The following is a 72,089-nucleotide window of genomic DNA, read 5'->3' on the forward strand; positions in this document are numbered from 1 at the left end:
ACTATTTCCTATCAGCCTTCTCACCCTGGAAATCACGCTGCACAGCCCTTTCCTAAACCTCCACTTTAAGAAAAGTGACCGAACCAGATGTGTTCACTCCATTTCTCTAAGGGCTCTGCTCCCAACTCTCCCAACTTCTTTCTCCACCATTCCCCAAATCCCCGGGTAGATGAGTCCCTCCTCCCTCCCCCACTCTCCTCCTTTTCCACTTCCTTTTAAGCTTTGTCTCTCCTCAATCAAGTGTCAGATCCTAGAAGGCAGAGATTATTATCTTGTATCTTTTCTGCTTGTATTTGGATTCTTGGCACTTAGCACAATGCCCAGGGTAGTAGACACTTACAATGCTTGTTGACTTGTTTTACATTATAATATCTCATTTGAGCCCCACAAAAGCCGTGTGAAGCAGGTGGCATTATTACTCCCATTTTATAGATGAAGAAACTGAGGGCAACAAGTTGACCAGAGTTACCTAGCTAATAAGAAGTGGTATTCAAACTCTGGTCTTCTGGATTCTAAGTCCAGCACTCATTCCATTCTTCTGCTTATAAGATCTAGAGCTCAAGAGACAAGAGAAGTCTCCAATTCAACCTTTTAACAGATGAGGAATAAAAATCAGAGAGATAAGGTGATTTATCAGTGGTCACACAGTTAGTATTAGAGTCAGAATTTGAATTCAGGTCCTCTGATTCCAAATCCATTCCTTTACACCATACTGGATATCGAATCCATTTCCAGCGGCATAGCAATCTCACAAGAGAGCGAGCCAAATTCTAACAGGGTCTGAGTACAGAATAGGACTCATCCTATCTCTGCCTTTGTTCCTCAAGCTTGTCATTTTCCATTAGCTTTGGAGAAAATTGTTATTCAATGAAAGGCTCATTGGTGGTTTCCCAGAATCTATCCTGTTCTGGGAGCTGCCCTTTCATTCAGTCCCCCCTCCTACTCTAGCCATGAGACCCAGTATTTAAATTCCAAGTTTGTAGACCTTGGCTTTTCCCCAGGACTGCAGCATGGGACTATGCCAAATGAACTTGGGTCAGCTTGAGGATTTAAGACTAAGAGCCTGGTATAGGCATAGTCACTTTCCCTACAGCTCTTCAGAGGCTGAAATTACTATTTCTGGGAGCTGTGGGCTAGAGGGGGAGCTTTGTCCCAAATGATTCACATGGAAATGAGGTTTATGCTTTCACTACTTCTGCCCCCTCCTCTAATGCCTTCAATGGTCTCCTAACTAATCTCAGTGAAGAGAATTAGTTCTCTTAAATAAATGTTCCTTGTTATCTACAGCTGACACTCCTAAGGATGAGAAAGCATTTTTTTCCTGATTTCCAAGTATAAAATACAGGATGTGAAGCATAGGAGTTATCTCAGGAAGAGGTGGATTCTTGCCTGGTTTGGCTTTAAGAAGCCCTATGCCTATGAACTCAGGTTGGTTTGTTTGGTTTTTCTAGCCCATTCTTCTTCTCACTTAACAAAAATACTTTAAACCCTGTTAGATTCCTGGATCAAAATCACATTGCCTTGCTCAGTGCTGGGTTTTAGTGTCATCATTTACCGTCTTTCCAATCTGTGAGTCACTGACAGATAAGATGCCTACGGAAGAACTCCAGTGATGTCACTTCTGGGTTTAAAGACCTTTTGAATGAATTCAGTGTAATAAAGACTGGATGAGCACCTCCCACCTTCATGAGACTGTGCTATATCAGGCAGCTAGGTGTTGCCATAGTGTATAGCTCACTGGGCCTAGAGTCAGGAAGACTCGGGCCTCTGTCACTAACTGCGTGACCCTGGGCAAGTTATTTAACCACTGTTTGCCTCAATTTCCTCAACTGCAAAATGGAAAACCTTATAGGATTGTTATGGGAATCAAATTTGATATTTATAAAGTGCTTAGCCTGATATGCAGTAGGTGCTAGATAAATGCTTATTCCCTTTCCTACAGACTATGGAAAGATACGAAGATAGATAAGGCCATTCCCAAGTAGCCAGTGATCTAACAATAACTCCGTGTTTGTGACTGGAACCATCCCTAAACACCCTTGCCTGTCCTTTAACTCATTTCTCCAAGCTTACCCTACCCTACACATCCAGCTTTATTTCCCAGTCCTTTCCAGCACTAGCCCCAATGCTCTAGACAAGGTGATCATCTTTTCTGCCTGTTTGTCCCTCTCCTCACCCCCGTAAACATCTTTCTCCCACCTCTTTGCGTTAGCTCCAGCTGATAATTGAGAGGGAAGAGTATTCCAGGCAAAGACACGGATGAAGGATGAAAGATGTGATGTTCTAGGGACCAGTAGGCCAGAGGAGCTAGATCCCCATGGAGGGGAGTGTGTGTTTGCCCTTCGTTGCCGAAGACCATGCCATCAGAGAAATAATGACATGACTTGCACTTGACTTTGTTTTGAATGAGGGAGGGCTGTGCAGGTCACCAGCTTCACTTCTCCCACAGAGCCATCTGAATCCAGTGACCAGATATTCATCAGGACGACTGGAGATGACCCAGGATGAGGCAGCTGGGGTTAAGTGACTTGCCCAAGGTCACACAGCTAGTGAGTATCAAGTGTCTGAGGTGAGATTTGAACTCAGGTCCTCCTGACTTCTGCACTGGTGCTCCATCCACTGCACCACCTAGCTGCCCCATGGAGGAGAGTAAGAAAAGCAGGAAGGAACCCAGGGATAAAGACTTAAATCACAGACACATTTGTGTTTGATGTTGGCTGTATTAAGGAGACAATGGAGCTTACTGAGCTAGGAAGGGAGGTGGTCAGAAGTAAGCGTTAGAAAAACCACCTTGGTCACTAACTGGAGAATGGATTGAACAGGGAGAGACTCGAGGCAGGGAAACCAGCAGAGAACCAAAAGATTATGGAGAGGCGGAACTGGGATGGGGACTTTGGAACTGGAAAGAAGAGACAGACACTTGGGATGTTTTGAAAGTAGAAATGATGAATTTTGGCAACAGATTAGATATGTGGGGTGAGAATGAAGAGTGAGGCACAACACTGTGGGTGTGAGCTTGGGTGACTGGGAGAATGATGAATAATAGGGAAGTTTGGATGAGAAAAGAGTTTTATTAAGATGTTGATGGGAAATCTAGTTCAAGATATCCAGGAAGTGGTTTGGATATGGGACTGTAGCAGAGCTCAAAGGCTGGGGCTAGACTTATAGATCTGAGAAGCATCTGCAAAGGGTCAAGTCACAAACTATCTATAAAGTGTCTCACAAGTGCCAGGCATGGTGCTAAACACTGGAGCTACCAAGAAAGACAAAAATACTCCCTATCCTCAAGGAACCCATAGCCTAATGGGAGAGAAAACCAACAAGTATGTACAAACACGATAGAGACAAGACAAATTAGAGATAGTCTACACAGGGAAAGCACTAAGATTAAGGAAACCTGGAAAAGACTTCTTGTGGAAAATGAGATTTTAGCAGAGACATAAAGACAGGAGGAGGGAGAAAATCCCAGGCAACGGTGGGGCTGCCAGGGAAAATACGGTGTCTTGTTCAAGGACTAGCAAGGAGGTCAGTTTTTCTGGATCATAGAATATGAGGGGGAAGAAAGAATAAGAAGACTGGAAACATAGAAAGTGACAGGTTATGAAGGACTATAATGTGAAACAGGATTTTATGTTTCCCAAAGACAATAGGGAATTTACTGAATAGGGTAGAGATATGATCAGACCTATACTTATGAAAAATTAATTTGAGAGCTAAATGGAAGTTGGTGTGGGGAGTGACTGAGTCAAGGAGACCAAACAGAAGGCTATTGCAGGAGTCTAGGTATGAAGTGATGAGGCTTGCATCAGGGTGATGGTAATGTAAAAGAAAAGGAAAGGATATATACTAGAGATGTTAGGATAAGAGTTAGGAGCAGATTGGATATGGGGGAAGGAAATGAGAGAGAGTGAGGAGTCAAGGAGGATGCCTCAGTTGGATGGACAGCAGGACAGTGGTACCCATGACAGTAATAGGGAAGTTTGGAACAGGAGACAGTTTGGGGGGGAAAGATAATACTTTTGGGGGGGTATTTTTTTTTTACATATTGAGCTTAAGATGTCTGCAGTATAACTAGTTTGAAATGTCCAATAGGTAGTTGAAGATGCAAGACTGGAGATAACAGAGAGTTAGGGCTGGACAAAAAGATCTAAGAATCACCTGCATAGAAATGATAGTTGAATGTATGGACATGGATGAGATCAACAGTGAAACAGTGGAGAAGGGGAAGAGAAGAGGGAATAGGCCAGAGCTTTGAGAGACACCGCAAGTTAGTGGGGATGAAGGACTCTGAGAAGCTGCCATTGGACATATAGGAGGAGACTGAGGAGAGAGCAGACAGATTATCACCTGCTTGTTGCTAGAAGGTAGGCCTCTCAATGTGGATCATATTAGCACTTGGGACTGCTGACACACCTGCGGTCCAACAAAACTCCAAAAACCCTTTCAGGCAAAATTCTGTCTATCTATGACTCCCCTGTACTTATAAGAATTGGTTTCTTTTTTTTTTTTTTAACTTAAGTGTAAGAGTTTACATTTATCCCTACTTAATGACATCTAATTAGATTCAACCCATCTTTTTAGATTCAAGTTCAACATTTCTTAATCTGGGGACCTGTGAACTTGTGATTTAAAAAAAAACATTTGGATGACTGCATTTCAATATGATTTGTTTCCTTTCCAACTTTATATATTCTATTTTATATAATTCAAAACATTCCAAGAAGGGGTCCATCCACTTCACCAGACTGCCAAAGGGGTTCACGACACAGAAAAGGTCAAGAACACATCTGTTCTAGCTGGTCAAAATCTTTTTTGGATACTGACTGCCATTTTATGTGTTGGCTATCCCTTCAATATTTGTGTCATGTATAATTTGATAAGCATACCATCCAGGGCTAAGCACATGTCCTTGAAGTCCTCCACTGGTAGTTCATGACATTAAACCATTAATGATTATTGTTCAGGTCCAGCCATCTAATCAGTTCAGACACTTTCTAATTGTGTTATCGCCCAGACCACATCTCTTGATCTTCTCCAAAGACTAGGATGAGATATTTTATCAAATGCTTTGTTCACACCCAATTCAATGACATCTACATCATTCTCCTCTAGGGAATAATAATGGATAGAGCGCTGAGTCAGAAAGGCCTGAATTCAAATCCAGCCTTAGACAGTTACTAGCTGTATGACCCTGGGTAAGTCACTTAACTTCTGTCTACTGCAATTTCCTCAACTGTAAAATAGGGATAAGAATACCACCTATCTCCCAGTGATAGTGTGAGAAACAAATGAGATATTCGTAAAGTGCTTAGCACAGTATCTGGCACATAGTAGGTGCTGTATAAATTATATGCATTATATTATATTATATATTACTATATTATATCATATAATTTATATATTAGATATTAATTGTATATAATTATAATATTGATATTGTCTATATTACTATGCTACATATTATTATCTACCAGCTTAACAACTTTTTCAAATAAAGAAATAAGGTTCATTTGGCATGACCAGGTTGGCTCTTTGTAATAACTACTGTCTTTTACAGATAATGTTCACCAATGGTATCTTTAATACATTCTAGAATTCCCCTAGATATCAGTCAAGTTCATGAACTTACAGTTTGCAAACCCTCCCTTTCTTCCTCTCTCTCTCTCTCTCTCTCTGTGTCTCCATCTCTGTCTCTCTATCTCTATCATAGCTAATGTTAATATAACACTTTAAAGTTTACACAGCACTTTGATTCTCACAACAATTCTGGAACACAAGTGCCATTATTATCCCCACTTTACAGGTGAGGAAACTGAGGCAGACAAAAGTGTAAGTAACTCATCCAGGGTCACACAAATAGCAAGTATCTGAGGCCATATTTGAACTCAGGCTTCCTGACTCTAGGTCCAAAGCTCTATACACCTCACCACATAGCTTCCTCTAGGCAACTGAAAATTACAAGTCATAGAGGCTACAGGAAAATAGGCTCCTTAATGTTCAGCTAGTGGCAGAGCTATAAATTGGTCCAGGTATTCTGGAAAACAATTTGGAACCACGCCCAGAGAGTTCCTAAATTGTGCATACCCTTTGACCTAACAATACCATTACTAAGCCTGTACCCTCCCCCCACTCCACAAAGAAATCAAGAAAAGAAAGCAAAAAAACATTTAGAGCAGTTTTTTTTTGTAGTGGCAAAGAACTGGGAATTAAAGGGATGCTCATTGAATTAACTGCTGTGGAGTGAAATCAGAAGAGCCAAAAGAATAATTTATATAGTAACAATATATTTTCTTTCAATGGTCAATTTAGAAAGACTTAAAAACTCTAATCAATGCAATGATCAACCATGATTTTAAAGGACTGACCATGAAAAATGTTACCCACTTCCTCACACTGAGATGAAGGACTACATATGCAGAATGAGACATACACTGGATGTGGCCAGTACGGTCATTTGTTTTGCATGACATTTGCTAGATGAGACTTGTGTTTTTCTTTTCTTTTCCTAGTGGGACTGGGAAGTAGGAGGGAAGGAGAGTGTTGTTTCAGTTGCATGCAACTTTTCATAACCTTATTTGGGGTTTTCTGGGCAAAGATACAGGAGTGGTTTGCCATTTCCTTCTCCAGTTCATTTTACAGATGAGAAACTGAGGCAAACAAGGTTAAGTGACTTGCTCAGGGTCACATGGCTAATAAATGTCTGAGGTCAGATTTGAACTCAGGAAAATGAGTCTTCCTGACTTCTGGAATTCTATCCATTGTACCACCTAGCTGCCTGTGAGAAAGAGAGTAAATATTTGTTAATTGGGGGAAAAGACTAATTATTAAAGAAGAAATACCTGATGAATGAATGAATAACTGGATGGAAGAATTATTCCAGATTAGGAAGAATGATATATCTTAAAGAAGCAGAATTAGGCATCAGTGCAATTGTTTGGAAAGGGGAAAAGGAGAAGGCAATGAAATCAGCTCTGCCAAAAACAAAACGAAATAAAGCAAAAACAACCCATAGCACCTTGTAGAGAGCAGATTAATCTTTTAGATTACTGAGGGCATGGGAATGGCGGGGCCAGATTTTGGGAGGTCTTGAAAGTGAATGATATTTTTTCATTTCTTGTTATATGTTTTGTTATAAAAGATGGTTATGTTATATGCTTATATGTGTGTGTATAGAAAAGTAAAGATAGTATTAAAATAAAATATATATATATTTTTAATTTAAGCCAAGCAGAAGTTTAGATTTGAAACAGGATTTCCTTGCCCTATGATACAAGTACATTAGTCTCTTTCTTCCCGACTAGTACTCTACCCAAGAAAGTGAGATTATGATTTTTGGCTACCTACTTCCTGTCCTATTTGATGACTACCTCAACTGACCCACGATTTCAGGCAGATGCCAGTCACTTTTCTCCCTATTCCTCTACCATCTTGACAATTTCACCAAAAACCTGTCTGCCCCTCTCCCACCTCTACCTTTCCTCATCAACCTCTCAGCCTCTATGGGCCAGCCATAGAGATCAAAATCAAATTTGCCATTGTTGCTGGATTGGGCATACTAATGTACTCCCAAAGGAACCCATACCCCATCCCAGTGACATTCTAGAGAGACCAAAGTATCCTTCTCTGCTTTGATTTCTCCTATTACAATGCAAACTATGTTCCCCGAGCTTAGCAGGGTCCATAGCATTTAGTAAACACTTAATTTTTTTTCATTCATTCCAGGTTATCTTACCTGCAGCTATTTCCTCCAGCCACAAAGAATTCCAGATTGAGAGCACAGTGGGTGCTAAGAGAAATGCTGGCATTGGCAGGTGATTCAGAAGAACCAGGGCCTACAGTGAGCAGCCGTTGGGATTGGCACTAGGGAAACAAAAGACCTTATCTTAGGACTTGGCCCCTACCTGCCTCAGTGTTAGGACCTATAGGCATTTGGGTTATCAAAGGATGGGGGCGCAAACTTCTCTTTCTGGGTCTGTCTGGGCTCCTCTAAGCCTGTTTCACTTCCAGGAAAAGAGGGAGAACAATTAATTGATTGACTCTCCCCACCCAACCCCTGTCCCCACTTATCTTCTGAAATATACCTAGAGCATGAATGAATTGGAATAAATAATGTCCAGAAAGGCTTTAACCTTCCAAGGATGGAAGGTGCCAAGTTACTTCTGCTAACCCAGAAAGGCAAATGGACATCTGGGCAGATTTGGTCTTTTAAAATCTCCCTGAATCACTTTAAATTGCCTCCCTCTAGCCTCTCTCAGATGAAATGTTTTATTTATGGTTTTATACAGCATAAGGTTGGAACACTAATTTATATTAAAAGGGAGAAGGGAAAAAGTACCATCCCCTACACTTCCTTTGCAAAGACTGTTGGGACTACTGGACATCAGTCAATCTGAAAGACAGATCTCTCTCTGCCAGCTGGGCCTGTAACCCTAGAATATTGATCAAGTGTCCACATCCCTCCCACATAATAGAATTTCTTGAGAAACTAATTGTTTTCTCTCCTTTCATCTCCCTGAATGAGGTCAACAGCAAGGGCAAAGAACAGAGAATTAGTTCTCTTAAGTGTTTCTTGGCAAAGGAGACAGACTTTTTTCTTTCTAATTTACAAGTGTAAAGGAAGCTATTGGAAACATAGGGAGTCTTTATGAAACCAAAAACTCTATGACCGAGATTGTTTGAAGGGAATTCAGTGGCCACGTGCTCAGATCTTTTCTGAACTGTTCCTCTTCTCTTCTAAAAGAATCACAGAATTTCAGAGCAGGAAGGGATGTTGCAATGAACATCTAACTCTAATCCAACCCACACCAGGAAAATAAGCAACGTCCACTACAACACACGTGGCACACCTGCTTTGCTTAAAGACCTCCCGATCAGGGAAATCCCACTGTCTTCCACTATACTTTTGGACAGGTAAATGGGCTGATAGGTCTTAGAAAGGATGGCCCTGTGATGCTGTCCAGCAGCATCAGAGATGTGAGGGGAGAGAGACAAAGAGAGGCAGAGAGAAACAGAGATAGAGGCAGAGGCAGAAAGACACACAGGAACAGAAGAGACAGAGAGAGAGAGAGAGAGAGAGAGAGAGAGAGAGAGAGAGAGAGAGAGAGAGAGAGAAACAGAGATAGAGGCAGAGAGAGAGAGAGAGAGAGAGAGAGAGAAACAGAGATAGAAGCAGAGAGAGAGAGAGACAGAGACAGAGAGAGAAAGAGAGGAGAGACAGAGAGAGGAGAGAGACAGAGAGAGGAGAGAGACAGAGAAACAGAGATAGAGGCAGAAAGAGGCACAGGAACAGACAGAGACACAGAGAAACAGAGATAAAGGCAGAGAGAGAGAGAGAGAGAGAGAGAGAGAGAGAGAGAGAGAGAGAGAGAGAGAGAGAGAGAGAGAGAGAGAGAGAGAGAGAAACGGAGAGAGACCGAGAGAGACCAAAAGACAGAGACACAGAGAAACAGAGATAGAGGCACAGGCAGAAAGAGGCACAGAAACAGAGACAGAGACAGAGAGAGAGACAGGGAAAGAGACAGACAGGGAGACAAGACAGACAGTGAGAGATTCATCAAGGAATAATATCAATACCGAAAAGGGTGATTGATAAAACATTTCCCCAGAAAGTGCTTCCTTAAATAATACTGAAGACAGCCCTTCCTTATACATGAAAAGTAAGATTGGGGTTTTCCTTAAGCAATAGCGTTCTTCCTGAGATAACTAGAACAGAGTCTTGGCGGAAACCTTCAAGTTCAAGAGTTCAGGAGTTCCTGGGTCTCAATGCTGCCTCTTGCAGCAGGTACACTCTGGCCATCACCAGAAGAGTGAGCCTAAGTCATGTTCTAGCTTGGCAAAAGGTATGGACTTTGAGGATACCAACCTCTCAGGAGAATATTATATCAGGTTTTAAGTATTTGTTAATGGGTGATTTCTTCTGTGGTTTTTAAAGCATTTCTTACATAATAGAGAAAATAAAAAGTTACTCTATTTTGTACTTTTTTTTTCCATTTCTGGAAAGGATCTGTTCATCTTTTTAGAGGGGAATCCTAAATATGAGACAAATCTAAGCTTTAAGAGATTTTTCTCTGAGCCCCTGGGGCAGGAGTGAGGAACCTGCAGCCTTGAGGTCACATATGGTCCTCTAGGTCCTCAGGTGTGGCCCTTTGACTGATTCCAAATGGCCACACTTTAGGACCTTGAAGGCCACATGTGACCTCAAGGCTGCAGGTCCCCCACCCTTGCTCTGGGGTATAGTTGATTTAATGAGCCAGAGAGTACAAGAAGAGAATGACTCCTTCTCTTTGGGGGTCCTGCTTCCCCAGGATATTCAAATGGTCTGATTGAGCCAAGATCCGTTGTTAAGATGGACCCCTCATCTTAGTCCCTGGGCTAAAAGTTTTATATTTGGGTGATTTATAAAGGATTTCTTCTCCTTGGCTAGGACATCTTTAATTCCTTATAAAGCCTGTTAGATAGAAAAGCTAATATAATTTTTCATTTTCTTATTAGTATCCATATAATACTCCCCTGGCAACTTGCCAGGATCCATTTCTAAAACTGGCTACTTAAAAATTCATCCAATCTCGGGTACTTCCTGAGCCTTTCTTGGCAGAGGAAGTTTTTATCTATCAGTTCTTTGGAGTGCTCAGTCTGTTCCTGAGACACCAGCTCTGTGCCAGTCAGACATGAGGAAGTCAGTATCCACAAGCACAATCTTATGGGTCATCATCTTGTGACCATCTAGAGATGGTCTGGGGGTAGCTGGGCTGTTCTTGGAGAATGAAGGACAAACAAGGACAACCAATGACAAGGATTCCTCCCCCAAGAATGCCAACAAGACTCTGTCCCCTGTGAGACAGTATCTTCCTCCATCCAGCCAGAAAAAGCTGAAGTCTTACTTGAGGCTGAGTTTTGGCACAAATGTGGCACCCATTCACAGACACATTAACTTGATGAAGCAGTGAGAGATAAAGAGCACTCTTCAGATGTTTGGCCAATTCTAAAAGCCAAAGGGATTTGGGGAAATGCTCTTATTCAATCTTAGGGAAGATGGAAGAGGGCCCCATGTCACCTAGACGTTGGTGGAAAGTCAGGAAATACAAACGAGGCTTCCTTTGTGTTCCCAGTGATTCATAAGGAGGGAAAAGGAAGTAGAGTAGGGACACACGTATTTGGGATGGCCCAATAATGATGCCGGCAAGCGTGAATGAGAGAGCAAAATTAACAGATGATTTGGATATGTGTGCAATAAAAAGACAATGGCAATAAGATGACCACCCTGTGGCACTGCAGACAGAGTACGTTAATGAGGCAGCTTGTAGCTGGTGTCCTTATTTTCTGTCTGTCTGCCTGTCTGTCTCTCTCACACATACATGCACATCAACACAAACACACAATCTTATTCCCAGTTGTTCCTTCTACCATCTCTCATTCCCTCTTCCGATTATCCAAATCCTATTCATCCATTAAAGCCCAATTCAAGGTTCCACATCCCCTCTGTCCTATGATACTTTTCTTTACTCTAATTGGACCAAACCCTGGACAAGTCACTTAGCTTCTCAGAGTCCTGGGTAACTCTCTAAGGCTGTTACAAAGCAGATGCCAATATGTAATGGTAAGAGGAACTGTGAGTTTCCTATACCAATACAATCACAAGGCTGGTTTTAAAAAAAAAAAAAGTAACACATAAATACAAAGGACTGGTCAGGGTATTTTAGAAAGAGAAATGGAATAGAGGCAAAGAACAGGAGATGTGGCTCAGACTCCAGCAACAAACAAAAGCAGGAAGGAGGCAGAGACAAGGAACACTAAGGACGATTCACCTCTCAGGTGACAGACACCAAACCCCCAGGATTGGGGGAGATGAAGCACATGAGATCACTGCATTGGAGAAATGGGAGGACAAAGGAACCTTTGAAACCCTGCCAAAAAGGGAGGTGTCAGCATCTTGGCATATCTCCTTCCCGTAATGCAAAGTGATGGGCTCTGCTATCTGCAGTGGAAGCTTACATCAGCCTGGATCAGGAAAGAAGAGGGATGCAATCCTTAGGCATTTTCTACCTTGTAACAACATGTGGAGATGTAGAACAGCTGACCTTCTTGAGGGACGTGATTGTATAGGGTGAGCAGGGCCTGGTCCAATTCAAGTTCAACACCTAATATACACATAACATAGAAGAACATCAGTCACCAAAACTAAGCCAGATCCCTCCCAGAGGAACTGTCTGTGTCTCTCTCTGTCTCTATCTCCAAGCCCACATTTAGGGAGAGGGGGTGTTAGGTTATGCTTAATAATTGGCTATTACTAACTAAAAAGCTATACTCTATTTGAATTTAAAAGACAGGAACAGACCTAGAAGGGTGCAGACCATTACTGTCCATCAGAAATGCTCATCAGTCTTTTCAATCAAATCGAACACAAAATGTTTGTATTATGTGTGTATAAAAGATACTAGTCGTCATAACTGCAAGCACATTGCAAGTGAAGCCGCACTATCCAAAGACAAACATAATGCACTCCCAAAGGCTCCCCCTTCTCCACCATGTAAACATCAGGTTCATAAATTATGGGCATTAGGTGGGTGTGTCCATATCATAAAGCTTAGGATAAAGCTAAAAGAATCTTTCCTCACATCCTGGGTGCAAAGAGTACAGAGCAATTATGCAGTCCAAGATACAGAGGCAAATTCCACATCACTGCAATGTGATTCAACTCAGCAAGTAACTTGTGCTAAAGACTTGGGGGATACAGAGACAAGTTTGAAACTCCCTGCCCTCATGGAGATTATATTCTACTAGGGAAAATTCTAGGGAGAGATCTGCTTCTTTATGCATTTCACGTAATGGAATCAATCCCTGAAAGTCCGAGCTGGAGGGGACCCTCCAGATTTTCTATTTTACAATTTCCTCCCTGCCCACCTCATTTTATAGGTGAGGAAAGACTTGAAAGTGACTAAAGATAGAACTTCCCTAAGGTCACATGGAATCCAGATTTCCCCTTATGAGTCCTGGATCATACTACCTCCCCTGAGACTTTAGAGTTGGAAAAGACAATGCTATTGTCTTTTCAATAATATATTCAGTTCAAAAGTAAAGGCAGGTTGGTCTACGGATGGGAGCAGTGGGCTAGGGCTGAGGTTGTAATCCTCGCTTTGCCCCGAACTTGCCTTTTGACATTGGACAAGTGATTTCTACCCCCTGGATCTTGGATTTCGCCTCTATAAAAGGAGGGAAATGATATGAACCTTCTCCCTCCTTTGAAAGGTTGTTGCAAAGATCCAGTGAGCTTTTTTAAACTGACCCGTAACTGGGAGTTTCAGGTTCTGACTATCTGAATTGATCCTCAGACCAGTCCAGAATTAAAGGGCTAAGAAATAGCTCTCAAAGATTGGGACTAGTCAGAGAATGACAAGCTGGCCCTGTGCTTTAATATTTACTTAGTGTCTACTCTGGGTAGGTTGTTTTCTTAAATCATTTCCAAACCATAAAAGCATAAACAATATTAGAATCGTGTTAGACAAGTGAGTAGTGAAGGATTGGTAACTGATTAGGAGTCAAAGTCACCTAGATTAGGAGCAGGAACAATTTTCTGAAGCAGATTTTTCCCTCCGACCATATTTAGAAGGAGCTCCCAGAGATCAGAGACCCTTGATTGTTTCCTCACCTTCACCAGCACTCCAAGTGCAACCCACGACAGCAAAGAGCCAGAAGAGTGAGTTCATTTTCAGCTCCATTTTCTCCGGGAGGTGTGGTTATAAAACTTTGCCCCTTTCACTGAGCTGGGAACAGAGTTCAAACAACTTAATGACTTTATTTTAGGAAAGATAAAGATCATGTTTTATTTAGAAAGGAAAAGATGCAGTAGCTATGGATCAGCAAATAATTTTCCATTTATTAATGGAATCAAATGGCCCATTTCCAGCACCAGACTGTCAAAAAAAATATCTCATTTTGATAGCGCTCAAAGGTTGGCAAAGCACTTTCCCTCCAGGAACCCAGGAAGGAGTGTGTACTATTACTCCCATTTTACAGTTTGTGGAAACTGAAGCTTATAGAGATTAACTGCTTTGAATGACTCAGAGGTGGAGGACTTGAACCCAGGTCTTCTAGGCTGTGAAGATGGTTCCCTATTCACTATGCCATGCTGCCTCTAATGTAATCAGGGCAGCTAGGGGGTACAGGGAATAGAATATGGAACTTGGAGTCAAGAAAACCTGAGTTCAAATCCTACCTCACATACTAGCTGTGTCATGTTGGGTAAGTTACTTAGCTTCTGTATTCTTGGTTTCCTCATCTGTAAAACAAGGTTAATGAGTTCATCAGGATCAAATGAGATAACATTTAAAGTGCTTTGCAATTCTTAAAGCTTTATATAAATGTGGGTTATAATTATTATTATAGTAGACAATAAATGTTTGTAGAATTCATTTTGACACATCCTGAGTACCATACTTGCTGAGTGACTACTAGGTGGCCAGCAGAGCAGTTCATAGTCACCCACTGAAGCAAGAGTCTCCCTGTCTCAATTCCAGGGAAGTTAGATCTTTGCTGATTTCCAGGAAATTTGGATAGCTGGACCTTCTAGGGAGTCAGAGGAAAAGACTTCCCAGGCTCTTAACTGATTTAGTGAGAAGAGATTTTTGTGAACATATGGGTAGGGTTGAAATTGGTTGGTTGGTTGAAAGGGAAGGATATGAGGTATCTCAATATCTATTCTGCAACTCTGACTCAAGAAAGGAAACCAAAGGAAGGCTTTGAGTTGGGACTTGAAGGAGGGTAAGCTAGTTGGCAAATAGGAGGGAGCATTCTAGGCATGGGGGACAGCCAGTGTCTTATTGAAAAGAAAGAGGATGGAAAAGGGGAGGGAAAGAAAACCTTACGAAGAGGACAGGTAAGAAAGATGTTATACTTGATTACTTCTCATTCCTGGAGGCCTAGAAGGCTTAAACTGGGAAAGGCAGTGATTGACTTTCATCCTCATGGTCCCATTAATTTTCTGGACAGTATATGGCAAGATCTAAACAAGCTAGAGAGCAGAATGGGGAGATCCCGTCTCTTGCCCACTCTGGTACACAGTCAATATGCTATAAAGAGCAGGCCCTACACCAAGGAGCAAAGTTTGTCTTCCATTAAGTTTCAAAACTCCATTTAGGAGTTTCCCTTTCTCCATTTTCTAAAGGTTGATTTTTTTTTTTGCTTCGGGTGCTGCCAGGGCTCTCACGTACTTTTTCCCCACTGAGTTGAGGACTCACAAGGACTCATGTTCTCCCATGGGACCATCACTGGGGAATTTAGAAAAAAGCTAATAAGTGGTGGTAGAATTTCAGACAATGTGTCAGGTAGGTAGGTACACATTTGTAAGGGTGAAGGTGAACCAAATCAGATCACACTGACAAGGGTCTAGCTGGATAACCATTTGTTAGGTATATTGTTGAGGGATTCAATTTCAGGTTGCTCTAGGTGTTCTGAGGTCCCTTTCAACTCTGAGATTCTGAGATTGTCCTAATTAAAATCTCTTAAGTACAATACAAACGCCTTTTGTTTTTGTCAATTTTTTATTAAAATTTTTTCAATTAATAAAAATTTATTTTCTCTCCCTCCTTTCCCATCCCACTCCCCCACCATTAAAAAAAATATGGGGAGGGAATAACAAACTTGCATAGACGAGCAAGACAAATTCTCACACTGGTCACATCTAACAATAATCTCAGTGCTGTGAATCCATCAGTCCATCACAGCTTTCTCAGGAGGTGGGCAACATGCTTAATCATCAGAATTAGAATCTAGACTTCTAGAATCATTATTGCTCATTGTGTTAATCAGGGTTCCTAAGGCTGCCATTTTTTAAATTAAGCTTTTCTTAATCAACCAAAAAGTTACCTTCTCCCTCTCCTTTCACCACCTCTCCAGTGAAAAAGAAAAAGCCTTCATAACAAATGTAAAAGTCAAGCCCAATTCCCCCATTGGCCACATCAAAAAACAAAAAAATGGGGAAAAAAAAACCAACCCAAACTGATTCAACCTACGCTGTGAGTCCATCACCTCTTTCCGGATGTTAGTACCATGACTGATTGTTGAGTCCTCTGTAGTCATGGCCAGTCACATTATTGGTCAGATCTTTCAGCATTCTTGATTCTTTCCATATATGTTTGGCTTTATTTTATACAGCACAATACTATTCCATCACATTCATGGACCACAACTTGTTCCAATAATCCCCAATTGATGGGCACCCCCTTAGTTTCCAGTTCTTTGACACCACAGAGCTGCTATAATGCATTTTTTTAACCTATGGGTTCTTTCCCTCTTACATCCTATTTGTCAATAGTTAAATTGTAACTAGGTCAAAAGATAAATACCATTTATACCTTTGGCGGCATAGCCCTCAATCAAATGGCTAGACCAATTCACAGCTCCAAGAGGATATTAATACACTTGTTTTCCCACAGCCCTTCCAACATTTGTAATTTTTCTCCTGTCAGATTTGCCAGTCTGATGCGTATGAGGTAGAACACATTTGCTTTAATTCGTATTTTCCTAATTAATACATTGTCATATGGTTATTGAAAGCTTGGATCTCTTCCTTTTGAAACTGTTCATATATCAGTTAGTGAATGGCTCTTATTCTTATAAGTTTGAATCAGTTCCTATAAATCTTAGAAATGAGACATTTACCAGAGACTGGAAAGACAGCTGTGAAGACTTTCCACCCCCACCCCTTTACCTGTTCCCATTCTAATTTTAACTCTATTAGATTTGGGTGCAAAATCTTGCTAATATTACATAATTAAACCGTCCATTTTAGATTGTGTGATCCTCCTAGCTCTTTTTAGTCATGTATTCTTCCTTGTCCATCAATCTTTCTCCTCTAATTGTTCATGATATTACCTTTTATATGCAGGTATCCGTTTGGAGCTTATCTGGTATATGCTGGGGAAAAAGAAAAGTAAATCTGGCGGAAACTAAGCATAAATGAAAATCACTATATACGAAAATATGCTCCAAATGGATACCTTAGATGTTTGGATACATGATATTAGGGAATGTTGTTTATTCCATTGTTTTACTTGTGTCCAAATCTTCATGACCCCTTTTTGGGGGAGGTCTTCTTGGCAAAGATACTGGAATGATTTGCCATTTCCTTTTCTTTCTCATTTACAGATGAGGAACTGAGATGAATGGTGAAGTGACTTGCCCAGAGTCACACAGCTAGTATGCAGCTGAGGCCAGATTTGAAATCATGAAGATAAGTCTTCCCTGATTCCAGGTCTGGTGCTCTATCCACTGTTCCACCTAGCTGCCCAGTGATTATGTGACTTAGATGTAAACTCAGTAATACCTGGATATGTGAATATTAGACAACGAATATATGATTTAGACTTTGATTCAGCAATACCACTACTCGGTCTATACCCCAATGAGAAAGAGGGAAAAGACATATACATACATGTTCATATAAATATATATACACACACACACACGTATGTATGTATATATATATGCATATATAAACATTTTTAGCAGCTATTTTTGTAGTAGAAAAAAAATTGGAAAGAGGTTTTCCTCCTATTGGTAAATGGCTAAACAAATTATAGTCCATGAATGTTATGGAATATTATTGTGGAATAAGAAATGACAAGTTGGATAGTTTCAGAGGAGACTAGAAAAACCTCTCGTGAACTGATACAGGGTGAAGTGGGCAGAACTAGAACAATTTATATGATGACAATAACATTGTAGAGAAAAACTTTTTAAAGAAAAACTTCAGACTTCAAAACTTTGAACAACGCAATAATAAAGGCTAAAGATGGAATATGCTATTCATTTCCTGACACAAAGATCTTAAGATGCAGAGACAAATTTGCAGATGCAGCTAACGCAGGAATCAATTTTCCTGGATTTTTTTTTGTTGTTGTGGAATTAGGGGGAATAATAGGAGAAGCAGATTATAACTGTATATAAAAATAAATTTACTTATATTTATGTACACACACACAAATTTATAGTCCTTTCTATGCATAGTTTTCTTTTATTCCCTGGTATGAACTCTTAGTGACTTGACTACTCTCCTTGCTATTCCTCAGACAAGACCCTCAATCTCCCAACATGAGACATTTTCATAGATGTTCCCTCTACCTAGAATACTCCCTTGTCAGCTCTGCATCCTGGCTTCCCTTGCTCCTTTCAAGTACCAGCTCAGAATCCTCTTTCTACAGGGCTTTTTCTCCAATCCCCCTTAATTCTAAGGCCTTCCCTTAGTTGACTATCTCCAATTTATCTATCCTGTATATACCTTACTGGTATACAGATGCTATCATGTTGTTTCTCCCAATGGAATGGGTACTCCTTGAGGTCAGAGACTGTTTTTTAGCCCTTCTTTGCATACCGTGTGCTTAGCGCAGTGCCTGGCACATAGTAGGAGTTCATTATTTACTAATTCTTTTCTTAAAACTTCCTATAGCTCCCCTGGCCTCTCAGATCTTACTCCTACTTTATTTTTAAAAATGTTTCATTGTGAACTGTCATTAATCCTATTCCACCACTGCTTTCATCCTTAATTCCGCCTCCCTCCTCCTTCGTTCCAGTCTCTGGGGAAGGACTGGCCTTTCTTGTCAGTGCTACTCCCTTTACTTATCCCCTCAACTCCTCAGGTCTCCTTTATCCTTGGGGAAGGGGGCAAGTTACATGACCCACTGTTGCCATTGTTGGCATCTGCCTGTTACTTTCACTTTAAGGTCATGGATTTTACTACTAGCTCCTTTTCTGGATTTTGTCTCAGTTGAAGTTTTTCTTTCATTGCTATTTTTCATGTACCTCACCTGGTAGGTCATACATTAGCAGCTTTCTTCCTTCTGTACTCTTTTTACAACAGGAAAGTACATTGTTACAAGCCTTTGTCAGGAGCACTCCAAACCTGGCCGAGGGTTTTTCATTCTAATATTCCAAACTTTGACTCACAAATCCAAACCCTACTCTCAGACAGCATCTTAGTCAGTTCCTTCCAGATGATATCTTCCTCCACCTTCATCCCCATGAATTGTTCTAGAGAACTCCAGTCTGATACGGATGACGCCTTTTAAGAGAAACACACTTACCAATGACCTCTTTGTACACCCTCTAAGCACTTAGCGCAGTGCCTTGCATACAGTATGTACTCAATAAATATTTACTGAATGTTCAATATGAGTAGCTTCTTTTCCATGTACCAGATGTGGAAAAGGAAAAATTTGAATTTAATGAGATGTTTCTCCGTATTTCCACTTGTAAAAGGGTTGCCTACTTTTCAAATCATTTTTTTAATAGCTGAAAGTCTAGTTCCCTTTATTCATTAACTTTTGGAATTTGCTTGAATCTTAATTAAGGCCTCAATCATAACAGCAGGGGACTCTACTAAGAGGTCTGTGAACTCGGGTTTACATGAATATTTTGATAATTATATTTCAATAGAACTGGTTTCTTTTTTGTAATCCTACATATTTTTTTACTTTATGCATTTAAAAACACTTTTCTGCGAAGAAGACCATAAGTTTCACCAGACACCAGAGGATTAATCTGGCAACCCATGATAAGCATGAAACAGTCCATTTCTGGATTTAAGCTCACATGCATGGAACCCTTAACCAGTTATAATTTAATAATATCAAAACAAAGGCTACAAGGGCTTCTACCAGTCTGAAACACACCCAAATCCCTTTTGCCTTAACTTAACCTAGATGCTATGGCATCTAGAAGTTCTGCTGGTTTGGCATACTGTTAAATATTCAGTGGGAAACAAAGGGGACTCAGTCACTCCTCAAGGATATGCAGACCCCAGATACCCCTGAATATTATTAGTCGAAGGTAAGCCAGATAAAGATTAACATCAGGAACTGGTAAGTCTTCCTCTGATGCTCAGTAATTCCTCTCATAGATACAGCTGCTATTTCTGTGGACACGTCTCCCTACTTTAGAGAAAGTGTCCCTACAGCCTCTATTTGTTGTAGACACTTATCACACCTCTCAATTTCATCAACAATCTGAAAAGCTGGATAATTGTTCCACTGCAAACTACCTGGATCCCCCAATTTTTGGTTTAAATGTGGAGTCAGAAATAAAGTCAAATGAGTTTGACCAATAACACTGAATCTGACCTATTTAAAAGTAAACATCAAACTGATCAGAGAGGAGGCAGGCAAGGCTTTATAGTTTGCCTCCAACGTAAATGTCTAGAGTAGTGTAATTTACAGGACCCCTCCCCCCCCCCCCACCTCCCAATCACATCAAAGGAGCTGCTAGCACAGCATTCATTCTGCACCGTTCTCCTCGCTCATTTCCTGTTAAAATGAAGATATCTACATGGATGAGTCAACAGGAAATAAGAAGGAAGAGGATACACACAGTCCCATGCAAGCAAACTTGTCAGATGAGAGAAGACAAGAAGGTCACAGCTAGCTCCCCAAGCTCCACCTAGTTCCTGAGGTCACCCGGTTTTTTCTATAAGCTTAGGAGAAGACAAAAACCCTTTCTCCTTCTTGGGACCTGCACTCAAGTTATTTCTAAGGGCATCTTATGAATTCCATAACAAGCTGCTGCTAGTCATTCCAAAAAGAAAAGTACTAAAATGAAAGCCTTTCCCTTTCTGTGGCTTCACCTACAATATCCCTCAAATTCTTGGTTCTGAAAGACAGGCTTCCCCAGAGGATATCAACGAGCTGAACAGCCAGACTCATACATAGTAGCAGATACTGCCCAGAAGACCACAAATGCTAAGAAATGCTCAGGTAAAAGTCTCCATAAAGTCTTCATGTACAGAATGCCCTGTGGCAGAACTACATGAAACTATCCAAAGGGCTCAAAGAATAAAAGGATTTGAAAGAAAAGAAAAAAGGTTGCTGATTTCCCTCCTCTAGCAGACATATCATGAAAATAAGGTCAGCAGGCAATTATTCAAAATCAAATTTCTGGGGCATTTTCCCACAATGAAAACTACACCATAATTCACAGGAAAATACTTTAATGATTTTATGTAGTGGGCTCTGTGAGCCCAACTACACTGCGATACCTCAAGTGTTGTAGGAAAAAATCCACAAAAGCATAAATTATCTCCCTTTCTATCTGTGCATGTTCCAAACGCTCCCAGAGCATGCCCTGTTACCAGCATCTCCTCTAGGTCTTTTCTCCAAGACATGGTCTGTGGGCAGTTCAAGCAAGAAGTCTGGCTTCGAAGCCAGCTTGTCCTTTCTTTGGCTTCTACCAATACTTGAAAAATGGTCCTCAAAGACCCAGCAGGCGCCATGCCCTGAGCCCTCAGAAGTCGGCTTGCCCCGATGCCCCAGACCCCTTCAGGCTCGACCTCAGATTCTTCTGTTCTATCTGGCCCCTGATTCGGAACAGTTTTTTCCTGGCCTCCTTCTGCCGCTTGAGCTTTTCCTCCTCCTCCTTTTGCTTCATTTTAAGGTGCTCTTTATGCTGCTGGCGATGCTTGTCCTTGGCCTTCTTCATCTTGTAACTGTGCACGGTGCCCAGAGCGGCCAGCAGGGAGAAGATCTGATTTGGAGAGAGACCCAAGTCATCAGAACAGTGTTTCACAGACAGAACATTTTGTAATCTCTTAGTTTCAGAGAAGCCCAGATATCAAACCTGAGTTCATCAGACAGAGTTCAGATGAGAGTAAACTGAATTGTCAACCTTTACCAAGTACAAAATGATGGGAAAATACAACCTATTATATCTGCCTTTGTCTTCTGTAGATCTTTCTGATAACATTGATGAAGAGTGTTTATCTGTATGTACCTCTCTAAACACTTCAGACTCTGGGCCACCGTTAAGTTAACAACATTAGAGCTGGTACTGAAATTAAACTAAAGCAAGAGAAAAAACTCTTGCTTTTAACGAGAACTTGTTTTAGGGAACAAGTCTGTTTTTCCTGAAGTCACAGAAGGGTAAAATAACAAAACAAAAATGATCTCTGTGATTTCTACCCAATGTCTTAATCATATCACCTAACAGCAGTATCGACCATGAAACAGGACACTCTGCTCACATTCGTGAATGCTAGAAACACTCATGAATGAACCCTATTTGCATAAATATTACAAATACAAAACTGCTTTTGCCTTTTCACCCCCAAATGAGATGAAATGTGCTTTAATCTTGGTAACTCCATTCTTTCCCTTAATGAACCATAAATAACACGTGACTTGAAGAGATTCAGGAAGCTGTCTCTGCTTGGAGGCAGATGATCGTCCTCACCCAATTCTGAGAAAGCTAGGTTTTCCCCAGACACAAATGGGGATGCACTGGAATGGTAAGCAACGCATCATAAAATCACATCAGAATACAACACATAGTAAGTCATAACAACATCCTACCTTTTTTTCATGAGGCTCTCTGATAACAGCTGGCCTCACCCGATCTCTGGGCACTTTGGCACTCTTCTCCTGGTTCTTAGGCTTGCTCTTAAAAGGCAGGGCCTTCTGCAGAGCTTTGGGAATGTGGAGTGAATTAAAATGCTTCTTCTGCCTCACTATTGGCTGAAAAAAATAAAGCCATACAGTACAATATTTTCAAATTATGTTTAATATGCATTTTTTTTTCAAACTTTGGCACTTAACCTCCTTAGACTTCCCTTACCACACAAAAAAAAGCACTAAATTTCACCTTCAGATACAACTGAAAAGTAATTTGTGTACCATATTTCTTGAGCATGTTACATACACACACTTCGTTAGGTGGCATGGAGGGTACAAAGACACACAATTTTGTTAAGGAGACATTTGAGATTATACTCTATTATTATTAGCAATTAACTTAAACAAACATTTATCAGGATCCCTAGGTAAGAATTCATGGTAATATTTATACCATATTGGCATGTAAATGCTTTGAAAAATTTAAGTAAAAGAAATGAGAATAAATGATTACATACTACTTGATTTACTATTATTACCTTGGTACTTTATTCTTTGAGTGCAATGAATTACCTTATATAAAGAATCCTTGCTCTGCTTCAGACGGATACCATTTGCCAGGCGAAGTTGGCCTGTTGTCCTCATTCCCGTCCAACTATTTTTTTCACCCACTGGTTTCAACAAAGATGTTACTGGATTATAGAAGGTTGGGATGGAAACAGGATACCAGGTTCGCATGAAGACAATATCTAGAAAACAAAAATTCTTATTTAAATTTATGAAAAAAACTCATTCATTCAAAAAAGTCCATTCATTCTCTCAAAAAATATTTATTCAGAGTTCACTAGGTCCAAGGCACAATGTTAGGAGTTTTGGGGAATACAAAGGTGAGACGCAGTCTCTTCCCATTACCATTCAATAATTACGATGTCCCATATCCATCAGTATATTCTAGAAGCAAAAGCACTAGTAATTCACCCAATAGCTCTTTGTGATTTTAAGGATTAATCTGTAAGAAGCCAGCAGTCACTAAAATGAAACAAATATTCCTTCTCATTAAACCCCCATTAAATTTTATTTTAAAAGGCTGACACCATAATTTTAACCAAAGAGAATCTATACAGTCTAAATCTATCAATAATAAAAATAAAACATAAGATATTTCAAGTGCAATGGCCCCCTAAAAATCTCTTCTGAATAATGGCTTCAACTCCCACGAATCAGCAAATACTAGTAAAAAAATAAATTACCTGATTCAGATCAGAGGATTACTTACCACTCATCAACAACTTATCTTCAAAGGTGGCTCTGAAGGCACCTTCTGGAGCTCGAAGAGCCTTCTTAATCTGTCCCCTTATCCCACTGACGGTACGGATTGCAGCACCTTCAAACTTGGCCACTTCCAGGGCAGAGTTGAACATTCCCTGTGGGTGATTTTTATCAAAAATGATACTGCTTCTTTACCCAAAACTTTTAAATCAATGATTGAGAAGTTTTTTAATGTGAATAAAATGCAGATAACCAAAATCCAGTCAACTTAAAACTGACAATGAAAAAGAAATATTTAGGGTAAGTGGCAGGCAGCCAGGACAGAGTGTGTCCTCATTAATATACTTGGGGTTCTGCTGTGCTTTAATACAGCACAGACCTCTGGAGAAGTGAGGCCACTTGCAAAGAGTTAAAAGTCCTATAAAATGATAACCCTGGAAAGGAAAAGTATTTGCTTAACAGATAAGAATAAACACAGGTAATTATTGCATAGACCTATTCTCTACCATGTCTCAATCCAGACTCCAAAAAAAGCTTATATTAAGAATGAAAACTTACCAGAGAGTAAAAACGAGAGGATCCTGTTGTACTTCTACACCCAATTAGCTGATGATGTTCAGCCTGTACACCTATGGCTCTAACTTGTACAATCTCCTCACTTTACCTGCATTTTTAAGTCGTGATACGCACGCAATGTACTACCAACACTCCATATTTATGGTTATTTACAGAGTCCCTACTGAGTCATCAGATTTTTCACAATTCTTTCCCATAATACAGATATTATTATCTGGATTTTACAAATGAAGAATCTGAGGTTTAGGGAAGGCAATTCACGTGGTAGAGGAGGAAGAGGACTGCAGTTGGAATTAGGAGGCCCTGGATTCATATACTGTATTTTCCACTTTCTACCTAGAGTTAGGCTACCTTACCTAATGACAAACTAACCTGGGCCTCAGTTCCATCATCCGTACCATAAGAGAGTTGGACTAACTGACTCCTTAAGGTCCTTCTCAGTTCTCAATTTTTGTTCCTATGAACTGTCCAAGGTAACAAAGTCATCGAGTAGGCCAGGATTAGAACACAAACTTTTTTGAATCCATTTCTTTCTTACTTCATTTACTCTTTTAAGATTTCTAAGAATGCTTGCAGGCACAAAGACATTTAAAATGCTTTGTGAAGTTTAAATATAAACAGGATCATGTTTCTAGTTCACATTAAGTACTGAATTGCTTAGCATTTTCTTTTTCTTTCTGCTTTAGCTTGAACATACAAACCTTAATAAATGAGGTGTTCTTGAAGATTTTAAAGGGAAAACCTGTTAGCTTTAATTTCTTCACAATTGTTATAGATTTGTCCAAGTCAAGGACAACTCCTGTGGCAGCTATCCGAAAATCAGTCTAAAAAAGACAACAAAAAAAAGTGAGTATTTGTGGTCTGACATTTTATTATACAATTGTGTTTCATTTACCATCACTAGGAAAGATCAGGTACTCAGGCTCCAGTAAATTAAAATCAAGCCAATAAAATTTAGTGCCCCTTCAACAGCAGGGTATTTAAACTAGGGTCCACCAAGGTCCATCAACAGAGAGATTTCAGGGGGCCTGTGACTTTCTAAAAAATTATTTTGATAAATGCATTTTAATATAGTTTGTAATACATTTAAAAGCATTATTCTCAAAAGGGTGCACCAGAGTACTAAAGGAGACACAAAAATGGTTAAGAAAAAACCTAATAATGAGCTATTCAGAAGAGATTAAAAAGAACTTCTGATGAAAAGTATACTTTGTTTTTTATATAAATGCAGTTTTACAACTCTGAAGTACTACACCACACCTATCAGATTGGCTAACATGACAAAACAGGAAGATGATAAATGTTGGAGAAGATGTGGGAGAGTAACTAATTCATTGTTGATGGAGCTGTGAGCTGATCCAATCATTCTGGAGAACAATTTGGAACTATGCCCAAGGGCTACAAAAATGTGCATACCCATTGACCCAGCAATATTGCTTCTAGGGCTACATACCAAAGAAATTATAAAAATGGGAAAGGGTCCCACGTGTACAAAAATATTTATAGCAGCTCTTTTTGTTGTGGTCAAGAATTGAAAATTGAGAGGATGCCCACCAATTGGGGAATGGCTGAACAAGCTGTGGTATATGAATGTAATGGAATACTATTGTGCTAACGAGAAATGATGAATAGGAGGACTTCAGAAAAACTTGGAAAGACTTATATGAACTGATGATGAGTGAAATAAGCAAAACCAAGAGAACATTATACACAGTAACAGCCACAATGTGCAAGGACTGTTTCTGATAGATTAAGCCCTTCACAGCAATGCAAGGACCTAAAACATCCCCAAAGGAATCTTAAGGCAAAATGCCACTCACATCCAGAGAAAGAATTATGGAATCAAAATGCGGAATGAAGCAGACTGTTTTCTCTTGTGTCATGTTTTTTTTTTCTTATGGTTTCTCCTATTTGTGTTATTCCTTCTACACATAACTAATGTGAAAAGGTGGTTATGGATCACAGATAGAAACAGGTCATTTTCTTTTGTATTATGTTTTGTCTTGTGTTACGGTTTCTCCCATTCACTTTAATTCTATGTGACATGCATTTAATAGGAATGTACGTATAGAACCTATATAAAGCTGTATGCCATCTTAGGGAGTGGGGAATGGTGGGAAGGAGTGGAAAAAAAATCTAAGATATATGGAAATGATTGTCTAACACTGAAAACAAATAAAATAATTCAATTAAAAAAGTATAGAAAAAAAGAAAAAAGAAAAGGTGTTTAATAGAAATGTATGTGTAGAACCTATATAAGACTGCATGCCATCTTAGGGAGGAAGAGGAGGACGGACAGAGAGCAGAGGGAGGAGAAGAAAATCTAAGACTTACGGAAGTGATTGTTGAAAACTGAACACAAATAAATTAATTAAAAAAATAAAAGCAAAATAAAAATCCTAAAAAAAAAAAAAACAAAAAAGGAATGCAGTTTTATACCCTATCCCCACAAGGAGAAATAAAAGACAGTATGGCAAATCACATGAAGTAAAAACTTCACTGCAGAAGCTTTTTCCCAAATCTATAACTAACCCCAAACATTAAAGATGCTTCCCAAACACAAGTAAAACTATTCCAGCATCTGAGTTTACCATTGTGCCACTGACAGACTGAATCGCCAAAAATCCAGTTCCCTGTGGGGTGATAGGACCTAAAAGTAAATGAAAAAAAGAAACACCATGAACCAAAAAGGGGAAGGGAAAAGATATGGAGGACTTCAGGAACTACTTCATGATGCCCCCAGCAATCAAGAGGCACAACTAAGGTCCCCAATAATTTGCTCATCATACACTGTCCCTCTGAGAACAGGGAAGGAAGTATTTCTACATACTTTCTGATGGTAAAATCATCCAGCTTAAGCTCTCAATATAAGGTTCTCAAATTCTTTCCTCTCAATCTACAATTCTTTACTTATGGAGGGCTGAATGTCATGAAATTGTATAAAGGGAAGAAAAACTAACAATAATACCTGAAAGGTTTAAATTAACTAGAGGATCAATCACTCTAACCATTTTACCCCAAAAGGTTGCTCCACAATGCATGTGTTGTGGGGTGTATTTAAGAAGCCTCTGTCGCCCATTATGGTCTTCAATGTGATATAATGGGATAGTCTGAAATCTCCTCCATCCAAGAGAGAAAATTAAAGGATCTCGAGACTTAAGAATTTTCTTATACCAACGGTGCTTCTTCAGACGCATCTAAATTGAGGGGAAAAAAAAATTCTTTCATTAGATCATTAGATCATTAGAAAATAAAAGCCCACTCAATCCTGAATTTCTATATGTTAAGGCTTCATTCAAGTTACTTCAACTTTAAAGATGCACCTAATAAGAAAGGACACTCCCTACCCTCAAGGAGTTTCTAATCTGTGAAAGGGGAATCAACATAAACATAAAATAGGTATAATAATATTAGGTACCAAGTGAAAGAAACAAAGAGGCCATTCCCTGAAAGATAACTCGTTAATGCATATGAAGTAATCAAAAGAAGAAACCTAAGATATCAATAACCACATGAAAAAATGCTTCAAATCATTAATATTTAGAGAATTACAACACATCCATCACCACTGGCAAATATGAGTAAAAACAGGCACACCAGTGCACTGTTGGAGGAGCCATGAGTTCGTCGTCACTCTGGAAAGTGATTTGGAACCATACATTTTGACTCATCTATACCACTATTAAGCCTATGCTCCCGAGATCAAAGACAGAGGAAAAGAACTCGTATGCACAAACATATTTATAGTAGCTTTTCTCACAGTTGCCAGAAACTAGGAAGAAGTGCCCACCTACTAGGAAATAAATGGCTAAAAAATTAGTCTATGACTATTCTAGAATATTATTATACCATAAGAAATGACAAAATGGATGGTTTCAGAGGAAACTAGGAAGACCTCTAGGACCTGATGTAGAGTGAAGCAAGCAGAACTCAGAACAATGCACACAATGACAAAATTCTAGAGAAAAATAGATTTTAAAGACTTTAGAACTCTGATTAATACAACCATAAACTACAAGAAGATGAATGACAACACTCACCGCTGGCCAGAGGTGCTGGGAATTAAGATTCAGAACGAGACATGGATTTTTGGACATGGCCGATGTGGGGATTTGTTTTGCTAGACTGTGAATATCTGTTGTGAGGGTTTTGTTTTTGTTTTCTTTAACTGTTCAAACAGGAGGGGAGGTGAAGCAGCAAGAGGAAAAGATTATAAAAATAAATTAATGAATAGATTTTTGAGAATAAAGGATTTCTTAAAAAGAAAATTTAAAACAGGTAATATCACTTTCAACTTGGGAGAATTAGAGGCAATTTCTTGGAAGTGGTAGTAGAACCTGAACAGGGCCACAAAAGAGGATTTTGAGGAAGGAGTAGGTTCCAGGCATTAGAGCTGACCCATAGAGATACACAGAGACTCAAGTCCAGTGCAGCTAGAATACAGAACACATGAAAGGGATCGATGTGAAATAGGGGAAGAAAAGCAGGTTGGAGCTATACTGCAAGCAGCCTTAAATGAGAAAAAACATGAAACTTAAGAATGCCCACCTGTACATAGCCCACGTTGCCTTCACTATTACCCAGGCCACCCAGAATAATTGGGTAGTGGGGATCAAAGTTAAGCACAAACTCGCAGGGGACATTCTCTATCTCAATCCGGACATACATCCCAGGTCGGAAGCCTTCGTACTGAACTCTGGCCTCGTCATCTTGATCTTCAAATTCTGCCCGGTTAAGCTACATATGAGAAAAAAATCATAATAATACTGTTATCTATATTTTAAAAATGTGATAAACATATCAGTAATTTTGAAATTCAAGAACCATGGATAATTCTTCAAGTACTATTCCTAATGCCAAAAAGAACTGTATTCTCACAGTGGTACATGTCTTTAATCAAAGCAATATCTGGGTGTTGTCTTTGCTTCTTCAAGGAACAGTAAATTTGGATGACTAAAAAGGGCCTATCTGCATTTCTTCTCACTGTACAGTATAAAATTTCAACAGGGTTCAAGTATGTCTTATTAACTCAAAAGTTCCCACTCTTGATGGAATGTTTTCTTTCCCTTCTGTGGCTCTTCTAGCATTTCAAGGCTGCCAAGTCATGGACTCAAAGAAGGGACGTGTTCAAGCAATTCTTGTAAGATTAACTGGTTCTTGCTTCACTGCACAGAAACTTTTGTTCTCCTGACTCTACTGTACTCAACAGCTCTTCCTAACCTCTCCTTGAGTCTCCTTCCTCCTTCTAAGTAAAAATGATCCCTTCTATCTTCCTGAGAAAATCTATGCTGGCCTTATCCATTCTATGCCTCAATCCCCTGTATGTCATCTCCTGTTCTGGTCTCTAGTCTATCATGAAGAAACAGATGATCCTCTTTGGAGGGCTAACCCACTTCACTTATCCTCAATCCCATTCCTTTCGACTTACCCCATTTCCAGCCTGCAGCACACCCATCAACTATGGCCTCTCACATTTCTCCTTATCCCCAAGCCCTGGTTGATGAACATGTTCAGGTTCACCCTATCTTTAAAAACCTTCATTGAATGTTACACCAAGCTCTAAAACTACCATGCTAGGTATCTCTTCACTGTGACTGCCAAATTCCTAGAAAGAATTGTCCATACTGAATTGCCTCCTCCTTCCTGAAGCTCTTGGAATCTAGCTTAATCTGCCTGCCCACCCATCCACTCTTTGATGAAGCTTGCCCCTGTGCCTTTAAAGAGGCTACCTCACCTCTGCCTCAATCCCTCCTCAAATTAGCTTCTATTTACTGACCTTTCTGTTGTTGCAGAATTGAAGTTTCCCCACTTTGTTTTTTGTACCCTACATACCTTGTACGCTGTAGTGTACATGGTTTACGCATACATAGTATAAATGGTTTCAAGTTAAATTGCCGTATTTGGTTGTTTTTCTTTTTTGGTCATGTGTAGTGAAAAGTAGTTATACATAGTGCAAATGTTCTGTTACAAGAACACTTTAGCACAGGATTCTGTGGTGGTTGTCACTGATGTCAGAGGCTAATTGATACAGCGTGGTGACCACCATAACGGCTCACATAAGACTTCTGTGAGACTGGATCAGGGCAGAGGTTAGAATAAGCCTCTTCTTAACTCTACATTTACTTAAGTAAACTGGCAATCTTCCTTTACATAGGACAAGGTATTTAATAGAGCTGTATTGATTTCACTGCAAAGATGTAGGGCACCAAAGGAAACTCACTCCGCTTCCCCTTCATGAGGCCAGGACATCTTATCCAAACTCAGAGTAGGGATTATTTCATTCTTTGTATTTTTATCTTGGCAATTAATAAATGCTTGCTGAATGACTACTTGACCTAATGTACATTTCCCCCAGTACCAAGCACAAGATTCTGGACAAGATGCTCAATAAATGTTTAATGAATTTGGTGAACTGAACAGTGTTTAGAGCTAGATTTTAAAATAACTTCCTGCCCCAAAGCTTACAACACTCCTCAGTAGCAGGCCATGACCAAGCCCCCTTTTAAGCCACAGATATTTCCAGACCTTGCCCCAACGTGCACATGCGTGCCTGCGTCTCCCTCTATTTCACCACCATCCCAACTTATCCCCATCTACTTTAGCTCCAACATCACACTCCTGGGCCACGCAGTAATCTTTCTCCCCAAAAGACCCTGCCACAGAACTTGTGGCTTCAGTCTCAGATGCCTTGCATTCTACTTCCTCCATTTCTGTGCCTTCCTTTATGAAAATCTTGTTTTCCATTCCTTCTTACACTCGCAGAAGGCCAGGGTTACATGGCTGCTTAGAGATCAGCTGCTACAAATAAGAAAACTCCATTCCACAGTGAGCCAGACTTGTTGCAAATGGTGAAATAACAGCAGGGCTAGATCATGAAGCCTCCCAATTACTTCTAATGTTTGTTTGTTTAAATAATGATGATGATAAATCACATTTACTCAGTGCTTACTATGTACCAGGCACTGTGCTGAGCACTTTACAGATATTATCTTATTTGGTCCTCATAACAACCCTGGGAGTTAGGCGTTATTATCATCCTCATTTTATGGATGAGGAAAACAAGGCAGATAGTGGTGAAGTGACTTAGCCAGGGTTACACAGCTAGTAAGTATATGGGCCCATATTTGAACTCAGGGCCTTTGGCCTCCAGACCCCGCACTCTAATCACCTGCCCACCCTAGCTGATCACTTAAAAGTCCTATTGTACGAAGTCCTATTTGTGTATCCACAAAACAGAGCCACAGGAAAAGATAAAAAAGGGCAAGGTGGAGTGAAAAGGGGAACAAAGAGTCTGGTTCTAATAATAGCAAACTCTCCAGCCCACACATGGGACTGACACGCTCTGCTGGGTTACCTGAGCCTGTTTCTGCATTTCACCTTTAAGATCATCAAAATAGGTGGTTTCTCCTTCATCATACTCGTTATCAAATAATTCTTTCAATTTCCGCTTTTTCTCCAGACGCTTTTTCTTTGCATCATCCTCCACCTTAGGTGTGTCTTCCTCCTTAACTTCCTCCTCTACACTTTCAACCTGGTGAAAAGGAAAAAATAAACCTCAATTCTAAAGGGGAAAAAAAGTTTTTAGGATTGTTTTCATCTTAAATCAGATTATGGGGTTTTACAACATACAGTGCACACAGATAAGGGGAAAAACCCAGAAGCAAAAATAGTTGAACCTATGCCCTCCTGAACTCTCTCCATCTGTGTCCCTCATTAGACCCTGGCTTCCTGGCACATGGAACAGGACAGCTTTTGATCTATTATCTTTTAAGAACATGAATTAACCATGAACTTACTTACCTGAACTTTGAATTGGTCACTGCCCCTTCTTGCTACCTTTTTTCTTAGGCATGGTATTTGTACCCCACTCCCCAAACTCTGCTTGGGATTCACCAAATGTCTCTTTCCTTCTCCTTTTCCACCAATTTCATAATGCTAAAGGTTTTAACTTTAAAGCCTTAAGCATTTCTCACAAAAGCTGCTTTCTTGCAACAAGAAATAAATCTTTGCACAAAATAGCTCTCGTAATCAAAGTCTGATTTCTAAAATCTAAAGGAAATTAATACAAATTTCTAACATTAAAATCTATTCACCAAAAGATAAAATGGTCAAAGGATGTAAATAAACAGCTCTCAAAAGAAACATCAACTATCAATGGCTATCTTTAAAAAGGGCTTAAAATCTTTAGTAACTAGAGAAATGCAAATTAAAACAACCAACAGTTTGACCCACACTATCTAATAATCAAAGATGATAAACCAGACAAGTTCATAGTTGACAGGGGTACAGAAAAATATATATGAATTTACTACTGGTGCAATCATGTTGGAGAGCAACTGGGAATTATGCTAGTTATAAAAATGTCTGCTTAAAATAATCCTACTTTCAGGTTTAAACCTCCCCAACAAAGACACCAATAACAAGAAAAGATCTATCTGTAAAGAAGTATTTGCAGAACAAATATCTGTAACAGAAAAATCAATCAATCAATCAATCAATCAAAACAAAGGATACTTCATGTCTTGCAACTGGGGAATGGCTAAACAACCAGTGGTATGTGACCACAATGGAATATCAATCTACTATAAAGAACAATGAAAATGTCAAAGAAAGAGGAAAACCCATATCACGTGGTAGAGAGAGAACAAGACAAAAAGACTATATGCAATTTACAAAACCTGTGTAAGTGAATTCAGCTTTAACACTGCACAAAACTCAGACCACAAATGGCTGCCACTCCCGGATGGCCAGCACTCCAGAAAAGCTTTCATGTGGTCTCACTTGAAATCATCTCGCACGTAGCCAGCTGGATGCACACAGGCAGAAGTCCCCAATCTTCCTTCATGCATTTTCACTTACCTGATTGTGAGGATTTTTTAAAGAGAAGTTTACATCTAACATAAATAAGACTGATTATTTCCTCCCTCCTGAGAAGTTCCCCAGAAACACAGCATCCTGTGAGTCCAGAGAGCCATGGGTCAGAGGTGAGTGGCCCCTTCCCAAACAATGCTCCCTTTTGCCTGAACACTTCCTCCCAACACAGTCCATCTTTTAGGCTGCTACAAAATATTCCCTTAAACTAAGCCAAAACGTGCTTGCCTGCAGCTTCCACCCACATGACAGCTCTTCAAATAACTGAAGAGAATTATCACTCCAATCAATCTTCAGTCTTCTCTCAGTTATTCCAAATTACTTCAATGAGTCCCCCTCCCATGAAGGACTCCCAGACCCTTCATCTTCTGGGTCACCCTCTCTCAGCACCAGCTTAGCCACATCTTTCCTAAGTGTGGAAGAAAGACCTGAACCTAACACTCCAGATCTGACATGTCTGATTTCCAAAGTCACAGATTTCACATTCATGAATTACAGAAATTTAGGCTAAAGTTGTAATAGTTTTCTGGAAGACTTACCACACTGATGTTTTAAGTTTGCAGTCAACTAAAAAAATCCTGAGGTCTAGCTACAAGTACTATAGTCTAAAGTTACATATCTTCTTGTCTTAAGGACAGGATTCTGTATTTGGAATCCTGGACTGTCAAACCTAGAAAAGGCCTTAGAAATCAACTAGTCTCAGACTTTCATTTTTATAAGAGAAAATGAAGGCCTTGATCTTATTAAATTTCATTTTATTAAATGTGATTTATAATTCCAGGCTATCAAGATTTTTAATGCCCTGTCTTCCAATATATTAACATCCATTAATTTGTTAAATGTAGCATCTGCATTTTTCCTTCAAATTGCTGATAAAAATGTTAGATAAAAAGGGGTTAAGGATAGTCTCAAGGCATTGCACTGACCACCTACATCCAGGCTAATCTATTAATCAGTTTCTAAAAGAAAGGAGTAATGATAGTCTAAAGGACAATCAACTCTGTGGCTGCTTCCTGTGCAATTCTGTATGATCCCCTTCAAATGAAGGACAAAAAAATCTCAAAAATTCCTGATCACAGAGGGTAACAGCAACTAATATGAATGTTCAAATGATTTCTGCTTCAACACCCATTTTTTCAGTAAATGGGGAAGGTTTGATATACTTCTCTGTCTAAAACCCAGCCCATCCTCCCCCCCAGTCGCAGACAGTAAGCATATCTTCCTTCTACATGAGAGGTTTGTGTGCTAGGAAGAGGGTTGTATCTGAAAGGTGGTGAAAATATACCTCCTCCTCTTCTTCCTCCTTCTCCTTTGGCTCAACAGATTTTCCCTTATGTACATCCCCAGTCTCCAGGTCTTCAAAGTCACCATAGAGCTCTTCTGTTCAAAAAAAAAAAACAAAACCACTGAAGGACTATTGTGAAAATTCCACATACTTCAGATTGAGCCCTATCAATTGACACTTTTAAGATTCACTATATGGAAATGTGCACTCCTTTTCCTCTTCCATTCTCTGCCTTCTTTGCAGAGTTCTGCATTCTCTGCCTTCTTTGAACAAATGCAAGTCACAGAGTGCAATCAAAATGGTGGAGTAGAAGGATGGACCTGCTCTAGCTTTACCCCCATACCCCATAAAATACCTGTAAAAATGACTCTAAACAAATTCTAGAGCAGCAGAAGCCAGAAAAGGACAGGGTAAAAGAGATTTCCTGTCCAAGACAGCCTGGAAGGCCAACAGAAAAGGTCTATCGCACCAGGCTCGGAGCGGAGCACAGCCCAGCTTTGGCCATGCAGAGCAGCAGGGACAGGACTGTAGCAGGCTGCAGGGTGCAGAATCATGGGTACCAGCAGTGGTTCCCAGATTTCTCATCCCACAAAGGCCAAAGACAGCTTCAAAGGTCAGTAAGAAAGCTTTCATATGGGTGAGAAGGGAGCTCGGTCTGGCTCTGGTCCCAGCTCCAGGGTGGCAGCAGTCACTGCAGCAGCAGCATCCACTTTTGAAGCCCTCAGCCTAGAGACCCTGGGGGAATCAAGTGGCTGATCTGGGTCTCAGTCCTGAGTGGTGGCCCTGGGATGAGGAAGAGTGCTGGCTAGTGGAGCTGGTGGAGGCTCTGGAGAGGGAATCCTGCTCAAAGACTAAGGGCCAGGAGAGGTGTAAACTCCTCTCCCTTGACTGTGCCACCTTGGAGGAACTGAGAACTTTCAGGTCCCTAAAGTATACTCTTACAAAGGACTCAAAAGTCAAGTAACTGGCTGGGAAAATGTCCAAAAGAGGGAAAAAAATAAGACTATAGAAGGTTACTTTCTTGATGAACAGGTATTTTCTTCCATGCCTTCAGATGAGGAAGAACAATGCATACCATCAGAAGAAGACATAAAAGTCAAAGCTTCTGCATCCAAAACCTCCAAAATAAATATGCAATGGTCTCAGGCCATGGAAGAGCTCAAAAGGATTTTGAAAATCAAGTGACAGAGGTAAAGGGAAAATTGGGAAGAGAAATGAGAGATGCAGAAAATCACGGAAAGCAAGTCAATGGCTTGCTGAAAAAATGCTGAAGAAAATAACACCTTTAAAAATAGGCTAACTCAACTGGGAAAATAGATTCAAAAAGTCAATGAGAAGAATGCTTTAAAAAGCAGAATTAGCCAAATGGAAAAGGAGGTTCAAAAGCTCACTGAAGAAAATAGTTCTTTAAAAATTAGAATGGAGCAAATGTAAGCTAATGACTATGAGAAATCAAAAAATTACAAAACCAAACCAAAAGAATGAAAAAATAGAAGACAATACGAAATATCTCATTGGAAAAACAATTGACCTGGAAAACAGATCCAGGAGAGATAATTTAAAAACAAATGCAAGTTACCATCTGTTAAGCACCTACCATGAACAAGGAAGAAAAAATACAGCAGTCCTTATCCTCAAAGAGTTTACAGTCAATGACAGGAGGAATAAAATCTGCACACAGAGAAGGCAATTCACAGCACACTGCAGGGGTGGGGATGGAGGAGGAAGAACTATGCCAACTATGGCAGAGATCTCTTTTTTGTGTGTCATGGTCCCTTCTAGAGTCTCGTGAAGCCTATGGACCTCTTCTGAATAATGTTTTTTAATGCATAAATTAAAGCACAGGGGATTAGAAAGAAAACTCAGTTATACTGAAATAGATTATCAAAAAAACTTTTTTAAATGTTCAGACGCTGACTCCACATTACGAACCCTTGTACTAAGAGTCAACAGAGTTGAGAGCTGGCAAGAGGTAAAGGAGAAGGCCTGAAAAAATGCTGTCAGCTTGGCAGCAAGATATGACTAGCAACCTTTGAGACAGTGTTCCCAGTCAGGTGAAGAGGTCATCAGAAGCCAGATTCTAAAAGGCTAAGAGGTGAATGGGTGGAGAGGAAGGGGAAGGGAAGCACTGCATATATATCAGGTGTCAAACTCAAGCAGAAATGGGAGCCACTTAACCATACCTAAGGCTCCTTGCAGGCCACAAACTTGTTTAGTTTTAACAAGTAAGGTTACCCATCCATGTTTTATTGTAGTTTTATTTATTCTGTTAAATATTTCCCAATCGCACTTTAATTTGGTTTGGGGACTGTACCTGGGAGCAGTGGACCACCTGTCTTTGACCCCTGGTTGTATATGACATTTTTCAGGACTTTTGGTAATGAAAGAGAAGATGTTTCTAGGACAAACTGAGAAGCTGCAAGGTTTAAGGGTGGGAAAGAAGCCAGAAGACAGGGAGATAATAAAGGTAAAGTTGTGTATATATATATATATATATATATATATATATATATACACGTATATATATATGTGTGAGAGAGAGACAGAGGGGAAAAAACATGACAGAAGGGAATGGAGAGGTATTTTGTCTGACTTTGCCTATTTCTTAAAATAGTCCTTCCCCTCCCCCCAACCCACAATGGGTAGGAGATGAGTGTAGGACAGCTGCCCCTCCAAAAAAAGGAGAAAAAGGTCACCAAGGTATTCTTTTAAAATGCAAAGAACAAAAGGCTACAGAGAGGGCAGCTTTGAAAGTTAAATGCTCAACTTAACGTATACTTAAAAGAAAAGCACATTATTCTTTTTTTCTGTTTTACTGTGTGTATAGAGGTGCTCATCCTATCAGAATTCTTTTTTTTACTACACTAGCTGAAGCACAAGTCAACTGGGGAAGAGGTCTTCCCCAGATACAGGAGCAAAAGAGGAAAGGATGGAGACAGAAGGGTTTTGAGGTAAACTGTACAAAAAGAAAGCTCATGAATGGCATCGATTTTCCCAGCAAATTAAGAGAAGTTGTCTGTGCAGGAAAAGTAGGATTAGGGTGGGGTGAGGGGGATGAGGAGAAAGGTTTGGATAGCTACTGAAGGGATTATGTTAACCAGGGAAGAATCAAATGACTGCAGCACGCACAGTAAGAGCCCACTGACCTTACAAGATCATGAATTTTTAAAAGACCAGACACAACAGAGTCATCATGGCAAGGACAGAGAAGGCAGATGACAGGTGGTAATCCAAGGCTGAAGGTTGGCAGGGCATAAATGGTGGAAGAACAAGAATACAGGGGATTCAAGGGTGGTAAACAGTACAGAGCTGGACTAGTTAACTAAAGGGCCACCACTCTGTTTCAGGTCCTTATTCCCTCACCTGGACCACTGCAATAGCCTCTTCATTGGTCTCTCTGCCTCAAGTCTCTCCTCATTCCAATCCATTCTCCACAGAGCCAACAAAGGGATGTTCCTAAAGTGCAGGCTGGCCCATGTCACACACATACTACCTCCTAACTAGAACAACTCAATTACCCTCAGGATCAAATATAAATTTCTTTGCTTGGCATTATTTCATGTTATTTATAATTCCATCTTAGTTTCCTCCATACTCTGCTGTCCCCCAGGCCTGGAGACCTCCTCTCCTCTGCCTCTTGGAATCTTGAACTTCTTTCAAAACTTGCTTAAGTGCTACCCTCTGAAAGTAGCCTTTCCTACACCCCCAGCTGCTAGTGCAAAGGTTCTTAATGTTTTTATGTCAGGGACTTCTTTAGTTTATGGAAATCTTTCGCAAATAATACTTTTAAATGTACAAAATGCATAGGTGTACAAAACTGAAATAGTTATAAAAAATTTTAAGTTCACAGGCACCAAGTTAAGAACTCTAATGCCAAAGTTTTCCCTTCCAAGATTATCCTGTATTTGACTGTTTAAATATGGAGTCTATGCATACATGTTCTCTCCTACTAAATTAGAATATAAGCTTCATGAAAGCAGGGAATGTTCCCTTCTTATCTCTGTATTTTCGGGGCTTAGCCCAGTACCTGGCATTGAATAGGTGCTCAACAGATGCTAGAATGACTGATGAATGAAAGAGCCAGATTACTCCTGGTCACTGGGGTCAGAGCTCATCAGAGGCATAGATAAGTAACTTCAGACTATCAACTGATTTAAAATACAATAGAGAAGCAGTTTTTCAGTCACTGAATTTTCAACTGAGATAACGGCCATGAAGGCATTTTCTAGATGTCAATGCACCAAACAGAAGGGGATATTTGCTAAATATTTGGCTGCTTACTTACCATCATTGTCCAAAAGTTTCTGAGCATCTTTATCTGCTTCCCATTTTCCAGTCACAAAGCAATCTCGAATATTGTTCATCACCTCACATGAAAAAAAAATCAGTATTTAGATCACAGGTACCAAATAGTTCACATATATTTCCTAGCTACCAAACAGCAATATGGTTTACATCTGCCTCTGGCTCTTACTTTCCCAAGCAATCTGATATCTACTCTCTTTTGTCCTAACAGCTAGGCTTCCTTTTGATGCTGGCTTCAAGCATGGAGCTCAGTATGGAGCCAATGACCCTAGGAAGTGAGGAGGGAGAAGGCTAGCTTGCTGAACAGAGAAAACTGAGGCAGAGAGATGTTAAGTAACTTACTCAAGCTGGCATCAGAGTATGATAATGCTACCAGTTGCACAACTTGTCCAAGATTACAGTCAAACGGACAACACAAAAAGTGTCCTTGCTCCATTTCTAATCTCAATCATTAAGAGCTTGATAATAAATTTTGGTACTTCCTCCCCACACGCATTTTTCCTATTTTCATTTAATTTCATCAAAAGATAATTTCTGCAGACATTTTTCACAGCCTGCCCAGCATCCCTCTAAAACAGGGGCTCTTAACTTTTTCTGTGTGTTCCAGTCCCACTCCACCCCCAGAATAATATGATGAAGAATATGGCTCTTTCCTCAGAATGTTTTTAAATACGTTAAAAACAAAAATCAAAACCACAAAATTACTAAGCAAATCAATCATTTTCAAACAGAATTATCAAGAAAAAAATTTTAAGTCATGAATACAAACTCTTATTCTAAACAAAATAGTCCTGTAACTGTTACCTTTATGTCTAGCCGTACCTCAGAAACCAGCTCGTTTTTTTTTCTTTTTCAGTTGACTGAGACCCTACCTCAAACCCAAGTAATTAGGTTCTCCTTTAATTAGCCTGTGATTTCATCCCTTCCCTTCCAGGTCAGTTCCCCACAAACTGGGCTGCTCCTTAACAGCCCTACTGGGCACCCTAATATCTTGCTCTATAACACAACTCCAATAATAACCAGCTCGACCCTCTGCTGTTTGCCTTTCCTGCCCACTCCTGGAGAGAATCACTGACTGTTTGGAATCTACATCTCATTGATCCTTTCTCCCATGGATTCTTTCACCTCCAAGTTCTGGACCAAACTTCACACTTCTCTCCCTAGCTCTCCAAAACAACCAAATGCTGGTCATATTCCCATGTTCAAGCCATCAAAGTCTGTTAAATTCTTTGGGTCTGTCTGAACTCCTGGTTAAGCTCCCCCTGATGGAGGAGATCCCAATGCCACCAAGTCCAGGTGCTAACCATAATTATTACACTCTACCTAACTCTACCTAAGCTTAAAATAAAAAATAATAATTAAAGATTAAAAACAGGGAAAACAACAGCACTAACCAGAGCCTAAGCTGTTGTTCCCAACAATGAGAGGCTATATGGGTGTAGGAGAGAAAATTTACATAGGCTCTTTTCAAATTAGAGAAAGTAACTCTTCTGACACTTTTATAAGAAGCTTCAAACTGTTGACCTGCAGTCAACAGCTTTCATTACTACTTGCAATTACTTTATCTACAACAGAAACTAAGTATTTTAATCTCTTATTTTCTTACTAGAACTATGTATCAAAACAGCCAGCATAGGGAACACCACTAACACATTTTGTCCAGTATCCTCACGTTTTCATCTAGGAAGGGCCCACCATCTTTATATACACATACAATCAACCAAAGATAACAGACAAATCTAACTACACGGGGGCATACTGTTGATTTTCCTCTTGTAGAAACCCTGTCAGTTTATATGAACTGTAGATATCAAGAGCCACACTGCCACTAGCCACTATTCCTGTTTTGTAGTACATATCAGACAGATCTTTTTTTTTTTTTTAAAGTTCATGGTCAAAAACAAGGTACATGGACAAAAAACTTAAATGTAGAAACATAGATATTTACCACACAGACAATTTCCATTCAGAACAAAACAGAGATACTCAAATTAAACCCAGAGAGGGATAGTCATCTATCTAGAGAAACTCAAGAAATTACAGAATCACAGAATTTTAAAGCTGGCCCTTAGAGATTGTCTAGCACACCCTTCTCAATTTCATAGGTAGTTTTTTACACTGCTGGATATTAAGAATCACTTAAATTCTTTTGTCCTCAGATTCCGTAGCTATAAAATGAGGCAGATAGATTATCTGGTTGCTAAGCTCCCTTCTAGATCTAATATTCTATGGATCTCCATGTATAACTGAAAAATGGGAAAATGAAATGGTGTCAAATGTATACTTTTCACATGGCTATGGCTTCCACTAACACAGACCATAATCCCTTAAAGCTTGGCAGATGGTTTTTGAGAGTTGCCTTAAGTAATTCATCACTTCAATGCCAAACTGGGGATGAGCCTCCCTAAATCAGTTAGGCTGATCCTTGTATATTGCCAAAAACGTTAGGAATCATTATCAGTGATCCTAAAGAGAATTCCTGGCACCCCCCAAAAAGTGAACAAAACTTCTCCCCTGTAAGGATGAGTGATATGTCCACAGACACAATGTTTCAACCTGTAACAATATTATACTCAACATTCACTGAACCCTCCACAGACATGAAGGATCCATGCTCAACGAAGTAGAACATAAATCAATCAATTTCTAGGAAGAGCCAGGTCTCTGAAAGAACAAAGCACAGAGGTCTGTCTGCATTCCCACATGCCTTACCTCCTCTAAATCCCAATCTTGTGGTGATTCCACAGGAAACTTGGAACAATCCAAAGAGTCAGCCTTTCGCTTGGACTCTTTGTCTGGCCGGCTGACACGGAACAAGCCTCCCAGCTCTTCATTCTCATCACCTTCTTCATCATCATTATCCTCAGCCACTAAATGAAACACCAATGGGCAAAGGTGTGAAAGAGCACTACAACTCTATTGTCACCACCTTCAACTTACCAGAGACAAGACAAAAGTGAAAAACCAGAAGTTCCAAGTTCTAATTTTGCCTGTACATTGACAGCCCTAAGATACAAGCCAGTCATTCATTTTCTCTGTTTCAAAACTATCATCTGGAAAAATGCTCTTACATCACTAAAATAGTAATCTTATGAGTTGATTATAAAATTCTTTTTTAAAAAGAAACTTCTCCTCCTTTTCTTTTCTATTCTGTTCCCAATGTACATGGCAGGAAAAATGGCTATTCTGAAATACAGGTGTTATGAAAACAAAAAGTAGCAGTCATTTTTAACCCATTTATCAAATATGAAACACTTGAAAAAAGATGACAAGTCACTAATTTACCCACTAGTCAGTACCTGTGATTATGAACTACCTCTCCCCAAAACAAAACTCCAGCCTCCTTTCTCATCACCACTTTGGGAAGCCAACATGCTATTAAGCTAACAGACTGCTGGCTATAGACCACAGTTGTTTGTTTGTTTGACATACCTGTCCCATAGATAAGCTTTCGAAGGTTAGGAGTTGCCTGTTGTTGCCTCAAAAAAGCCTCAGCAGCCTTTCTGGAAAGATCTTCCTTCCACTTGAGAGCACCTAGAAGCACAAACAACGACTATCAATGTCTCTCAGCCTTTGGGTCTCCAAGCTTGTCTGAGCATCACCTTTTCATCCTTAACAAGGCCAGCAAAAGCCATGAGACAAGGAAGCTCAGTGCCAGAAACTTCTCAAACATACCTGTAGTTTCTGTGGAAAAGTCAGTCTCCTCATTATACTCCTCCTCTTCTTTCAACAAATCTTCTACCTCGATACTCTCGTATTTTAAGTGCCTGGACTCGTCCTGGTGAATGTGCTCGCCTGTATGATGCTGGAGCTTCGGAAGCCTTTTCTTAGCGCCCTGTTCTATTCTTGAACCTTCCTCCAGTGAATCAAGAGAAGACTCTTCGTCAGATTCTGCATCTGATGCAAATGCCTCTTCGGCTGTACAATGACCAGAGTCTGTAGTGGTGAGGGCTGCTTTCATCACTAAAGCCTTTTCAAGATTCTGGTTACTTTGGGACTTTCCTGGAATAACTTTATTGGCAGTTTCTCTCACAGCCTTTGACACTGATGTTTCCTCATCACTCTCCACTTCTTCAGATGATTCCCCTTCTTGACTGCTTTCATCAGCTTCAAGAGATTCCCCTTCCTCCTCTGAGCTCCTCTCAAGGTCATCATCACTATCAGCAAATGCAGGGATATCCATCTGGACATCTTCTTCCATCTCCTCTAGCTTAGGACGTTTGATTCTCCGAATGGCCTGTTCTTTACTGGGAAATTCATTATCAGATTCTTCCTCATTTGCTTCATCATCACTAGAATCATTTCCCCCTGTTTCCTCCTCAGGCATTTCTTCATCTTCACCATCATCATCATCATCACCATCATCATCATCATCATCATCATCACCATCATCACCATCATCACCATCACTATCTTCATCATCATTTTCCTCTCCCCCAAAGACTGCTTTCCTGCGAACTCGACCAGTTTCAGGGTCTATCTGTCTCTCCTCTTTTGGCATCAGAAACCTGTATTCCCAAGCAAGTATACAGCAACTTATTTGCACAGAACTACTTAGACAGGATCTGTTAACACTTTCCATGAACATACGCAAACGAGAGTACATTATGCATCATTTTTTACATAAAAATGATTTATGATAGGTTCAAGACCAATAAGCTTGTACTTAGCTAGTAACTTCCACAAACATAATAAACTCTGAACCCCTCATTAACATGGATTCTCACAAGATACACAATAGCTGAAATTCATAGGACACAGACATGGGATAGGAAGTTGGGCCTGGACCTGGGACTTCATTCATAGAGGGACCTACTGAATAAAGAAACTTACTCTACCAATGTCAACTGGCACTTTCTCTAAAAGTGGGAATATCAGAGCAAGAGTTCTAAATGTTTTCTGTGCCATGGATCTCTTTGAGAAACTGGCAAAGCATATGGACTCCTCAGAATAACATTTAACGCACAAAATATAATATATAGGATTACAAACTAAATTAATTATAGTGAAATACAGCTTACAAAAACATTAAGAACAAAAAAACAAGTTTATAGCTCTCATTCAGAACCCCTGTCTAGAGCAGCCCAGCCCCCTAAGCCATTATTAAGTCACCTGCAGAGTGCCATACACTGAGTATATATCAAAGACAGGACCTGAACCAAAGATCGTGAATCCACACTGACTCTCTATGTTGAAATTCACACACAGGAAGTATTGCTACACTACCAATTAAACGTTTGAGAAAGTTTATGGGATTATGCAACAACTCAATCAATCAGACCTTTTACAGTTATTTTGGCCACAAGAAGAATACATCTCCTGAAGAAACAGAAGGAAAGCTTACCCTTGGTTTTCTACTTCCTCTAACCCTAAGGGTTTGGAATCTGAGAAAAGTGACACTTTACTTGAAGCCATTTTGGCATCAATGGTAGAATGGGTGGAAATGAGGCTCTGGACCAGCTCATGAGTTGGCCTCAACTCCTCCTGTCAATAAAACCAAGAGAAAAAAGACTACTGTTATAAAAAAAAGTCCATGTGACCACAAAGAAAAATTTATTGGTTTACAAGAACTTTTTAAATTACATGAGAAATGACTGAATCACAAGAAGCTTCTACGAGTCCAATGAATAATATATAACCTAATTCACCTCCTCCCCCCAATCTCCAATCCTCAGCTAGGATAAAAAAAGGAAGGGCAGTAAAAAAAGAACTTTTATTTCCACCCCCCAATACTATACTATATAAAACTATAAAGAAAGTTTAACAAAGGAGGATCAATAGCCAAAAAGAATTCCATCTTTAGACTGTTGACAAAAAAAGATTAAAATGAAATTCCTTTAAAAAAAACTTTATTAGTTTAAATTTGTTTTATTTGCTTTAAAATGGCATCTGAAAGAATGAGGAAAAACTCAAAGCAAAAAAATCCTCCCTTACCTCTTCATCCTGAAAAGCATGGCTGCCCCCAAGATCAACATAAACCGCATCCTTATCATACAACACACCGCCAACTCCAGATAGAGGTGCATAAACCAACTTCTCTTTCTCATTTAAACCTCGCTTTTTTTGGTGGTCTGGAAGAGCACAAGGGTCTGGCAAAAAACTGACGTCACTCACGTTAAAATCTCCTACACCTAGGACACAAAGCAAGAGGAAAGACATCAGCATCTACATAAAAGATAATCTACTGGGAAACTATTACATATACTCAAAACCTAAGCAATTAAAAAAAAACAAGCTGATAAAGAATTATAATAAATACCACCAGAAAAAAATCTCCTTTATACTAGATATTGTACTTTTCTAGGTAAAAGGTCCCCCTGTCATTAAGCACAGAAGAAAACTTCACTGAATTAATGTTTTTCTTAAAATATCAAAGACTATTCTAATTCAACAAATGTTTTTAAGCACCTATTATGTTTTAGGATATTTATCACTGTCTTCGGTTTTCCTAAGAAATTACTTTGCCCCAAAGTGTTCTCAAAGTAATAATAAAATAGAGCAAGACAGGGTACCTGGCACATGAATTTGACTTTTATTTTTCATGTGCGCTCCTCTTAAATAACCATAGATAGACACCTTTCTGTCACACTTAATGTTCATTCGAATATCTTCCGGATTAGTCAAATCTTCCATCCTGGGAGGGGAAAAAAGTAATATTAGGATGCTTCTTATGAGTGCAGTGGTGTTACAGGAAGAGCACAGAATTTGGGCATCACAAGACCTGAAACCTAGTTCTCCTATTTACTACCTTGGGCTAATCAATCTCTCTACAGTCCACAATGTCCTTCTCTGTAGAAAGAAGAGGGGAGATTAGACATTCTCAAAGGTCCCATCTGACTCCAAATTCTGTGGTGCTCTCTGCTTTCAAGACTCATGGTTCTAAGGGGTTAATGCAAGACACCACTTTTCACCAGTCTCCTTCTCTACCTACTAGAAACTGAGGGCAAAATGCTTTTTAAAAGCAATAGAAGAAATGAAAATGAACTCCTGTTAGTTATGATTCCACAGTTCCATTTCTTCCTCATAGATCAGTGTGCACAGAACATCTGGACAGCTAGGTGGCACAGTGGACAAAGGGCTGAGACTTGCTAGTAAGGAAAATCTGAATTCAAATCCAGCCTCAGACACATTCTAGCTATGTGACCCTAGGTAAGTCACTGAACCTTTCTAAGTCTCAGTTTTCTCATTTACAAAACGGAAATAACAGTACTGGTTGTTGGAAAGATCAGATGAGCTAATACATGGAAAGTACTTTTAAAACCTTAAAGAACTCTGCATATAAACACTAGCTAGCTATTAGTATTATCATAGTTCTAACCAATCTCTCTTTAAAATATACTGTTTAGCAAACAAAATAAATTAAATGAAAAATACCTTTACCTGTCTGCTAGGATATAAGGATGAGAGGTTTGCCATGTGAGAGGTCGAAACTTCATAACTGTGATAAAACGTCCAAGATTGTGAATTTCCTGATTTTGATATTCACCATGGACCATCCCAGAGAGGTAGAAGAGCTTGGCACCCTACAGAGGTAAAAACCAAAGGCAAGATGGTACTTAACTCTTTTCCAGATTGCTAAAATGAGAATATAGGAGGCAGTAACTCCTTATGCCTTGGCTTCCTCATCTGTAAAATGAGGATGGACTAAATGATTTCAAAGGTCCCATCCAGCACTACAGCCTGCTTTCCTTCAAAAGGATAACAAGAAAACAGATTTAGATTCAAAATAGTCAGTCAATAAGCATTCTTTGTGCCAAGCACGATGCTAAGATTTCAGAAGTCACCTAGTACAGTTCCCTCATTTTACAAGGAAGAATCCTAAAGCCTAGAGAAGTTAGAAAGAACAAGGGTCTAGGGACTTAAAGAGACATGTAATATCGGTACCAAATTTTAACTTTGATACTTACCGGATAGACTTCTGTCCAAAACCTGTGTTTTAATCTCTTCTTGGTCTTCTTTAGCTGTTTGTTATTCTTAAATGTGTCAAGGTGTGTGAGGATACCCATGATTTTAGGGAAACCATGTACTTGGCAGATGTTTAGAAATTCAAATGTTTCCATTTCAAACCCAAAGCTGGCATCAATAAGCATTAGAACCTGAAACAGAAAACAGGAGCCAATTAATTACCTTGGAACTGATTGACCAATAAGAGAACTGAGCATCTGTAACAGCGAGCACCCCAGCATACACAGGAGGGCCTGCTGCACAGGTTCTTAGATCTGCTTTTCTAAAAGGGAAGTAACTTTAAGAGGGATAAACAATCTTACTTTAATCAAGCACATACATTATTCACTTAGTTCAGGGGAAAAAGTCAGCATCCTGAACTTCAGAGAATTATAGAGAACAGAACTTACATGCAGAAATTACAAACAGAGATATCAACAAACAGGGCTTCCAACTGTCTGACCATAAGCAACATATACATCTTTACCAGAGAGAGATGCACCAACATCTGGGTTTTGAAAGTTGAGTGAGGGGAGGTCCTTAACAGCTACCCTTAACGGTCTCCTCTGGTCTCATCACACAAACACTCTTCCAATGATTTGAACCCCAAAGCAAAACCTCACCTCAGAGTATATATACACTTTTCAGAGCCCAAGGGCAGCCCTGGTGACCTAGTGCCTCATTAGCAATCAGCAAAAGGTGTGGGCCTTCATACAAAACAAGCCTCTCCAAATCAAACTTCCCTTAATAGTCCTACCTGAGGAATATTAATGGGAAGGGAAGACTTTTAACTCCCATTACAGCTTCTGACTCAAGTTTCTCTTTAGACAATCACACTGACAAGGAAAACAGTTTTTAGTTCTACTCTCAGAGCACCTAAATATCCACCAAGAGTCAAACCTTCCACCTCAAGAAACTGATTGTATTAGAAAAAAATAGATAAAAACTGAACCTTCTCACAATTCTTTACTTTAAAGAAAAGCAACTCCTTTATAAAATACCTTTAGAGCTAAAAACATAAACTATAGGACTCTAAGCAGTCATCCTTCCATTCAACCTAGAATGGAAATTAAAGAATAATAATAGAATATACAATCCTATGTAAAACCAAATGCCTTTTTTTCCAGTTTCACTTGGAGGAAAACAAATTTTGTTAAAGAAATTATCTCAACAGATTTGTCATAACTTCCCATCCAGCTATTTAAGAACTGTTCCATTAGTGCTAGTTCAGGAAGTGATTTGAAAAAGCATAGAAATCAAGACTGAAAATTTGTATAGGTGGTCATCATCTTTACAACACTGCAACACACATACAAATACAAATTTACAAGAGAGATAAGTATTGGAGGTGATTGAAAAGGCCTCTTCACCTATATAAAGGATATAGGGGTCCTTTAAATATCAAACTCCTCCACCTTTTTAAGATATAATGTAATTTACTAAAATGTATCTTACATACACTTTTCAATATTAGTAGCAAAAGCAAGATACATTTGAATACAATAAAAAGTATTAAGTCTCAATCAATAAGCATTTATGAAATGATTAGTAGGCCCTGTGTCAGAAACTGAAGAGAGAGAGCAGTTAACATTTATCTAGTGTTTTAAGATTTTCAAAGCACTTTCTACATGTTATCTCAGCTGAACTTCATAAAATCCTTTGAGACAGGTGTTACTATCCTCAATTTAGAGAGGAAGACTCAGGTGAACTAACTTTCCCAGGGCCAAGCATCAAGAAACAGCATTTAAACTGAGGTCTTCCCGAGTCCAAGTCCAAGGCTCTATGCATCACATCACCTGGCTAGCAGAAATGAAACAGCCTATACTTTCAATGAACTTACATTATATTGAGAGATCATACATTCAAAAATAAACATATACAAGGCAATCTGTTTTATTTAGGGATTGAAAAAGCACTAGGATAGAGGTAGGGGATGGGAGAGCTAGGAAAGCCTTCAAGTAGAAGGTAGCATTTGAGCTGATCTTTAAAAGAAACTAGGAATTCTAAGAGGAAATAGTAAGGAGAGAGAGTATTCCAGTTACTACAAAGGCAGAAAGAAGATACAGTAGTGGGTGTAAAGAGGAAAATCCTTTTTGTCAGTTGTGTGGAACAGAGGTGAGATTTCAGGTAACAGGACCAACTAGTAAGCCATTTCAACAACAGAGCTGAGAGAAGATGAAGGTCTGCCCTAGGGTGGGAGCCATGGGAGTAGAAGACAAGGACAGATATATGAGATGTAGCAGTAGAAACCACAAGATTTGGCAACTGAGTGGATATATGAGGAGAATGAAGGGTCAAAGATGACTGTGAAGTTTTGAAACTGGGGGACTGGATGGTAGTTTCTTCAGCTGAAATAGGAAAGCAGGGTGAGAGCGAGAAGATAATGAATTATTCTGTTTTAAACATGTCAAAGTCTCAAAAAGAGACTGAAGCTTTCCCTGATAACTTACCAAATCAGCCACTTTTGCCAAATCAATCATTGTGTTAATGTCACATCCACATTCAATAATGGTGAGCCGTCGTTTTTTACCTAAGAATAAAGATGCAGAAAACTTATATTTTAAAAACACTGAAAATCATTTATCTTGTAAACTGGTTTACTCAAATACTTCTATGTGTCTACCAAAATACTGCGCTATTTTCTGGAATTTCTTTTGGGGGGGGGGATTGCTAGCAAAAATTTGGAAACAGTGAGAAGCCACTGATTGGGAAGGACTAGAATTGTGATATCTGAGTATCATGGAATTTTATTGCACTGTTAGAAAAAAATGAATGACAAATTCAGAGAAATATGGAAAGATGTGTACACAGTAGTGTGTTTTTAAAGTGATGAACACTAAGAAAACTACTGTAATAACATAAATAAAGTCATCACTAAATCAGTCATGAAAAGTGTCTAATCTCAGTTCGGAAGAACAAGGCACTCAGCTCCCTCTTCAGCAACCATGGCCACTGATGCTGTGCCAATGGATTTTCTTAAATCTCTGTCTTTATTCCCAGTCATGTTCGATGGTGGTGGTGGGGGAGATACATAAGAGGAATTTATAGGGATTTAAGTATAGTGTGTAAACAAAAGGCATTACTGAAAATTTAAAAATATACATGAAACAAAAATATTCAAATATCATGCCATAATGTGAAATATGGAGGAAAATACCAAATAGTTACATATTCTTACAGACTGACGTACAATAGTATGTAACAGACTTCTTCTGAGAAAGAATTATTAAAATATATTAACCATAGTAACACATATAAACATTAGCTACTGGTACACTAAATAGGAGATCTCTGACCATGAACAAATGTGCATACTACTAGAAAAAGTAACACATAACTATATTGACACTCTTGATGTGTGTGTGTGTGTATACATATATATATTTAGGAAATGATAATCAAATGAGATAAAATTCATAAAGCACTTAGCACAGCACATGGGTGGTACCCAGAAGGCACTTAATAATGGTTGTTCCTCTCTCCCTTCCCCATGAGAAAATTTCTCCACTAAAGAAATTCTCCTTCAAGAGGCAAATAAAATTGGCAGAGCTGGTTTACCTTGTACCAGAAACACATCATTTTGTTAAATAGTTGGTCATCTCACATTGCAGCGCCGTGATGAATATTTGCAAAGAGAACATCATGAAAATAATGACAGCCTATACACTGTGAGAGACAGCAAAGAGTTAAGTTTCCACAGAGTTACTAGCTGATGAAATCACTGAAAACAAGTTAGATAGGAAAAAGCTAGCAGATCACAGGTGGGCCCAACCAATTAAGAGACAGTTAGTGGCCTTTAGAAAATCACGGAAGTTTTGGATAAAGGAGAACCAGCCTAAACAGGCTGGGAAAAAGCTTTCCTTCACCGCACTTGCATAAGGAACCTCATGTGTATTAACTTCTTCGCCCCAGGGGGAGAGACAGCACAAAATTAGGCACAATTCATATGTTGGGGGGAGAAACACACAACATATCAAGGAGATATGTAGTAGGCATGTAGAGAAGATGGTGATCTAATGGAGAATGGACCAATCTCTCCTGATGGGAAGATCTGTCCTGAACTAACAGTACATAACACTTCTGGCTTCTGTATTCAGTGCTCTCTCCCTTCCTAAGGAGGAAATGATCCCACTTTTGGCCAAGGCATTCAGTTCCTCTGTGCTCTGCTATAATACATTTTCCTTGATACCTTTTGGTGTCAAGTGTGCTTCTAACAACATCAAGTGCCAATATAGATGATGATGCAGAAAAATCTTATGACCACCCTCTAAGCTAAATTAGCATATTCTAACACTCAGGACTTTAATGCAACTATGGGACAACATCAAAAAGCATGATGAAAGTATGGTTCAGGATTAAGAAAAAAGATGAACCAAAGGTCTGTATAGTATACAGAAATCTCATAACTATACGTTATGAATATTCTCTTCAGGAAGAGAGCCAGGAGGTGCTAAGTACCCCAAACACCAACAAAATTCACAAAAAGTGACTGAAAATCTTCTGGCAAAAAAGGAAATGATTAGTTACCATGAAAAATCATTTCCAAATGAACTTTCTATATGACTGGATCATCAATTTTTTGGAGCAAAGGGGTTCAGAGGATAGGGTGCCGGGCCTTCAGAAGATGCACCTTCCTGAGCTCAAATCTGGCCTCAGACACTTAGCAGCTGTATAACCCTGTACAAGTCATTTAACCTTATTCGCCTCAGTTCCTAATCTGTAAAATGAGCTAGAGAAAGAAATGGAAAACTACTCCAGTATCTTTGCCAAGAAAATTCCCCAAAAAGAGGTCATGAAGAATTAGACACACCTGAAATGACTGAATAACAACAAACTAGGAGAATAAAAGTCAGAAGATCTGACTCTGAGGAAATTCCAACCTGACCTATTTTAATAACCAAAAAAAAGGAAATAGAAAAAAGAAAAGATAGTAATCCAGTGTCTATTATGTGTGAGGCACTGGAGACACAAAGACAAAAAGCAAACAGCTCCCAGCTTACAGAAGTCTATCAGAAGTGACAACAAAAGGCATAAATAAGTATTATAAAACATACTCCAAAAAGATACAAAATATATTGAACTGAAGACACTAGTAGCTAAGGGGATCTCAACAGGTCTCAGACTGAAGGTGAGTAGTGAGCAGAACTATGAATGAAAGAGGGAATTCCAAGAGGCAGAAGAGAAGTGGGAGTGTATTACAGGCACTTAAGTCAACCTTGGCAAAGGGACAGAAGAAGATGGGAGAGGCACATACAATTTGGATTGTACAGGAAGTAGTTGGAGTCACACATGACTGAAGATGCTGGAGAGGTAAACTGGGTCCAGGTCATAAAGCAATTTGAAAGCCAAATAGAGGAGCTTATTCACTTAAAGAAAATGACACTGAGAACTGTGTGGGTGAACAAGGGAGATCAACTGAAAGGTTATTTCAACAGTCTAGGCGAGACATGGTAAGAATGGTTATTCTGTGAGTAGAGAGGAAGAAACAGATGGGAGAGAGAATGGAGAAACAACATCAACATTCCTAACAAAATTTCACCGATGTCGGTCAATATAAAGAGGAGATCAAAAGAGACTGGAAACCTCTTCAGCAAGCAGCAAAATGAAATGGAAGTCAAAGCCTACACTAGTTTATCAGATCTTACAGATAAACATGGGACAGCAGGAAAATCAGGTGTATTCAGAATTGGCTCAATGGCTAGACTCAAGAGCAATCTTTAAAGGTATATGTTCATTTGTAATGAGGTTTTTACTGGGGTGTCCCAGAAGTCTACAATCAGCTTTGTGATGCTTAATATTTTTCAGTTATCTTAAATAAATTTTCAGGTGACATAAAGCTTGAATTATACAAAGTTAACAAACAGGATAACAAATTTAGGAGACAAAAACAACATAACCAGCTAGAAAACTTGGCTGAATAAAATGAAATTTAACTGAAATGAATGTCAAATTTTAGATTTTGGTTAAAAAAAAACAACTTCAAAAACACAAAATGGGAAGGCACAGTTAGACAGCAACTTGTCTGAAAAAGATTGTCACTCTACCTCATCACATATATGAAATCATTTGCCAGATCCTGCCATTTCTATCTTCACAAGTCTCTCAATGATTCCCTTCCCTCTACTCAAACCACCACATCCTCAATTCAATGACATGTTAATTACTGGGACAGCTTTCTAAATGGTCTCCCCTTGCTTCAAGTCTCTCCACACCCCAGTCCAACATTTCTACAACTGCCAAAATGATTTTAAGTAGAGATATGAACATATCATGCTTCTACTCAGTAAAATCAAGTGACCCCATATTCCCCCAGAATCAAATACAGTCTTCTGTATAACTTATAAAGCCCTTCACAACTTGACCTCGACCTGTCTTTCCAGTCTGCTTGCACATTATTCCCAATACCATACTCTATGATCCAATCAATCTGGCTTTCCCTCTATTCCTCACCTCATAAAACTCCAACTCAAAACACAGACCAGGCAGCACATTCTCCATCGAGCCTTTCCTGATCCCCCCAATCAGTGCTGCACCCCCTGCCCCTGAGTCTATAAACTGTTTATCCTATACATACTTAAAAATAGACTTGCTGTCTTCCTTCTCTGAATGTAAACTCCAACGTAAGGGATGTTCCCTTCTTTGCACTTTCATGCCCAGCATTTCACACAAGGCCCAGCACTTAGGACTGAACGGTAATTTTAGTAGACTGCCAAATCACCTCAGAGTGACAAAGGTATGATGTGGTAGGAAACAGAATTAATGAGATCTTAAACTGCATGAAGAGGCAGTTTCCAGAACCAGAGGTAGCAGAGTTGTCCCTGACCCCTTTTCAGACCCTGCCTGACATATACTGTATCTGGCCATATTTTAAGAAGGACACTGACGAACTGAAGAGTATCCAAAGGGGAAAAGCCTCTATTCAGAAGAGAATCAGCTGAAGAAACCAGGGATGTTCAGACTGAAGGCAACGTGAGAGGTACATCAGAACTGTCTCAAAGCGTCTGAAGAGCTGCTCTGTGGACGACAAATAAGATGTATTCCATTTGGATCCAGGAGAAAGCAGGAACAATGGATACAAGATGTAAAGAAGCGAAAAAGAAACCTTTTAAGAATCAGAGCAATAGAAACGGCTGCCTCAAGGTAGGGGGCTCTCCCACTGTGAAGAACTTCAAGCAAAGACTGGATGGCCACATAGTAGGTGTCAGACTGCACGACTTCCCAGTTCCTCTCTAACTCTAACTTTCTATGACTGAATAAAACTCTCCTTAGTAGGTGAAATTCTAACCACAGTGATTCATTTTGGGTCAAAGCAGTGATTTCTAAAAATTACTAAGTAGCAAAAGGGTGACAGATTCAAGACACAGTTTACCTTATTCCATAGTTTAAAATCATCTTCCCTACCACAAAAGAATTGAGTTCTACATCATATTACTTCATTTCCAGATTAAACTAAAAACTAAGCCATATTGTGAAATACATTTTCTTCTATCTAAAATCTGAACAAAAAATAGGAACATGTGAGAACATATCAGCACTATTCATACCTGAAACAATTGTTACAGGACCCCTAATTTCTGTCAGTTTCTGTCTTGTAAAATTCCGAATAAGGCACTGAATTAAAGTGCTCTTCCCAACTTTTGGAGGACCCATTACCACAACCACCACTGGCGGGGGTTCCAATGGAGTTCGATCAACCACTGGAATGTGATGTTTTTTCGTCTTCAGATCCTGAGTTCTATACGTAAAGAAATTAGAATAAGAATTTCACATATACATCCATAATCATGAATAAAAAGAAAACCTGATGACTGCTCTATTTTAAAGACATTTTAATGTCTCTCTCTCAAAGTCCTATTTGTTTCCTTTTGATAAAGAAGCAATTGTCTTCTGTTATGGTTTAGCAACTGATCACGTAGATAAGACTAAAACAATTTTAAAACTTGTATTTCTGAATTCATTATAAATGTCTAATGAAAAACAAAAGCTGTACACACAGCTGAAAAGAAAAGCAAAAAGCCCTCATCTGAAGTTAATGGAATGGAATCAATATTTTGCAAAGAGATCATTAAGTACCAAAGGACAATTCAAAGTTTGGATCATAACAAAAGCCTCCTACAAGGTTATTGTTAAGTGACAAGGATAAAGCCTTTCCATGTATTAACTAAAGACATGCTCTACAATTACATGGGGGATGTTACTTCACAAAGAATAGAACTAATTCCAGGTCTTTTACAGTTCTAAAATTAAATCATTCCATCTCATGGTGTTCACTATATAAAATAAGGGAGCCACAAGAAGAAAAGTCGCCTGTACCTGTGGAAGGACCGTGCCATCCGAACAGCCGACTGGACAGCAAAAGCCTTGGGGTTCCTCTTCCGAGCATCCTCCTCATCTCCAAGTCCTAGATCCTTCAGGTGACGTTTCTTTTTCTTCTCTGCTTTTGGCCCACTGTTCTTCTTCCTATGTCTTTTTTGATCCTTGTCCTCCATGGTGAATTTTAGCAATCAGCTATCACCTACGGCAAGAGACAATTAACAATTATCTTTCAGTCTTTCTGGCTATGACAAACCAGACAACCAGTGGGAAAAAAATCTCTATCTGTATGCAAAAACTATGTGTTTGATTATCTAATAGGGATAGAAAAGAGCTACTAAAAATTATTTCCAACTTTATTCTTCCATAAAGTTTATCTAAAAGGTCATTTAGTTTAATTGTCTCATTTTAAAAATAAAGAAACTAAGAGACAGAAAAATTAAATGACTTTCCCATGGCCACAAAGCTAATAAATGTCAAAGTCAGAATTTGAATTAAAACCTCTCCTGACTCCACATCTACATCACTTCTTAATGGCTGAATAACTATTTAAGACATAAAGAAATAAGCATCATTTGGACTCCCAAGTCGGTCTACTGAGAACAGAAAATTGTCCCTTCATTTATAATTACAGTACAAAATAGCCCAGCAAAACAATGAAGACAAAGGAAGCATGTCATGTACTTGGGAATAAGCTAAAAAGCAAACAAAAATCTTCACTCAGTTCAATGAATACTCTAAATAGCACTCACGGATTCATCCAGGCTCATACAGACTACTGATTTCTTCATACTTCAACATACTTGCCTCCAAAGAACTAAGAGGCCTGTGTAATACTCACTTATCCCTTCCAGAAACTAGAGTCAGACCATACCACTAGGGCATGCATCTGGGTCAAACAGCTGAATGCTCCCCTAAAAGGACAATAATCCTTAGGGAACACTACCACAATTAATCCTGAGAGTAAGGACCACATATATAGCAAGGGATGCTTAGGGTAAAAAGACCTGAGAAAAATGATGGTGCCAAAATTCATCTACTAGGGGAGTTACGCTGCCTGATTTTTCATTCCTGTTCTGAAACAGACAAACAGAGGTTAGGAAAACTAGCAGAATCACAGAATCAACAATTTCAGAGTTAGTCTAGCAGAAACAAATAGAAAGAGAAATTCCATTTAAAATAACTGTAGACAATATATAGACAATTGTAGATCATATAAAATACCTGGTTATCTTCCTACCAAAACAAACCCAGTAACCATAAGAACACAATTATGAAACATTTTTCATGCTAATAAAGTGAGATCTAAACAACTGGAAAAATAGTAATTGCTCAAGGGTAGGCCCAACTAATATAATAAAAATGACAATTCTACTTAATTACTTATTCAATGCCATGCCAATCAAACTACCAAAAATTATTTTACAGAGCTAGGAAAAATTATTATCAAAATTCATTTGGAAAAACAAAAGGTCAATAATATCAAGGGAATTAAAGAAAAAAAAGTGAAAGAAGGCAGTCTAACTGTAGATCTCAATCTGTACTATAAAGAAGTAATCATCAAAACAATCTGGTAGTGGTTAAGAAACACAGTGGGGGATCAGTGGAATGGACCGGGTATATAATATATAGTAGGTAATAACCACAGTATTTGATAAATTCAAAGATCCCAGCTTTTAGGACAAGAACTCACTATCTGACAAAAATGTTGGGAAAACTGAAAAGCAGTTAAACCTCTCATACCATATATCAAGATAAGATCAAAATGGGTTCTTAAATGGAAATACAAGTTAATACCATAAGCAAATTAGGGGAGCATGAAAAACTTTACCTGTCAGATCTACAGATATGGAAAGAATTTATGACCAAACAAGATACAGAAAGCATTATGGAATGTAAGATGATAATTCTGATTATATTAAATTAAAAAGTTTCTGCACAAGAAAAAATGCAAAAAAATTAGAAATGTAGAAAATCAGGGGAAAATTTTTGTATTTCTCTGATAAACGCCTCATTTCCGAAATATGGTGTAAAGAACAGAGTCAATTTAGAAGAACAGAAAGGAGAGAACTTGGAACTCAAATTTTTTTTTAAATGAACTTTAAAAATTGTTTTTATATGTAATTGGAAAAAATTAAATATTAAAGAATAGTTTAAAGAATTTCCGAGTTAGGAAAGACTTCGGAGGTAATCTAATAGGTACAAAAACATACCTACGTATCTGACAAATGATTCTCCATACTATGCTTAAAAACCTGCAGTAAAGCCCATTGCTTGCCATCAAGTCTAAATTTACCTCTTCACAACTGCTTCTATTCCAGTGCTCCTGAACTAACCATTTCACAATAAGCACAAAAAAATCTACTCCTTCCACATGAGCATTTTTCAAATACTTGAACGTAGCATAGCTAAAATTTACCTCCTGTCTTTTCTTAAAGCTAAAAATCCCTTTTCTATCAAATGACTGTCATAAGGCATTATCTTAAGGATCTTTATCGTCTTGGTCCCATTTGCCTGGGCATTCTTCAGCTTAATCCATAGTTTTTCTAAAACACAGTACCAGAACTGAACACAATCCTCCAGCTGAGTGACCAAAGCAGAAGTGCAGCAGCATTATCACCTATTATACACCAGGAAAGCAGTCTAAAATCTCATTTGCCTGCTAAATTGCTACATCACACCACCTGACCTATATTAAACCCGAAATTCACTAAAACCCCCAATCTTTTTGGTCTGTTCTTTAGCTGCGGCCTCTTCCCACCTGGTCCCACCCCATCCTATCACACACGTGATGTCAATTTTTGTAAGCCACATAGAAAACTTTATATTTATCCCTACTCAATTTTATGGTATTCAATTTGGCCCAACATTCCGGCCCAGTGAAATTGTTTTCTAAACTCTAACTGTTTCCCAGTGTACGAACTATCCTCCTTGGCTTCTGTCATCTGTAAATACAAGATGTCCTGAAAGTCTTAAAAGGCACTAAGACCCTAGGGAAGCCCTGTGTAACACATATGACCCAAGAAAGGGCAAAGAGAAAGGCACTTGACTTCTCATTTTCAGCAGGGCAGCAGCAAAGGTCCGAAAGCCTAGTCGGTGCCAGTAAGAGCAGAGGAAAAGCAGAGACCAGAGGGGCTGTCACAAGGTGACAGAGGAAGGCAGGACAGGGAGAGACTCTCCACATCTTCCTCGTTCCCAGCCATAACCATAATTTAAGGCGCGAGCATCTTTGACGAGGATCACACAACACACATTTACTGACGACTTGCTCCCTGTAAGTGTGGGGAAGAGAGGACAGGGCGGTCCCTGCCCTCTGCGCGGGCTGGCGCTTCTACAAGGCGGGGGAGACCGCGCGCTAACACAGATCATCGAAGCTGGCCCCGGACACTTCCTAGCTGGGTGGCCCTTGACCTGCGGGCCTCAGTTTCCTCCTCTGAGAAAGGAGCTGGAGAAGGAAGCAGCGTCTTTGCCAAAGGACCAAAAACCCAAACGGGGTCAGGAGTCAGGCTCGACCGAGAACGACGAAGGGCCCACTCTCAGCACCGGCACTTCGTACCAGGGGAAGCCTCCAGCTGCGCTATGCCTCAGTTTACCCGTCTGGAAATGGGGAACCACACTGGAGCGATTCCTAGGCGACCCCCTCCCTTCCCACTTTCTGGAATCCGAGGACCCGAATCCGTCCGTTACCCCTCACCGGGCTGGGGGAGGAGGGGCGACTCCCGCGCTGGGCACGAGGGCGGGGGGAGGCGGAGTGGGGAGGGGCGAGCTAGGAGGGAGAGGGTATCTGGCCGGGCGGTCCCCCCCAGTCCCCCCCGGGAGGCCGCGGGAATCTCCGCAGACCGCGACCCTTGCTGGGCCCTGGGCCGCTCTTGCTCCTCGGCCCGTAACTACCTTCCCTCCTCTTCTCTTCTGTCCGCCAGCGGTCGTTACTGGTACCCACAGCGATCACCGGCCCCCTCTCCGCATGGACGCCGCCGGAAGCGGAAGTTCCGTCTGCGCCTTCCTTCCCTCCTCCCCCGAGGCCGTGGAACAAAGTGCCCGCAGAAAGAGGAAGGGACAGCTTTTTCTGAGACTCAGAGACTGAGACGCATTTGATTGGTTGGCGCCGGAGCGCAAGCACGCATGCGCACTGTCAGGGTGCGTAAACGTGGTCAGAACTGACTCCAGAAGTTCCAACTGGCAGGCGAAGGATCTTAGGGTCCTCTTTAAAGCGTGTGGCAGAAAGCCTTGGGTCTGATCTTTTCTAACCTTCGACAAGAGGGATTCTATTTAATGGAAAAATATTTCTGGACCCTCACATGGTAGTATAGAGATACACAGTTATGGATGTGAAACCATTTATATATATACACACATATATATGTGTACACACACACACAAATATTTGTATAAATTATATTTTTTAATAAACAAATTATGTATTTATATATTTTATATATAGTGCATTATACCTTATATATCTTACATGATATATATCATGTATACATTTACATATATTATTTCCATTTACATATATTATATATAACATTATAGTGTACATATTTATATATATAACATATTGTGTGTATATTACATGTATTTTATATATAATATATATTTTATATAGTATACATTACATATAATTTTATGTTTTAAATATATAATTTTATATGTAATATTTTATGTTTTTATTATATATTTATAATATATAAATAATTATATATTTAGTTATATATTTATAATATATAAATACATAATTATTCACATATTATTTTATGTATTTAAATTATTTATATAAATTATGTACATATAACAGTGTCTCTGTGTGTACATAAAATTGTGTGTGTGTGTATAACCACTTACATGTATACATATATTTGTTACCATTCATTTACAGTCATGTCCAATTCTTCATGACCCAATTTAGGATTTTCTTGGCAAAGGTACTGCAGTACTGTGCATTCCCTTCTCTGGCTCATTTTACAGATGAGGAAACTGAGGCAAACAGGGTTAAGTGACTTGTCCAGAGTCACACAGCCATTAAGTATCTGAGGTCCAATTTGAACTTAGGTCTTCCTGACTCCAGACTCTATTCACTGTGCCACCTAGCTGCCCAGATAGATGTGTGTTTATATGTGTGTATATGAAACCACAATAGTATAATCCCACGTGATTAAGAACCCTATTGATTGAGAAAATGCAAAATGGAAATGTTTGGTATATATATAGAGTGAAGAACCCAAAAAGTAATTTCATGGTCTCCTAAGGGTACTCAAACCAGTGTAGGAACCATATAGCATTTTCTACTTATTTGGCACTTACAGAGAAACAGAGCTGGATGGAATCTTAAAGATCATCTAGTCTATCTCATTCATTTTAGGGAAACTGAGGAAACTGAGACCCAGAAAAGTGAAGCAATTTGCCCAAGGTGACAAGTCCTTTGAGTCCAAATCCAGCATTCCTTCTACTGCACCATTATGCCTATCATATAAATGTAATTGCTGCCATTGGTACAGCATTTTTTAGTTTATAGATCACTTTACAATTACCCTCTCAAGAACCTGGGAGATAGGTGCTATTATTATACCCATTTTACTCCTACTCCTACTCCTATTCCTCCTCCTCCTCCTCCTCCTTCTCCTCCTCCTCTTCCTCCTCCTCCTTCTCCTTCTCCTCCTCCTCCTATTACTTAACATTTACGTAACGTTTACTCTGTGGCAGGCGCTATTCTAAACACTTTGCAAATACTACTTTTCTTCACAACAACCCTGAGAGATAGGTGCTATTATTGTCCCCATTTTCGAGATGAGAAAACTGAGACAAGTAAGTTAAGGGATATGCGCATGGTCACCCAGCTACTTAATGTCTGAGGCTGAATTTGAACTCATGACTTCCTATCTCCAGGTCCTTTTACACCTAACTACTACATCAGTCAATGTATAAATTATATTCTTAGAATAAGTGATATATTATGGAATTAGCTTCAAACAAGAAAATCCAGAGCTTCCAGTTCAAATTAAAATATATTCTAAGCAGTCAGAAAGGAAGAACTCAAGTCCTAAGAAGCTGCAGTCAGGATCACACACAATTTAGGAGCTTTCACTTTAAAGTGTACAGAGTACAGAGCTTGGAAGCTAATATTTCAGGAGGCAAAGGATATAGGCATACAGCCAAGAGTAATTTACTTAAGCAAAAGTGAATACTCTAATGGAGGGGAGGAAAAGGAGGAGGGAGAGAAGGATTCTAAAGGACTTCCAAGCATTCTTGATTAAAAGACCAGAGCTATATGTGTATGTATACTTCATATGTATATGAAATACAAATCAGGAGTTAAGAGAAACATAAGATAAATAGGAATGAACTATCATAAGGCACTAAACAAGGATAAATTGTTTACATTCTAATAGAGGGAAATGATATATGTGTCTCCTCTAAACCTTATTGTCATGAGTGGTCATACAGGGAGCCTAATTAGACTGAAGTCTAGAAGTGGATGTGTTATGCTTTGATTATCTTAATGGAAAAGGAAAATAAGAAGAATATACTAGGGGACCAGAGGGGAAAATTAAGAAAAAATATCTCACATTAATTGAGGTGTTCAGGTAGAAGTCTATAAAAGCACACATGCACACGCAAGCATAATTGGCTACTGAAATAATCAGATCAATGCTGTATCTTTTTTTTAATTGATTCTATTTATAATTAATTGATTTTGTCCTGTAACTGCTTAACTCATGATACTTTTTTTTGCCTTTGTGCTTAGTTCAGAAATTCAGAAGTGAGTTTAGAAAATCCAGTTCTCCAGGTTTTAGAGAGGCAGGGTAACACATTGGATCTTCCCTTATTTACTGAAAAAAAAAATGGGTATTGAAGCAGGAATTATTTGAACATTCGTATTGGTTGCTATTGTTCTCCATGATTAGGAATTTTAAAGAATTTTTTCCTTTATTTGAAGGGGCTTGTACAAAATTGCACAGGAAGCAGCCACAAAGTTGATTGTTCTTTAGTCTATCATGGTTTCTTTTTTTTAAAAACTGATTAATACGTTGGTCTAGATAAAGGTGGTCAGTGGAATGCCTTAAAAACCATCCTTAACACTTCTTCATTTAACGTTTTTGTCAGTAATTTGGAGGAGAAACACAGATGCTACATTTAACAAATTAATAAATGTTGATATATTTGGAAGACAAGGTATGAAAAATATTGAAAGCCTGGAATTATGAATCACATTTAATAAAATGAAATTTAATAAGATCAAGACCTTCATTTTTCTCATCTTTTATAAAAATGAAGCTATGACACTAGTTGATTTCTAAGGTCTTCTCTAGGTTTGATAATCCAGGATTCTGAATATAGAATCCCATCCTTAAGAAATTCAGATACAGAACATTAGACTATGGGATCTGTAGCTAGACCCCAGGATGTTTTTAGTTGATTGCAAGTTTAAAATGTCAGTGTGCTGTGTCTGCCAGAAAGCTATTACAGTCTTTATCTGAACTTCTGTATTTCCTGAACAATATCTGTGACTGCCCACCCTCTCTGTTCTGTGGAAGTAAAACATGCCAGGTCAGGAGTGTTAGGTTCAGTTCTGACTTCCACGATTAGAAAAGATGTTTGAAAATCCTCAAGTAAATACCAAATTAGAAATACTGAAAACCAAAGGAGAGATTAATAAAATTGAAATTAAGAAAACTATTGAACTAATAAATAAAACTAATAGTTGGTTTTATGAAACAACTAATAAAATTGATAAAATTTTGGTCAATTTGCTTTAAAAAAAGGAAGAACAAAACCAAATTATCAATATCAAAAATGAAAGGGGTGAACTCACCTCCAATGAGGAGGAAATTAAAACAGTAATTAGAATTTACTTTGCCCAACTTTATGCCCATAAATTCGACAATCTAAATGAGATGGATGAGTATTTTAAAAAAATGTAAATTGCCCAGATTAACAGAAGAGGAATTTGAATACTTAAACAACCCCATCTCAGAAAAAGAAATTGAACAAACCATCAGTGAATTCCCTAGGAAAAAATCTCCAGAGCCGATTGAATTTACAAGCGAACTCTATCAAACATTTAAAAAACAATTCCAATACTATATAGACTATTTGGGAAAATTGAGGAAGAAGGAGTCCTCCCAAATTCTTTTTATGATACAAATATAGTTTTGATACTTAAACCAGGAAGAGACAAAACAGAGAAAGAAAATTATAGACCAATTTCTGTAATGAATATAGATGCAAAATTTTAAATAAGATTTTAGCCAAAAGAATACAGCAATTTATCACAAGAATAATACATCATGATCAGGTAGGATTCATACCAGGAATGCAGGACTAGTTCAATATTAGGAAAACTATTAGCATTATTGATCAAATCAACAACAAAACTAACAAACCATATGATTGTCTCAATAGATGCAGAAAAAGCTTTTGACAAAATACAACACCCATTCCTATTAAAAACATTGGAGAACATAGGAGTAAAGGGAATTTTCCATAAAATAATAAGCAGTATCTACCTAAAACCTTCAGCAAACATTATATGCAATGGAAATAAGCTAGATGCATTTCCAATAAGAGCAGGGGTGAAACAAGGTTGTCCATTATCACCACTATTATTCAATATGGTACTAGAAATGTTAGCTGTAGCAAGTAGAGAAGATAAAGAAATTGAAGGAATTAGGATAGGCAAAGAAGAAACTAAGTTATCACTCTTTGCAGATGATATGATGATATACTTAGAGAATCCCAGAGATTCAAGTAAAAAACTACTTGAAATAATAAACAACTTTGGGAATGTTGCAGGTTACATAATAAACCCGCACAAATCTTCTGCATTTCTATATATTAGTAACATACCCTAACAGCAAGAGATAGAAAGAGAAATCCCATTTGAAGCTAGGGTAGACACTATAAAATATTTGGGAGTTTACCTGCCAAAAAAACCCCAGGGACAATATGAACACAATTACAAGACCCTTTACACACAAATAAAGCCAGATCTAAGTAAGTGGAAAAACATCAGTTGCTCGTGGGTAGGCCCAACCAATATAATAAAAATGACAATTCTACCTAAATTAATTTACTTATTTAGTGCCATACCAATTAAGCTATCAGATAATTACTTTCTAGAGCTGGAAAAAATAATATCAAAATTCATCTGGAAGAACAAAAGGTTCAGAATATCAAGGGGACTAATGAAAAGAAATGCTAGGGAAAGTGGCCTAGTGTTACCAGATCTCAAATTGTATTATAAAGCAACAGTTATCAAAACCACTTGGTACTGGCTAAGAAACAGAAGGGCAGACAAGTGGAATATGCTAGGTACTCTAGACACAGCAGGCAACGAATATAGTAATCTATTGTTTGATAAACCCAAGGACCCCAGCTTCTGGAATGAGAACTCATTATTCGACAAAAATTGCTGGGAAAACTGGATAACAGTGTGGCGGAAACTAGGTATACACCAATGCCTGACACTGTACACAAGAATAAAGTCCAAATGGGTACATGACCTAGGTATAAAGATTGATACTATGGACAAATTGGTGGAACAAGGAATAGTGTATTTATCAGATTTATGGAGAAGGGAAGAATTTTTGACTAAAGAGGAGATAGAAAGTAATTTCGATTACATTAAACAGAAAAATTTTTGCACAACCAAACCCAATGCAAGATTAGGAGGGATGCAGAAAATTAGGAAAGAATTTTTGCAGCTAGTGTCTGTTATAAAGGCCTCATTTCTAAAATATATAGAGAACCGAGTCAAATGTACAAAAATACAAGTCATTCCCCAAATGCTAAATGGTCAAAGGATATGAACAGGCAGTTTTCAGAGGAAGAAATTAAAGATATCTGGAGTCATATGAAAAAATGCTCTAAATTCCTATTGATTAGAGAGATGTAAATCAAAACAACTCTGATGTACCACATCACACCTATCAGATTGGCTAACATGACAGAACAGGAAGATGATAAATGTTGGAGAGGATGTGGGAGAGTTGGAACACTAGTTCATTGTTGGTGGAGCTGTGAGCTGATCCACCCATTCTAGAGAGCAATTTGGAACTATGCCCAAAGGGCTACAAAAATATGCATACCCTTATATCCAGCAATACCACTTCTAGAACTGTATCCCCAAAAGATCATAAAAATGGGAAAGGGTCCCACATGTACAAAAATGTTTATAGCAACACTCTTTGCGGTGGCCAAAAACTGGAAATCAAGGGGATGCCCATCAACTGGGGAATGGCTGAATAAATTATGGTATATGAATGTAATGGAATACTATTGTGCTATAAGAAATGATGAACAGGAAAACTTCAGAGAGGCCTGGAAGGACTTACATGAACTAATGCTGAGTGAAAGGAGCAGAACCAGGAGAACTTTGTACACAGCAACAACCACCGTGTGTGAGAGTTTTTTCTGGTAGACTTGGAACTTCATTGCAATGCAAGGACTTAGAAAAATTCCCAGTGGTCTTTCAAGGCAACATGCCTTCCACATCCAGAGAAAGAACTATGGAATTCAGTAGCAGAATGTAGAACATCATTTTTTTGTATATTACATTTTGGTTTGTTATATGATTTCTCCCATTCATTTTAATTCTTCTACACAGCATGACTATAGTGAAAATATATTTAATAGAAATGTATGTGTAGAACCTATATAAAATTGTATGCCATCTCAGGGAGGTAGGGAGGAGGGAGGGGAAAAAAATCTAAATTATATGGTAGTGATAGTAGAACACTGAAAATAAAAAAAATTAACTAAAAAAATAAAAAGAAAAAGAAAAAAAGAAAAGATGTTGCTAAGTTGGTACATGTCCAGAGAGGGTGACCAGGAGGATGAAGAGCCTGGAAACCATGTCACAGGAGAACTAGTTGAAGGAATTAGGAATTCTTTAGAAAAGACCTAAGATTGATGTGATAATTGTGTTCAGTTACTTGAAGAATTGTTATATGACTGGCAGTCACTAGGAAGCAGGTTTTAGCTCAGTTTCAGGGAAAATTTTATAACAGTTAGAGCTTCTCCAAAATGGAATGTGCTGCTTGTGACAGGAGGAAGTGTTCAGGCAGAGGGTGACTGGCCCTTTGTTGAAGCTTACTGGGTTTTTAAGTCCTGGCAATACAAACGGGATCCTTGGAAGCAGAGAAGAGAGTAAGCTACAGACTCAAGAGAGAAAATTCTGGCAATCCAGGCAGGCTCTGCAGAGGAAATCCCAGCTGGAATCCCAGCTGAGCAATCCACTCAGCAGAGACACTGCTTCTAAGGAAAGGTGTGTGAGGATTCAATGAAAAGAGAAAGAAATTCCAGGTTCTGCAGTACCAGGTGCTCTGAGTCTTCCTTTGACACAACTCTGTCACATACATATACCTCCCTATCCTTGTACTTTATGTTTGAGCTCGTTTTTCCCAAGGATATGATTTGTATTTGTGGTAGATAATTTCATGGGAGGTATGTTTTTTGTTCTTACTATTCTGTCTTAATAAATGCTTTTGCTAAGAGCTAATTTCATCTACTGGCTGATTGTTTATGAGGATACTTGCTGGGGTTCAGTGGTTTTAGATGTGCAGAACCATTGGGCTACCCCCTAGAAGCTAGTATATAGATGCTCCCTCTGGGAATTCAAACAGAAAAACTGCAAATGAGAATCATGGAGTACTCATCAAAGGCAGTAGGTATGCAAAGCACTCTACCAACTTAAAAGTAATATGTCAATGTTGATTCTAAACCTGTTGTTCATTAATACACCTGACATGTAGTCCTAGAATGTGCTTGGAATCTCTAACGAGAGGGGACATACAACCTTCCTAAGAAGACCATTCTGCTTTGTGGAAGCTTTAATGGTTGAACTTAACTTTAAAACTTAAAATAATTTTGCTTGGCATTTTCTTCTTGGTGACCTTGAAGTAGGTGTGAGGTATGTACAATAATTCTGGGTGCCAGGATAAATACTTTGGTGCAATATTAATGCAACCAAAGCATTACCATTATTCATGCTAGCTTGTTGTTATGAACATGTAGTTAAGATTTGAACATAATCAACAGATCTTTTAAAATATAGTTTTATTATTGCCAACATTAACAAACATGAATACTTTTCAAAGAAGAGAAAAATAGGACTGTACCTAAAACTGTGATTCTCCACCATGCACAGTTGGTCTATTTTTAGGCATATTTCAGACTTAACAAGGTAGCTCCAACACTGGCCTGCTCTGCTGTTTCTCCTTCTGAAATTCCTTCTGCTCTTTTCTGCATTTTAATGATTCATCGATGTTTTCTTTGAGAGAAAGAATTTATTATAAGGCAAGAGAAGGGGTGAGGCATGAAAGCCCAGTCCTAGAAGCTCCTGCAAATACTGAGGTTGGTGAGTTTGCTTCTGGAAGATTGTGAGGATATGAAATGGAGAGGCCTGGCTGCCCACTTAGAAGAGGGCTCAGTAAACCCAGACTGGTCTTCTCTTTCTCTGTCACAACAACTGCTGCTGTTACCTCCCTCCCCTTCTCTGAGGTTAAAAGTCTTCTCTCACAAATGAGTGTGATCATGCAAAACAGATCCACATATGGTCCTCATTTGAAAATCTATTTCTCAGCCCTCATCTTTGTGCAAAGAGGTGAGAAGCATTAGTCTTCTGCACAGAAAGAATTGATCGCTGGTTTGATCAAAATTGTTTTCCTTTCCAGTGTTCGATTCGTGGTTTTCCTCAGCTAACTCATTCTCAGTCCCTCGAAGTTATCCTGAGTTGTTCAGTATAGGCCCTTTTGACATTGCTAATAGCACAATTTTAATTACTTTCAGGTACCATAATTTTTTCAACCGTTTCTCAGTCAATGAACATTCATTTTGCTTCCACATCTTTACAACAATAAAATGTTTCAATATTTTTGTGTGTTTGCTTTCCTTCTTTTATCTCTGGGGTATCTATTTATAGTGGTCTTAGTGGGTCAGAGCAATGCGGGTTTGGGGGTGGGGGGTCAAAATGAAGTTTTTAAAGAGTAGCTCTTCTCACCTCCCAACCTGCAGAGCACCTTGTGCCTAATACCAACCTTAACTGCTATTTATTAGGAGCCTCTTGTGTCATGGTGTTAAGTCTTGGGGATACAAGCAATGTCAAAACAAAGATGTTTGATGGTCCTGGGATACATTCAGCTTAGCTTGCTTTTATGGGCCATCTGCTCTTCAGTCAGGAGAAGTTACTTGTGACCCATCACCTAAACCAGGGACTCCCTTGATCCAGCCCCCCCCCCAATATTCCTTCCTCATTTACAGACTTTTTTTTTTTAAACAAATCAAAAATGGTGAGCTTTGGGCACAATGATGCATACTTTCACTTTCAGATTATTTTCTGGTAACTGAGAAGATTCAGCAGTTTACATGGCTCCTAATAGCCTCTCCCACTGCACTGAACTGTCTTTTTTTTCTTTAACTATATTTTGATCTATTTCATTAAATATTTTTCAATTATATGCAAAAATATTTTAACACACATTTTAAAAATGTTTAGTTCCAAATAATCTCCCTCCCTCATCTCTCCCCACTCCTTCAAAAAGGCAAGCAATTTTAAATTGATTATACAGATGAAGTCTTGAAAACATTTCTATATTAGCCATGTCCTGCACTGAGTCTTAACAATGGCCTTGATACAGAGGTCCTAAATGTTCCCCATCACCCCAGGTGATGGTTTGAGTGCAACTCTTATTGTCCAGCCTGGCTTTTTAACAGTTTTTTGGTTAGACTTAGATATGGATGACAGGGATGGGGAACCTTCGAACTCAAGACCACAAGTGGCCTTCTAGGTCCTCAGGTGCAGCCTTTTGACTGAATCCAAGTTTTACAAAATAGATCCTTTTATTAAGGGGATTTGTTCTATGAAGTTTGGTTTCTGTCAAAGGATTGTTCTTGCAGTCCTAGAGAGATGGCCTCAAGGCCATAGGTTGGCCATTGCTTGTTCAGTCCAATCTACTTAGGTATTTCCTGTGCTAATTTTTCTCCTTTTGTTTTTACATATTACTTTTCATACATGCTTGCTCTTCATATTCTCTCTATATCTCTCTCAGTACTCTGATAGAATCCTTGGCTCTACGTAATTAAGAGATGACTTCCACTCTGGCATTTCATTGGTTGGTGAATGGATACTTCTGGGGAGCTCTCTCCTCCAAAAGCAGGTTAGCACTTTCTCTGTAGCTGAGTCTTAGAGAATTGTCTGAGATCCCTGGGGTTACTAACCCTGGGGTTTTTTGTTTGTTTGTTTGAAGGCCTATCCTAACCCTGAAAAGAATACTGCTGCTACAGAACAGAAACCAAACAAACAAAAGCCAAAATAAATCAAAATCCTATCCCACCACTCAGCCTGACCTTGGACGTGATCAAGCATCCTTAAAAGAAGTGTCGGTGGCCTAGTGGATACAGTGCTGGGCCTGGAGTCAGCTAGATTCCCAGTTCAAACACAACCTTTTATACTTACTGTGTGACCCTGGGCAAGTCACTTACCCTCTGTTTGTCTCAATTTCCTCATTTGTAAAATGAGGATAAGACTAGTTCCTGCCTCCAAAGGTTGATGTGGGAATCAAGTGAGATCATAATTGTATAATACTTAATGCAGGACCTGGCAAAGAGTAAGGCCTACATAAATGTTAGCTATTTTTATTGCTGACAAGGAAGATGAAGGATTTTATTAGAGTGACTATTATATAATGGCAAGAAATCCCTATTTCTCAAATTGCTTGAGAATTCATCTTTTAAGAAAACCAATAAACCATCTGGACCACTCAGCTGGTCAAACTGGGGTCTGGGGTCTCTCTTAAATCTCCCAAGAGATCCATCAGATCACCCAGATTCCAAGGGGACATCTAGATGTCCCTTGAGGGTGGCAGGGCAATCAGATATTCCAGGTGGGCAGGCAGATGTCCCTGGGAGGCAGATGAATCAGTAGGGGTTTATCTAGATTTTCCTGGTGGACAGCCAGATATCCCTGCTGGGAAGTCAAATCTTTCAGATGGGCAGCCAGATCTTGCTGGTGGGCAGCTAGCTGTGCTTACTGGATAGTCAGATCTTTGTGGGCAGGCAGATGTCCATGAGTAGCAGCTTGAACCTTTAGGGTGGTATCCAGATATCCCAGATGGACAGTCAGATCTTCCAGGTGGGCAGTCAGATATTCCTGGGAAGCAGCTAGATCCCTTGGGGGGGCATCCAGATGTCCCTGGTGGGCAGCCAGATCTCCCAGGGTAGGTGGCAGTCACATATTCATCAAGCAAAAGCAATGTAGACCCTTGCAGAGATTGGTGGACTGCAATTGTCCTTTCTCGTTAAAAGAAGTAACAATTCACAGAGTTGCTCTTCTCCCTTCCACAATGGCTGTATCTGACTTTGATACACTAAAGCAGAGAAGAGCTGAGCTGCTGTAGCAGAGAGGTGGGGTGCTGGGGCATTGAGCGCAGCAGGGCTGCTGGCTGCTGGGGGTGAGGTTGCTACAGCAGAGGAGGGGGCTCCTGTGTACAGTGAAAAGGCAGTGGCTGATGGTTTGAATACAACTTTTTCCATGCCCAGCCTTGCTCCTGATCGTGCAGTGGTAGCTTCTCTCTTCCACAGAAGGAGGTACATAAGCCATAACTCTCTGACCAATGTATTCCATGCAGAGCTCAGGAAGACCCACGCTGGCTGGCGCTTGCCTGTCACACTGACCTGGGGAGGACCAAACCTGAACTGAAGATCTCATGGTTTGGGAGGAGTCAAAATGGTAGCTTTGGGAAATGCCATGGCCTGAGTAAGCAGCCTCAGTGGTTGAAGTCTGATTCCAACTCTCTATGGAGCACCTGCTTCTTGGGTCAGCTTCCTGAGCAGGCTCACTTGGCCAGGATGCAGACTTGGATGAATCTGGTGCTGATAGCCCATTCTCTTACAGAATTTCACTTGGAGATGGAATTTCCTGTCCCATCTGTTTTCCAGAGCGGGTACCTTCATTTTATTTTTCCTCATCATAAAAAGAGCCAAATTTGTTTCTTTTTTTTTAAAATTAATTTATTTATTCAACTTCGAACATTCATTTTAACAAAATTTTGGGTTCCAAATTTTCTCCCCTTTTGTCCCCCCCCCCCCCAAACACCAAGCATTCTAATTGCCTCTGTGACCAATCTGCTCTCTCTTCTATCATCCCTCTCTGCCCTTATCTCCATCTTCTCTTTTATCCTGTAGGGCCAGATAACTTTCTATACCCCTTTACCTGTATTTCTTATTTCCTAGTGGCAAGAACATTACTCGACAGTTGTTCCTAACACTTTGAGTTCCATCTTCTTTACCTCCCTCCCTCCCCACCCCTTCCCTTTGGAGGGCAAGCAATTCAATATAGGCCAAATCTGTGTAGTTCTGCAAATGACTTCCATAATAGTTGTGTTGTATAAGACTAACTACATTTCCCTCCATCCTATCCTGTCCCCCATTACTTCTATTCTTTCTTTTGATCCTGTACCTCCCCATGAGTGTCGACCTCAAATTGCTCTCTCCTCCCCATGTCCTCCCTTCCATCATCTCCCCCACCCTGCTTATCCCCTTATCCCCCACTTTCCTGTATTGTAAGATAGGTTTTCATACCAAAATGAGTGTGCATTTTATTCCTTCCTTTAGTGGAATGTGATGAGAGTAAGCTTCATGTTTTTCTCTCACCTCCCCTCTTTATCCCTCCACTAATAAGTCTTTTGCTTGCCTCTTTTATGAGAGATAATTTGCCCCATTCCATTTCTCCCTTTCTCCTCCCAATATATTTCTCTCTCACTGCTTGATTTCATTTTTTTAAGATATGAGCCCATCTTCTTCAATTCACTCTGTGCACTCTGTCTCTATGTGTGTGTGCGTGTGTGCATGTGTGTGTGTGTAATCCCACCCACTACCCAGATACTGAAAAGTTTCAAGAGTTACAAATATTGTCTTTCCATGTAAGAATGTAAACAGTTCAACTTTAGTAAGTCCCTTATGACTTCTCTTTGCTGTTCACCTTTTCATGCTTCTCTTCATTCTTGTGTTTGAAAGTCAAATTTTCTTTTCAGCTCTGGTCTTTTCATCAAGAAAGCTTGAAAGTCCTCTATTTCATTGAAAGACCAATTTTTCCCCTGAAGTATTATACTCTGTTTTGCTGGGTAGGTGATTCTTGGTTTTAGTCCTAGTTCCTTTGACTT

General features: G+C 39.3%; 1 protein-coding gene across 3 annotated transcripts; it reads right to left on the reverse strand.

Moving 5' to 3' along the window:
• Nucleotides 1-20,957: 20,957 nt before the first annotated feature.
• On the reverse strand, nucleotides 20,958-59,051 carry BMS1 (BMS1 ribosome biogenesis factor). Of its 3 annotated transcripts, none has more exons than XM_072628015.1 (23): nucleotides 58,825-59,051; nucleotides 54,934-55,135; nucleotides 54,165-54,355; nucleotides 49,071-49,150; nucleotides 46,584-46,772; nucleotides 46,057-46,199; nucleotides 45,189-45,310; nucleotides 44,611-44,807; nucleotides 44,021-44,160; nucleotides 42,352-43,184; nucleotides 42,109-42,210; nucleotides 41,389-41,546; nucleotides 38,657-38,738; nucleotides 34,372-34,466; nucleotides 31,570-31,746; nucleotides 28,764-28,952; nucleotides 27,232-27,412; nucleotides 26,807-26,865; nucleotides 24,917-25,039; nucleotides 23,647-23,794; nucleotides 22,944-23,119; nucleotides 22,332-22,493; nucleotides 20,958-21,507 (listed from the first exon to the last, which is right to left on the reverse strand). In XM_072628015.1, the coding sequence occupies exons 2-23, from the start codon at nucleotides 55,107-55,109 to the stop codon at nucleotides 21,268-21,270; spliced, it is 3,963 nt and encodes a 1,320-aa protein (XP_072484116.1). In that variant the 5' UTR covers nucleotides 55,110-55,135; nucleotides 58,825-59,051; the 3' UTR covers nucleotides 20,958-21,267. The 3 variants fall into 3 exon arrangements, with proteins under 3 accessions (XP_072484116.1, XP_072484117.1, XP_072484118.1); XM_072628016.1 differs by having other exon boundaries at nucleotides 58,490-58,838; XM_072628017.1 differs by lacking the exon at nucleotides 58,825-59,051 and adding an exon at nucleotides 55,941-56,006.
• Nucleotides 59,052-72,089: the final 13,038 nt, after the last annotated feature.

Source organism: Notamacropus eugenii, chromosome 1 (assembly GCF_028372415.1).
Source record: "Notamacropus eugenii isolate mMacEug1 chromosome 1, mMacEug1.pri_v2, whole genome shotgun sequence".
Classification (NCBI taxonomy): Eukaryota; Metazoa; Chordata; class Mammalia; order Diprotodontia; family Macropodidae; genus Notamacropus; species Notamacropus eugenii.

Bases quoted from the DNA above. Each gene is read 5' to 3' on its own strand.
- BMS1 (XM_072628015.1), bottom strand. From the start codon at position 55,109: ATGGAGGACAAGGATCAAAAAAGACATAGGAAGAAGAACAGTGGGCCA. The intron at 28,953-31,569 runs GTAACCCAGCAG...TCTCATATGTAG, and splicing joins AAATGCAGAAACAGGCTCAG to CTTAACCGGGCAGAATTTGA. The intron at 22,494-22,943 runs GTAATTCATTGC...TATTTTTTTCAG, and splicing joins GCAAGGATTCTTTATATAAG to CCAATAGTGAGGCAGAAGAA.